Source organism: Phyllostomus discolor, chromosome 2, assembly GCF_004126475.2.
Source record: "Phyllostomus discolor isolate MPI-MPIP mPhyDis1 chromosome 2, mPhyDis1.pri.v3, whole genome shotgun sequence".
NCBI lineage: Eukaryota > Metazoa > Chordata > Mammalia > Chiroptera > Phyllostomidae > Phyllostomus > Phyllostomus discolor.
Window position 1 is genome coordinate 126,495,483 of NC_040904.2, and position 71,772 is coordinate 126,567,254.

The following is a 71,772-nucleotide window of genomic DNA, read 5'->3' on the forward strand; positions in this document are numbered from 1 at the left end:
TCCTTTCCTGAGATACGGTACTCTGGACTGGGCAAAGGGGGAAGGAAGGAAGGACTGTGTCTGTTTGTGGGTGTTTTTAAGGGACTTTGGGATTTTGGTAAAGACATTAGGTCACTACTTTAAGTTTGTATAGCATTAAATAAACATTTCCTTTCCTTTTCACAAATCTCTGGCATTGAGAGACGTCTTTCCTCTGGCGGCGGACATAACGGACCCGGGGCCTTCTTTCAATAATAGTATATCATCCCAGGCCCCCCTTGTTGCGCTCTGTAACACTTTCTCCCCTATCTGCCCTCTGGTCTGGATAATTTTCTTTGTGAAAGACATCTTGCTTCATTATATGCATATATCAATGGGAAGAGTCCTTTGGTAATAAAATAGCACAAGCATTTTTAACATTGTAAATATTATCTAGAGAAACTCTTGATGACATATTCCTTCCTTTTTTTAATGTATAAGTTTTTTTCTTATAAAATCAGGCTCATAGTGAATAGTTTTCTATCCTACCTTTTTATTCCCCATTTAATCACATGTCAGGGGAATGTTAGCATATCATTAAATATCACTTAGGACCATGGTTTCTAATAATGACAAATATTGAGTGGGCTCTTACAATGCATCTGGCATTATTCTAGGCACTGAAGACATAGAAGAGAGCAAGATAGTCCCCACCCTTAAGGAACTTACATTCTTACAGAGAGACACAGGCAATGAACCTATAAAAACAGTAAATAACTGATGTAATTTGAAATCCTGTTGCTATGAAACAGGATGGTCATGACCATGTAGGCTACTTTGTTTAAGGGCAGGCCTCTTGAGAAGGTGACTTGAGTTAAGATCTAAAGGCTGGGAAGGAACTCAGAAACAACAGAAAATGCAAGGCTTTGAGACAGGAATGAGCATGGCAGGCCTAGGAACAGAGAGAAAAGCATTATGGCTGGAGCTTGGTGAAGGGACTTGAAGGGGGAAATGCAACTGGAGACCTAGAGAGGGGCCAGGTCACCTAGGCACTGTAGGACCTGTGGAAAGAGTTGCAATGAGAATCCATCAGAGAATTGTCCAAGTAAGTGACATGATTTTATAGACATCACTTGGACAGCTGAGTAAGGGATGATTTATAGCAGTGATTTTCCGAGTTTTTCATTGCACAGCACACATAAACTACTAGAATTCTGTGGCACACCCACAAAATTTTATATTTAGCTGATCTGACAAAAAATAGGTAGAATTTTGATTCATTCACATCAGATGGCTATTGTTGTGTTGATTGTTGTCATTTTTTCATTTGACAGCCTAAGTGAAAAGAGGTCAGTGCCCCTGACTAAATAAATAGTCGGGTAGTGCATGTTTTGAAAATTCTGGCAGCACACCCGTTGAAAATCACTGATTAATAGGGTACGAATATCTGGGCAGTGGAGCTGCGTTAACTGGCTGTCAGAGTCGTCCAGACAAAAGATGAGGGAGGCAGAGAGTAGGATGTAGTAAGGTCACAGAAGAGTTGGTGGACTCAAGACATGATTCAGTGATAGAGACCACAGACATTTTCTTTTTAGCTTATTTATCAAGATTTGCACACCACAATAAATAAGCATGATTCAGACATATATAGACTCTGCACCCAATAATGAGTGAATCACATTCTTCCCAAGCACATATGGAACATTCATACAAAATGACCGTGGACTAGTTCACAAAAGAAGTCTCTACAAATTTCAAAGATGTATATCTTTAAAGACCTTTGAAGTCCTGGAGATTTAAGCCTTTAAATATTTTATTCTTACTATCAGAATAAGAAGAAAACCTCCAGCTAAAGAAAATTATAGTGCTGGCTAGGTGGCTCAGTTTGTTGGCATGTCATCCTGTGCACCCAATGGTTTCTGGTTCAGTTTCTGATAGGGGTGCATATGGAAGGCAACCGATGAATGTTTCTCTCTCACAATGATATTTTTCTTTCTCCCTCCCTTCTTCTTTCCCTAAAAATCAATAAACATATCCTCCGGTGAGGATAAACAAATTATAAACAGGAAAGAATAGAAATTTCACTTTGATTAACCAACAGGCTGGGAATTGGTCACGATGTAATTAATTTCACCCTTAAATGCTATTGTTGAAAGTATGTAAATACCTAGGGAACTGATGCCAACCCATACTCTCTCCTTCTGGATCCCACATTCCAAGTAGATCAAGTATTTTCACACTTGGCTCATCTTCAGTGAAGACTATAATTAGATCTTTATTTAACTGAGTAAAAACCCAGGACTCACTGCATTATTGAGCCTACAGAAATGTGTGATGAATTTGATGGGAAATGTTCTTTTTTAAACATATTTTATTGATTATGTGTTACAGTTGTCCCATTTTCTCCCCTTTATCCCCTTCACCCTGCACACCCCCTCCCACACACATTCCCCCCCTTTAGTTCATGTCCATGGGTCATACATATAAGTTCTTTGGCTTTTACAGACTTCCCCCTGTCTATTTTCTACCTATCATTTATGCTATTTATTCTTTGTACCTTTTCCCCGTCTCTCCCCTTCCTACTCCCCTGCTAATAACCCTCCATGTGATCTCCATTTCTGTGATTCTGTTCCTGTTCTAGTTGTTTGCTTAGTTTGTTTTTGTTTTTGTTTTAGGTGTGGTTGTTAATAACTGTGAGTTTTTTGTCATTTTATTGTTCATATTTTTTATCTTTTTCTTAGATAAGTCCCTTTAACATTTCATATAATAAGGGTTTGGTGATGATGAACTCCTTTAACTTGACCTTACCTGGGAAGCACTTATCTGCCCTTCCATTCTAAATGAAAGCTTTGCTGGATAGAGCAATCTTGGATGTAGGTCCTTGCCTTTCATGACTTGGAATACTTCTTTCCAGGCCCTTCTTGCCTGTAAGGTGTCTTTTGAGAAATCAGCTGAGTCTTATGGGAACTCCTTTGTAGGTACCTCTCTCATTTTCTCTTGCTGCTTTTAAGATGCTGTCCTTATCTTTAATCTTGGGTAATGTAATGATGATGTGCCTTGGTGTGTTCCTCCTTGGGTTCAACTTCTTTGGGATTCTCTGAGCATCCTAGACTTCATGGAAGTCTATTACTTTTGCAGATTGGAGTAGTTCTCCTTCATTATTTATTCAAGTAAGTTTTCCATTTCTTGCTCTTCCTCTTCTCCATCTGGCACCCCTATGTTCCAGATATTGGAACATTTAAAGATGTCCTGGAGGTTCCTAAACCTCTCCTCATTTTTTTTTGAATTCTTGTTTCTTCATTCTGTCTGGTTGAATATATTTCTTTCTTCTGGTCCACACCATAGATTTGAGACTGGTTTCCTTCCCATCACTGTTGGTTTCCTGTGCATTTTCCTTTGTTTCACTTAGCATAGCCTTCATTTTTTCATCTAATTTGTGATCTGTTCAACAAATTCTGTGAGCATCCTGATTACCAGTGTTTTGAACTATGCATCTGATAGGTTGGCTATCTCTTCGCTGCTTAGTTGTATTTTTTTTTCTGGAGCTTTGATCCTTTCTTTCATTTGGGCCTTTTTTTTTTGTCTGGGCATACCTGTTACACAGTAAGAGGCAGAGCGTTAGGTGTTCACCAGGGCTGTATATGAGGGAGGGGTCTGAGAGTGAACAATGTTGCTTGCTCCACTCTCTGGTTTTCAGTCACTTGCCCCACTACCTATAATCAAACTGGGTCCTTCTGGTGCTGATTCCCAGGTGGGTGGGCTTGTGTACATTCTAGGACCCTGTGGGTCTCTCCAGTGAATTCTCCTGCGAGGCTGGGAGTTTCTTGCACTGCTGCCTCAACCCCTACAGGTATTTTTAGTCAGAGGTTTGAGGCTTTATTTTCCAGCACCAGAACCCTGGGTTTTGAGGTCTGTCTCACTCCCCAGTTGTTCCTCCAGGTTTATCTGTACCTGAATATGGGACCACCCAGTCCGCAATCTGCCACCTCACCGAGTCCACCTACAGCAGCCTCACCTAGTCCATTAGCTGCCGTCTTGTTGTGAGTTATCTTTGCCCACCTGTTGGTCTCCACCACTCCTACTGGTCTGGATGAATGTTTCTTTTTTAACTCCTTGGTTGTTGGACTTCCATACAGTTCGATTTCTGGCAGCTCTGGTTGTTTTTGTTTTTAAATTGTTGTTGTCCTTCTTTTGGTTGTGCAAGGAGGCACAGTGTGTCTACCTATACCTCCATCTTGGCCGGAAGTCCAGGACATGTAAGATTAAGGTGAAAAACCAAGGATTACATGAGCAAATAGATTTTTTTTTGCCATGTACTAAAATGAAAAAGACTTGAAAAAGAGTGAGCAGTCTTTGGAGGTAAAAATAAAAGTTTCTGTGTGGACAAAGTTAGGTTGAAATGCTTCCTAGAGATTCAAGTGAAGATGCTGAATAGGTAACTGAATAAATGAATGAGGAGATTGGGGGAAACTTGCAGGCTGAAGATATAAATAAGATCTATATGCTGGATTAGATCACTTAGGAGACTGGGCGATTGAGGAGAGAGGAGGACCAAGGGCAAAATCTTGGGATATTTCAGCATGTGCAGTGTTGTCCGTTCCCCCACACTGCCCATCACATTTGCAGCTAGAAAGGGTCATGTGAATACTGGGGACAATGAATAGAGGAAGTATCTAACAACTGCCTCAAGATGCCCATTCTTATCTCTTGCCCCAGTAATTATGAATCCACATGTTCACATCAACATGTCTGTCAACCCTAGCCTCTGGTGACTATATCATGGAGAACAGCCCCTTTTCGATATATGTCATACACATAGCATGAAAGAACAAAATTTTATGTGTCAAACCATAAACATTTCAGGGTTAATTTGTTACTTCAGCATAGCTGGGCCTGGCCTGACTAATTCAGAATTCTACCATATGAGGTACCAAAACAAAGCACATTTTTCAGTTTTTAAAAAAGGGCATATGTGATTTGACATCTTTTCAACAAAAGTATATCAGTGGTTATTTCTAGCTTCTATCTAAATTAAGTTTAAATGAACTCCCTGTTTATTTTATAAGCTAAAAATCAATCTCTAAAACTTGTAAATAATGCAGGATAATGTCAATTCTTTCAAAGATCTGCATTTCTCACCCCACCACCACTGATTTTTTAAGTCTATGAAGACATTTCTTGGATAATTTTTAAAAATGAATATTGGTGCTTTATAATTTCCTAAATTTCTCCTAAAGTGATCCTTTCCCATTTTATCTGCTACTTTTAGATGTATGATTCACTTGACAAATTGCTCACAACAGATATTCTTTATTCGTTCATTTAACAAATTTTAATTGGGTCCTTACTGTGTTTCAAACATTTTGATAGGAGCCAGGGAAATAATGAAACAAAGCAGCACTTACCCTTACAGCTAAAGTTTGGATAATTATCTGGGGTCAAAACTCAGATCTTGAGAGCTGGATTTCTGCATTTGTAAAATTGAAATAATTGAGAGCTTGCAGAGTTATTGTATTAAATAAGACAAAGTGGAAGACTGTTTTTAGTTAGGCTTTAGAAATGCACTCAGGCCGCTTTAACTAGAAAGGGGTTTTATTGTAAAAACTAGAACCTACAAGCTATTCAGTACTAGGGCATCTTGAGGGGCCAGGGACAGGAAATCTCTGCAATTACTCACTGTGTCTGCTTCTGTCTGAGTGTCTAACTGGTTCCTCCATTATCTTTGCTGGTCCTTACCCTCTATGAATCTGTTGTAGAGGTTGTATTATTTGTGATTTCTCTTTCTTCATTGCTACAGTCTACATGCTCTTCATACCTCTAACTGTCTCATAGTTTCTATGCTTTCTTTCTGCTTTAGTTTTTACAAGTAACTCCCTAATTAATGTCATTTTTATAGATCAAATTTCCAGGAGAACCTGTTTGACTGGTTCATTCATTCAGTCATTCAGGACATAGGTATGGAGTACGTGCTATGTACAGGCAGCATACCCTCATGGTAACCTGGGTCCCAGTGTTAGAGCTCTGTGAATGATCTTTCCATCCTCATTCTAAAAATGCCTCCCATTTTCCTGCAAGCTTATTAGAGATGCTGAATTTGGACCCCATTCCAGGCCTACTAAATTGGAGTCAATATTTTAACAAGATCCCCAGGTGATTTGTGGAGCTTGAAAAGCATTGCTTTAAACTTCTAGATCTTAAAACTGGCCACACATTGGAAACAACTGAGAATATAAAAAGTTGCTAATGCCTGGGTGCCTCCCACAGAGGTTCAGATTTAATTTTTTTCTAGGACATAGCCTGGAATTCAAAAGGTAGACAGTTCAAACATGCAGGTAGGTTTGAGAATCTTTGAATTAGTCCTGTGTTGCCACTGACCAACTGTGAGCTTAAGACAAGTTGATTAATTTCTCTCTGCTAGACTTGTCATCTTTTAAGTGGAAATCATGTAGCCTATCTTGTCTGCCTCAGAGTTTTCAGAGGGCCAAATGGGACTATAAATGTAAAATTGCTTTGATATGTGTGCCATGCTTCACTTAAGTTCTTTAAATCCATCTCTTGTATTTCACGGGGGATTCAATGAACCAAAATGCATTATTAAATATGAGAATTTAGGTAAAATAATGCATAAAGACAATGTAAAGTTCACATTGTAAAGCTTTACCAATGTAAAGCAAACACTTGTCAAGCTTAACCTGTGTCATGGCTGCTGTTATCCCATTCTACCTATTATGCGATTGAGGGTTCAAGAGGGTATGGAACTCTTGAAAGGCCCTGAGGACTGTTAAAGAGAACTTATTCACTAGATGCCTTAAAAACAAAACAAAACAAAAAAAACAAACAAACAAAACAGCGGGAGTGGGGAAGACTCTAACCAAGACCACCGAAGCAGAGGTCAAGACTATTACTATGGGGAAAAGGGTTTGTTTCAACTCCAGATACAACGGGTCCAGTGCAGATTTATTGCCAGGGGCCAGGGTGAGAGACAGAATGGAAAATTACTAAGAGGAACTTGGTTAGATATAAAGGGTCAATGGAAGAGGAGCTTGACTTGAAATTAAGGGCGGAAGAGCAGTGGTCATATATCAAGGGTAAGGGGAGTTTTGATAAACTGGCTTCGCAGGATTCTTTGGGAAAAATTCCTCTCAGCAGGCCAAGGATGAGGCCTAGCCTAGAAGAGAGCTCAAAAGACCCTGACTGTAGTTTGCTCCAGAAACATGCCTGTCAAGGCGGAGTTAGGGGCTGAAACTGGGTGGTCTATGTTCACACACCTTGCTGACCCTACAACTCGTGTCCGGGTTGGACAGCTAAACCTCGTATCACCCAATTTGTCTACAGCTGTACGCCCACAAAGTCAGACTAGTTGGCTGCATTCCTGCCTCAAATCAGATTGACCCCAAATCTGAGCGTTGGTTCCCTTATCTGCACTGCACCTCCAAGATACCAGTTTGCTCGGGTAAGAATCCCTTCCACTGCGGGCTGCAGGGCGGGCCCACACGCACCTGCTGCGCACCAATCACCGGCTCGCGCGCAGGGTCGCAATCCACGGCCTTGGGTGGGGCCTCAGCTCTCACCAGTCTCCTTCGACCTGCCGACCTCCCACCGTCCTGATTGGCCTTCCGGAGATGACGTAGGAGGCCGCCTCAGCTACAGGCCCCGGAGCGGGAGGGCTGGCTGGGTTTGGCGGAAGTGGTGTGGGCGACGTGAACCCGCAGTGCAGGGAAGCGGATCAGCGCGATGGAGGGGTCGGCAGCAATGACGCGCTTCGCTCTGATGATTGTCCGACAGTGAGTACTGCTGTCGCAGTGTACCTTTCTGTTCTCGTCATTGAATGCATTTTGGAGTGGGTGTAGGGATGTTGGTCTGTCATCCCTTCTCCCTTCTTGCTCACCCCTCGGGGCAAGGGGGGATTGGACGAGGGATTTTGTAGGTGTTCTCGTACTTGCTGTTTCATTTCGACACCTCCTTCCCCAACCCACACCCACCCCGCCCCCAGCCACCTCCAACCATCCGGAGCCAGGGAGGCAAGTGTTAATATCATCAGCCCTGTGTTATAAATGGGGAGAGTGAGGTCTAGGTAAGTAAATGGTCGAGGTTCCCAGCCACTTTGGTTACAGAACTGCAGCTGAAGAAAGACAACTTGGTCTCCACACTTCTCTGTGCACCGTTTTGGTTCCCAGCAAATTGCGAAGACTGCGGAATAGCTAGTCCGAGACTGATATTTTTGATGCTGACTGCTTTCATCCATTCTCCTCTCCCCGTCTCTGCAGTTCTTCCACGTTTCCCGCTCCTTTGCCCCAGGCAGGCAGTCCCACAGACCGGTTTCTAAGGTTTATTTCTTCCCTCCAGAGGCTACATTACTGGAAGAGGAAAAAGGGGTCCCGCGCTCGTCTCAGCCGACCACTTCCCCCCAAACTAACATTATAATGTTACATGGAGCTGATTGCTTATGTCTTTATGTCTCACCTTTTTCTTTCTCAACACTTATTTGTCTGCTGTTAATAGGAAGTGAAATTCAGGGTGGTTAAAGGCACAGATTTTTTCAAGCAAGAGAGACCTTGGTAAGAATCTGAGATCCAGCTACAAGCCTTGCAACCTGATCTTCTGCTAACCGACTTACCTTTCCGACCTCAGTTTCCTGATATATAAAACAGGGATAATAATAGTACCTACCTCACTGGGTTAGTGTGAGAATTAAATGCGAGCAAGGTAAAGTGTATAGCACAATGGTGGAGAAGAAATATATCTGAGAAATAACTTCTCTTTCTATAAAGAGAGCTCCAATAAAATGCAGTTAATCCTCAAATACTATGTATAGTTTATCAGAGCAGCATTTTGAATAGGTACTATGTGCCAATGGACTGGGTTACGTAAATAAATAAGATGTCATTTTTAACTTCATGGAGTTCACAAGGAACACTAATATGATTTAACCTTGTCAAGCTGACTTTTAACTGCTATCTGTTCTGTCCTATTCTTCTTTTACAGGAAGATAATCTTGGGAATAATCTGAAAGTGTCCCTTTAGAATTCACAGGATTTTAACAACTAAAACTAGAAGTCGCATTCTCCTCTATCTCTTCTTCTTTACCCTCTTCATTGGTAGAATACTTGACCACCATTTTATGACCTATTTAAGTTTATAAGCTAATCAGTAGCAGAACACAAATTAGAGGCCTGACTCTTCCAATGTTAGAGAACTCTCTGGCTGCTCAGACCCAGCCAGCACTGTGTCTGGCGTGTAAGTGAAACTCAGAAGTTGTAGGAAATCTGGGTTAAAGGGCCTCTCAGAAAGTCAGGTGATCCCTATTGAGATCCTTAATAAACAGTAGTTATACCAATGTGGGTTTCATCCCCTCCCTGATTCTTAAAAAAAAACTTGACTTTTTTTTAACTAACTCCTCACAGGATTTCTATAGAAACCAATTAAAGAATGTCTTAATACATGATGTCAGGCACTGTTGTAATGAAATTCTAACAACAATCCAGTGAGGTAAGGATTGCTTCTCTATTTGCAGATAAGGAACTGAGATGCAGAGGGCATGTAACTTGCTTAAAGTCACATGACAGGTTGGAGAGGTGGGATTCGAACCAAAGCAATGTGACTCTACAGCCCATATTCTTAACCTCGGTACTCTTCTGCATCCTGTTTTACAGAGTTGCTTAAAGCCCTAGTATTTGTAGATTGCTTGAATATCACCAGGCATTTTAAAGGCTACTTTTTATTTCTCTTAATATAATTGTGAATAATGATAAGAATAGTTGTTTTATTCTGTTTTATTGTGGGAAAGTAGGATTATAGTAAGCTGCTTCCCTGCCTGGACCATCTCTCTTTTCTCCTTCAGAATTTTCAAAGCTAAAAAGTGACGAGTCTTTCAGGAAAAATGATTTAAAACTTGATTGATAATCACTATCATTAAATATAGTAACTCTTATTGGAATCAGCAGGATTGGATCATTTAGCATAATCCTGGGAAAGGGCACTTGAGTTTTCTGTCACCTAATTCTGTATAACCTATAGGATAGTCAAATACCTTGAAACTGATGGCGTGATCAATATTTTTTGAGTTGGATAATTTTATTGAACAGTGCCTCTTCAGGTAATACAAATAAGTCCAACCACATCCTTTATGAATCTTGTGCTGTCACTGTGTGTGTGTGTTTACCTTTCTTCATCATGTATTTGGGAGGAAAAGTACCTTGTGTATCATTTTTGGAATAGAATGCCCAAGATTTCAAACTTTAAATCTACTAACATTAAACTGTAAGTTCCCATGATTTCATAGCACAGCATTGTTGAAAACGCCAGTGTGTATTGGCATTTCCATCACCTACACAATAGATTGGAGGTCCTAGTTCCCGTGAAACATTATTTGTAGATGTTTGCAGTCACTTGCCTGCAGACCATTCATTTCACTTCCATTTAAAACTAGCTCTTAAAACTTAACGTGTTTTTAACAAGCTAAATTTAATTCACTTTAATGACTGAAAGATGGCGCATTAATAAAGTTATTGATAGCAAACCTGATGTTTTTCTTCCTCTGGCAGTAGTTAGCTTACTTTTTGCTGGGTGCTGAGCATTGTTCTGGTCTTTTTAAAAAAACAAGCAAAAATAAATATTAAATCATCTGTAAACTTTTATAAAGGTGACATATAATTGTTATGTTACTGTGATACTAGTTTCCTGGGAGTGGGCTTGATCCTAGCCTTTGCACCTAGGACTAATCTATATATATGCACAAATATTATCATGAATTAGTTGGGTATTACTTTCTTTTCCCTCCAGACATCTAGGGAAAGTCTCCATGTTACTAACCCTTGAAATCGTCTATACTTTCAAATGGATTAATTGGTGTAATATCAGGTGAGGCTCTGCATTTCCATGTATGCTCCAGTGTATCTATTTTGAAAACTTGCCCCACATGTATACTTATTTCCTGTGATTTCTTTCTTTCTCTTGTGGCACACTGTGTGCTTGACTGTTGAATTTGAATTCTTTAAAAGGATATACTTGGGAAAGTAAGCTTTCTATATGATTTCTGAAGAAATGCCATAGAATATAAACCAGGACTAACAAGGTCAAACACCTTTTTAAGTGAAGAACAGTGTAATAATCTACAAAATGAATGATGCCTATTTGTGGGGCCTATAAATGTCTGGTCATAAGACTTCACTTCTTGGCAGAAGCATTTGGATTCCTGCAGAGTCGAGTGGTGTGTTTTGGAAATGGATCACACTGCAGATTTTGAGTGGTGTTATTCCTGACTCCTTCAAAATATATTCCTCTAACCTTTCAGCTCCCTTCACCTTTTCTGCCTCTGTCACAAGCCAAACTTTGATTAAAGGAAGCAGATTAATAGCAAAACTGTTTTAGTCACCTACTTTTCTTTCCCACTTCCCAAGCTAGATACAGACCTCTTGATAAAGCTGATGAAAACTATAAACCTAAATACTTACAGATACTTTTAGAAAGAAATTATATTTCTAGATTCCTACTCTGTTATATTTATAAAGTGATTTGAAGGCAGCAATGATCAGTAGAATGCCAGTGATTGTTAATAAAACAGTAATGTCTACAGTAGTCTCTGTTGACTTACAGCTAAATGAAATCCTTCCTTATATCAGAGCTATTTTTTCTCCTTTCATTAAGGTAGTGCCATTACAAAACTGTCAAAGTACTTGGTATTCCATTTTTTGTGGGATGACATTTTGATGATATAATTTTTTATCAAATCAGCTATTGAAATTAAATTAAAAATCCTGAGCTGTTTTTTCAGCAAGCATATAAAAAGTTATCATCTCTGCTGAACTTTGTGATTTTGTAGAGACCTGGACTGGCAATATTTAAAAATTTTTCCTCACCCTTAATTTAAAATTTATAAAATGAATGAGTCTGTGATCCACATAGATTGGCAAAACCTTTTAAAATTTCTGTATAAAAGTAAATATGGGATGAAGGTGCTTCTTTGAATTCTGCTGGAAATTGGATTTGGCTACAAAGCCACTGTCTACAAAGCTACAAAGAGAATGTAATGTGTTTAAATAGCAGTTCTTTCATTCTTGGTCTCAGCAAGATTATGAAGCTGAGACAAAGTGAATCCAGTGTTTGAGAACCATTTTCTGTATTAGAAATGACAGTGTGTCTGTCATTTCCCTGCATGTTTTCATTCATCTGAATGGTTGCTGTCCTCTTTCACATCCATTTCAAAAGATTTTGAGTGTATTTCAGAGTATAAGAAATCTTTCATTAATGTTAATAACCATGATAATGGTAAATCAACAGTGAGTAGTTCTGTGTAATTTCATTTACTTGTCATATACTTTTTTTTTTTTTTAAGATTTTATTTATTTTTAGGGAGGGAAGGGAGGGAGAGAGAAAGAGAGAGAGAGAGAAACATCAATGTGCGGTTGCTGGGGGTTATGGCCTGCAACCCAGGAATGTACCCTGGCTGGGAATCGAACCCGGGACACTTTAGTTCCCAGTCCGCGCTCAATCCACTGAGCTATGCCAGCCAGGGCTACTTGTCATATACTTTTTAAAAAACTAATAAATTGACATATTTACAAACAAAACAATTCCTCCTAGGCTTCCTGTTCTTACCCTGTAGATGACCACATCTATTAGTTCTTTGTGTAGTCTTCCAGTGTTTCTTTGTTCACATCCAACTGTTTATTCTTGTTTCCCTCCCCTCTGTAATGGTGGATTTTAAAAATCTGCACCTTGCTTTTTCTACTTAATGATATATGTTATGTTAGTGATATTTCCATATTGTTACATAGTCTTTTTCTTTTTGGGGGACACAATTACATAGTATTCCATTATGTAGATATACCAGTGTTTACTTGTTAATGTAACCAGTTCCCTGTTAATGGACATGTAGTTTATTTAGCATCTTTGCTATTAGAAATAATACTATAACAAGTATTCTTTTAAATACAGATGAATACAGGTTCAGTAATAGGGTTGCTGGGTCAAAGGGCAAATGGATTTGTCATTTTGATGGATATTTTCATATGACACTCCTTAGGCAGAGTACATACACTGAGGTTCTGTTAAGTCCTAAGATTTTCTCTGTATTAGGATGATACAGCCTGTGGCTTTTCCTTTAAGATACTAGAGCCAGGTAGACACACAAGTAAAAATTACTTAGCATGCAGGTGATAAATCAGTCTGGGTAAAATGGCAGCATGGAGTCGGGGCATTTAAATGGATTGGTATGTGGGGAATAGGGCCGGGAGGGAAGGCTACCTAAAGAGCTGGCTGCCTGTGTTGGGTCTGGAAGAAAAAGCACCTGTCCACCCGGCCCAGCAGCCAGTGTTTTAATAAGCCTGCCAGGGGATTCCGATACACACCCTAGTTTGGGGACCAGTGCTCCTGGCAGAGGTTGGTAACTCTTTTTCCTAAACAACACAAAAAGTTCCAGACAGACCTGAGTTTGTGATTCTGTCTTTAAGATCTGATGGAGCTCCTTTCCAGATCTAGTAGCTCAGTCCCACAGGAGATTTTCTTTTCTTTCTTTAAGTAGTACTTCATTTAAAATAAAGTGGGAGTTATCAACCTTCATAGTAACAGGGAAACACAAATTAAAGTCATGGTGAGATAAACCATTTATGCATCAGATTGGCACAAATTGAGAGCTCTGACATTACTTTTGGGGGAGCTTTTCCCACAGAGTCCCCTGTCCGCCACAGATGAGAGTACGTCTACCAAGACATGATCTGCTTGTGGGGGAAAGGTGGCCAATCTCTCAAAGGAGAAGGACCAAGAGCCTTTTCCTCAATGGGCTTTTATTGGGTTCAGTTTGCACAGGAATACAGGTAAAGCTCATCAGTCATTGTCAGGCAGTAAGGATCAAACAATAGATAACGTACAAAGTACTGAGAGGGCTTATTCTGAGTCAGGGTCAGTTAGCTAAAGGGCTGTAAAACTTTGGGAAACAAATTCATTTCCTGCTTGAACCTTTATCAGAAAATTGAGAGCATTCTTAGCAAAGCAGGTTTCACAGGATTTTAGGTATTCTTTCTTAGGCCTGATTGCCCCAGGTGGAACCTGCCCTGTCCTGCACAGGGCTGTACCACCCTCTGTCTTGTTTCAGGCTTAAGTCAGGCAGGGGGAGTAAGGCAGCTGAGAGACTGGGAGACTTCTCCCAGACAGAATGAGGACTCAGGCTATGTCACAGCCGAGGGGCGAGAGTCCATCACCCCCTTTTGCTATAGCCCCCCCCAAGTCTTCCCTGAGGGCCTCCCAGTGACCATACCTGTTTTAGGTCATCCCTCCCTTGGGGAATCTTACCCGTCATTGGCTTAACCAGTCATGCACTGGGGGCCAGGCAGGGTAAAGTAAAGGGAGCAGAGGCAGTGCCCCTGCCAGGGAGATAAGCTTTGTCTCCTTAGTGGCTTATGGTCCCAAGGTCTCTCACTCAGCCTTAGCCATGGGGGGGTTACAATTTCTGAAAAACCAGGAAGGGCCGTTCCCAACATCCCCCTTTTTTTGTTTGTGAACCCAATTGTAGTTATTAAGCCTGTGAAAGCTACTATTTGCTGTTTTTGAATTCGCTCTCAAGAAAACAACTTCCATATACATCATGAAGGACAAGTAAGGATTAAGACAAGGAGGTACCCAAAAGCTGCAGTGACCCAAACTCGTAAATTCGGTCCATTAAGCCAGTTTTTAGGGTTCAGCTGTTGTAAATTATTGTAAAGGGTCTAGAACACTTTTTGTTCAGTTAGGCGTTTCATGTCACTGAGCTGCTGGTGGAGGTCAAGCTGCAGCTGATCAATCTGTCCTTTGAGATTGGTAGAGGATGCACCCTGCAGGCGATGACACACATCTGCCCAGAAGTGTTGACTGGAATTCCACCTAAATGGAGTAACACTGAGTTTAGAAAAACCAGGATCACAAGTGAGCTGTTGCCTTAAGGCAAGAGCACCCTGTCGCTCTCCAAGCCAGACAATGGCAGATTCTGTGGCAGAGAGTGGAGTAAGAATTTCCTGATCAATTTGGCTTTGTTGAATCATTTGCTGAGTAGTATTAGTGAGAAGAGCATCAACTGCATGACCAGTTTGAATGGATTCAGTAAGGGCTACAGATGCAGTAGTCACGGCTCCAGTTATTACAATAGCAGAAACTATGTAGGCAATACGCATGCCTATAAATTGGCGGGTTTTAACACAGGCAAAGGCCTTATTGAGAGCACTTAATTCTCCCAGATCGGCCCACTCCTGAGTAAGGTTAACAGGAACCTGGGCCTGAGCCTGTCAGCGAATGACAAATATGGTGGTGAGATTTAATTGAGTGACATTCACACAGGTTAAGCAGCTGGTATATATAGTGCTGGGGGTAGTAGTAAAAGTATATACAGTGGAAGTCTCATTATATATAAGTTGAGGTGTACCAGGGACAGCTACAAGTAGGTAAGGATGAGAAGTACAGACAGTAACCCAGTATGTTTAATATTCCAAATGTTAAAATAACCAAAGGCATTATCTCTCTTTCAGATGAGTTGAAATTGTCCCGTCTGATGGTCAAGAAAAGGGAGCCCCATCTTCCAAATAGAAGTATGCCATGGGCTAGTATGATTAAGACTTTTTATTCTGAGAATAGGGGCTCCTGCTCCTCTGCTATGCCAACTAAGTTCACTGTACATTTTGAGGGGTGTTGGGTTCACTATTGCCGAGTGTGCTATGGCATATCCCTTCCATTTTGCACCCCAGTTTTCTGCTACTAGAGGGGTACTAGTGATATTAATTAATGGTGGTGCTTGATCACAGCATAATGTCCAAGTGACTGGTTTGGTTGATCCACCATCTATTGGACATAAAAGAAGTTTGGTACTATCCCTTGGCCTTTCTCCTTTAAATCCTATTGCTCCAGCTAAGGAAAGATTTACTGTAAGCAGAGACCGCTTAGGGGTATAATTAGTTATTGCATAAGTGTATCACTTAGACATAATAGGGAAACAGAGGGTATTGGTTAACAGAAAAGCAAGCAGGCAAATGGTTAGAGTCATATACAGTGCCTCCCAGGGCGGATAGCCAATGATGTTTGTCCTCTAGGGGTCTGTCCAGAGGGAGCCAGGTGCCTCCAGTCCACTCAGTATCATTACTACACAAAGGAGGCTCAGGATTCCACTAAGTATGGAGCTTAAACACAGGTGGGTCTGTAACATGGCTCTGATATATATGATCAGTTTCAGAGGCTAAGCCTAGCCCTCCGAGGCAGGTGAGCAGGCCCAAGAGTAGGGCCACCTTGGTGGAGTCTGAAGAAACAACTGACAAATAAGCTAAGAACCTGTTCTTTGGAGTATCCTTCACTCTTGATTGTTGGATAATCTGTTCTGCCCTTGTATTAAGGGTTTTTAGGTCACCCCAAAATACTCCCTGAGGTTGATCCAGGGAGTTGCTCCTGTGAGTCTGTGTTTTCTGGTGGTGGCATTCTTCTGCTGTGGTCCTTGGGGACATCTGCCCCATCTGTCCCTCCAGCCAATCTACTTTCTGTTTGGGCTGTCAAATCTGAAGAACTGCCACTTCTGTTGTTGGGGTGGGTCTGGTGTGGTATGGTTACACTCTGTTTGCTGGGAGCCACAGTGGGCCTGTGGGAATTGAAACACAAGCATACCCTCTTCCCCATGTTAATAGCTCAACTGGGCCCTCCCATTTTCCTTTCCCTAGTAGGTCTTTGTACAAGACCAAAGGCTGTGGGCCTGCAGGCCTGTTTTGTACAAAGTGTTTGTCTATGGGTGACTTCAGATAATTATCACAATTCAAAAAATTGTACATATATATTGCTAGCATGGTTAAATTACTGAGGGATGTTTCCTGACTCCCCTTTTTTGTTTAAGAAAGTTTTAAAGGTCTGGTGAGCTCTTTCAACAATTGCTTGGCCCGTACGGTTATAGGGGATAACTGTTTTATGCCTAATTCCCCATTTTTCTAAGAAAACCTGAGTGGCTTGTGCAGTGTATCCTGGGCCATTATCAGTCTTGATCTGTTGTGGACGGCCTAGGTGGCTGAAGGCCTCGAGCCAATGAGCTCTAATAGTCTTTGCTCCCCGGTGAGGGGAGTGGTATGTAGAGCACCTGAGTGTCTACAGATCTATGTAAATATTTTAATCTTCCCAAAGGGGGGTAGTGAGTAACATCTGTCTGCCAACTCATTCTCGGTTGTATCCCTCTGGGGTTAATCCCAAGAATAGGGGGCACTTTCGAAAGTGCTTGGCAATATGAACATTCTCTCATCATTTGTTTTGTTTGGGCCTGTGGAATATTAAATTCTTTACATAGGGCCTGACTATTTTGGTGAAAAAATTGATGAGACATTACCGCAGATTGAAAATTATCAGCTAGGCTGACAAGGGCATCAGCCTGAGAATTACCCTCTGCCATATGTCCGGGTAAGCCCAAATGAGATCGGATATGGGTAACAAATAAGAGGTGCTTCCTTTTATCTAAAAGACTTTGCAGAGTTAGACATACACTTAGTAACTGAGGCTCAACGGACCCTTTTAATAGAGCCTGATCTATATGAAGGAGTGTATATACAGTATAACCAGAGTCACAAACTACGTTAAGAGGCTCTTTTCTGGGACTGTAACTAGTCCTGCTGAGGAGACATTGTCCTCAAGACAGAGGTAAACTTGCTTTAGCTCTTCTTGAGAGGCTGTAGCAATTAGGGTGCCATCCATGTAATGATAAATGATACTTTGAGGAAACTGAGTCCACACTGGCTGAACAGCCTGATGAACAAAATGTTGGCAGATGATATGGTTATTGAATGGTTATTTAACATGCCCTGTGGCAGGACTTTCCACTGGAACTTCTCCATCGGTTGAGAGTTATTAAGTACTGGGGCTGAGAAGGCTAATCTCTCGCAGTCCTTTTCTGCTAGGGGAAGTGTCTTTTAAGTCAATGACAATAAGAGGCCATTCTTTTGGTATACACACTGGATTTGGAACCCCTGACTGAAGGGCTCCCATGGGTTGTAAGAGTTCACTAATTTTTCTGAGATCATGTATAAGTCTCCATTTCCCTGTTTTCTTGGGAACTACAAAAATAAGAGTATTCCATGGACTGCTGGATGGCTATGTGCCCTGCCTCTAACTGTTGTTGTACAAGTTCTTGAAGTTTCTCTAGCCTCTCCTGTTTTAGCAGCCACTGGTTAACCCACACAGGTGTATCAGATAGCAAAGTGAGGGGAAAAGGAGAAGCCTGGACAGTGGCTGCTAAGGAAAAGGCGGCAGGGTGATTTGTACTCTCCACTGAGTGAGGAGGCCCCTGCCCCAGATATTAACTGGGGCGGGGAGGACATAAGGTCAAATTCATCCAACCTGACCGTCTGGACCAAAGCATTTAAGGGCCCACATACTTTTGTGGGGCTGAGAAATGCACCTTATTCCAGTTATAGAAATGTCTGTCTCAATTAATGGCCACTCTGGGGACCAGTACTGGCTAGAAATAACAGACACATCAGCTCCTGTGTCTAAGAGGCCATGGAATTCTCTGTCTTTTGCCTTTATTTTCAATATAAAGGCCAATCAGTGCAGGTCCACTGCGTTTTAGATTAATGGAGGCAGTCCAAAATATCGATTGGTTATTAGTACTGCCAAAGCCGTGCTCCCCCTAACTGCTTCTTGAGTGTTTGGTACCTTGTGAGGCATGAGGAGGAGCCGGGCAATGCAGGTCTGAGCTGGAATAATACAATACCTGAGTGCCCTGAGCATAATTTTTATTTCTCCCTGGTAGTCAGAATCAACAACTCCATGTTGGACAAGGATGCCCTTAGTGGTCATACTAGACTTGCCTAAGATCAGCCCTACTAGTCCCAGGGGTAATGGCACCACCTCATCTTGCTCTTTTAAGATGAGTTCAGAGGTGGTGGTGACCAGGTCCAGCCCTGTGCTCCCCCTAGTGGCGGTGTGGAAGCCGGAGACCCGGCATCTTCCTGAGTCCACAACAGCTGATTGCTGTTGTTAGAGCTCCTGTTGGGGTTTGGGGCCCTGGAACTTGCACCCCTCTTCTCGTTTCCCTGGAGTGGGGGCAGTAAGTTTCCATCCTTATCATAAGTGGACCTGCATTGATTGGCTCAGTGTTTGCCTTTGTGGTAATGAGGGCAATCTTTCATAGGACGTTTTTTATTTTTATAATGACATTCCTTCCGAGTGTGTCCAGCCTTGCCACAATTGAAGCATTTAATTTCGCCTTTCAGGGTAGTGGCAAGCAGTGCTGCTCTATGCTGTTCTGTTCCTCCATTTTGACAGGCCTTTATAAACTGACCGACGTCGGCAGTAGTTAACCGAATGGGTTGAAGAACAGCTTTGCAATCGTTACTGGCATTCTCAAAAGCTAACTGCAGTAGGAGTGCATCTGCAACATCCTGATTTTCATTTTGTCTCTGAATTGCCTCTTGTAATCTGTCAACAAAGTCTAGATGTGCTTCGTTGGCATCTTGTCTAATATTAATAAAGGATCCAGAGCTGCATGGCTTAGCTTCACGTACAGCCTTGAAGGCTCGAAGAGTCGTGGAAGAGCATTGGGGAAAAGTCTGGGGATCCATGCGTGCCTGCTGATCCCGTCTAGTATATTGTCGTAGCCCTAAAAGCATGTCGTGAGTGACTGGGTTTCCTGTCCTTCCATTTTCATTCACCTGATGGCGGTGTCTTATCATATACTCAGAGTGCCAGACAGTAAACTGACCTGGGGTTAAAGTTGTCCTGGCTAAGCCAGCCCAGTCACAGGGAGCCATTCGGAATGGTTCTGTCGTGGCTGTTAATAATCCTATTGTGTAAGGGGATTGGAGCCCATTGTCCTTATACTTTTCTTTAAGTCTTTGAACATTTCATAAGGTAGAGATTCACGCGCCAGATTTTGTCTGCCCTGCCAAGTAATGATAGGGAAGGCAGCAAAGGACTGCCAGTCCCCGTCCCTGCCTGCGTCTTTAAGACACTGATGCATGGTAGTGGTTCCTGGCAAAGGGGCTTGAATGGCTGCCACTGTTGGGGTGGAAAAGTCAACAAGGGGATCCTGAAGCCTAAAGTTTTCCTCCCAATTAGGAGCAGAGGGAGGAATCGGAGGCAGGGAAGGTATCTCCTTGTTTTCAAGGAGCAGACTTAATTCTTCCTGATCGGAGGCGATAAAAGCGGCTTCCTCTGCCCTCATCTGACATGGATTTTTTTCCTGCCCCTTTAGTCTTGGTATCTGGGTTGAAAATATGAAGGGGCGTCAAAGCAGTCCTGACCATTCCCCAAGTAAAAAGATTTTGATGCCCGATAGGGGTGCTGCTTTCTTGGTGCCACTTCAATTTCTGTCTTACTTTTTCCATATTTCCAAATCTAAAGACCCCTTCTCAGGAAACCAGGGGCAATATTCTTTAACAATATGAAGTAAGTTAATTAAGTTCTGCTTTTTAATCTGACACCCTGAAGCCTTAAGAAGCTGTTGAATTTGTCTAAAATATTGCTCTTGTTCTTTAGAGAGCCCGTTACCCATGGTTGAGAATTTGTAGAAACCTTTAAAGAAATTCCTTAACAAATAAATGAATCTTTTCTGAAATGTGGGGGAGCTTTGCCCACAGAGTCCCCCATCTGTCAAAAGCGTGGTAATTACAAAGCCACTTTCAGTTTCACTTTCAGTCCGTCTGCACCCTCAGATCCGGTTTCTTGCTAGTGAGGAGAGTGGTCAAAATGTGCTGTTGGTGGAAGACAGGAAGAGGGGTACCGGATATTTCGGGTACCCTAACCCCACTTATGGGTCTCGGTTTCTCTTCCCAGTCATCTAGACCAGTTGGGAGGGCTTGAATCTCTGGGTGACCAACCCTTAAATTGTGCTTCCCCAGATGAGCCTGAAAGTTAAATTACGTGAGGCAGAATTCCCTGTGAGGCCCCTGCACATCTCAGGGATTCAACCCCAGACCTCTGCAAGGCCCCTACTCACATAGGGATGCTCGAGATCTCGAGCTGGAGGGAGGAAGTGCCTCTTTTCTTCAGCACTCAGCAGGAAGCTGAAATGTTCTTAAATACCTTGCCATAAAAGCTAATAAAAGGGGAAAGTCTTTGCTTTCTCCTCCCCAAGCCTAAACCTAGGTGGGGATTATGCTGCAGAGGATGGGACTGTGAATGCTTTTACAGTGTGCCTTTCGTTGTGTGGACTTTTGCTTGCAGCTGGTGGAAACCTAGTGTTCTGACTCAGTCCACATCCGAGCTTATCCTCTCACGGGTGCCTTCTAGCAGTGAGCGCCCTTGTGGCTCTTAACTCCTCGACCCATGACCTCGAAATGCAGCAAATGCTTGGGAGAGAGAAAGCAAGGCTCCTAATGATGGAACAGGGTACAGGAGAAAGAAATGGGAAGAAAACCGATCAAGAGGCAGCAGGACAGAAACCTTTCCCCTTATCTGTAACACACCTGCGGGCCTCACTGAGAGATGGCCCTGTCCCTGTGGGGATGAAAGCGCTAATTTTGTCCTCTTAGGCTTGCCGTCCGTGACGATGATTCGTAGCCTCTGGTTGAAGCAGGTTCCAAATCCTCAGGTCCCTGTTATGGGTGCCAGATATGGGGGAGCTTTTCCCACAGAGCCCCCGTCTGCCACAGATGAGAGTAAGTCTACCAAGACATGATCTGCTTGCGGAAGAAAGGTGGCCAATCTCTCAAAGGAGAAGGACCAAGAGCCTTTTCCTCAATGGGCTTTTATTGGGTTCAGTTTGCACAGGAATAGAGGTTAAGCTCGTCAGTCATTGTCAGGCAGTAAGGATCAAACAATAGATAACACACAAAGTACTGGGAAGGCTTATTCTGAGTCAGGGTCAGTTAGCTAAAGGGCTATAAAACTTTGGGAAACAAATTCATTTCCTGCTTGAACCTTTATCAGAAAATTGAGAGCATTCTTAGCAAAGCAGGTTTCACAGGATTTTAGGTATTCTTTCTTAGGCCTGATTGCCCCAGGTGGAACCTGCCCTGTCCTGCACAGGGCTGTACCACCCTCTGTCATTGTTTCAGGCTTAAGTCAGGCAGGGGGAGTAAGGCAGCTGAGAGACTGGGAGACTTCTCCCAGACAGAATGAGGACTCAGGCTATGTCACAGCCGAGGGGCGAGAGTCCATCACCCCCTTTTGCTATAGCCCCCCCCAAGTCTTCCCTGAGGGCCCCCCAGTGACCATACCTGTCTTAGGTCATCCCTCCCTTGGGGAATCTTACCCGTCATTGGCTAACCGGCCATGCACTGGGGGCCACACAGGGTAAAGGAAAGGGAGCAGAGGCAGTGCCCCTGCCAGGGAGATAAGCTCTGGCTTATGGTCCCAAGGTCTCTCACTCAGCCTTAGCCATGGGGGGGGTTACAGTTTCTGAAACCAGGCAGGGCGGTTCCCAACAATTACTAAGTGATGAGAGGATGTGGGACACTACAGAGAGATATAAAGGGGTATGACCACTTTGTGAGGCTGAATATTTGCGTACCCCATGGCCCAACAATTTTAGTGCTAGGTATATATCTCTAGGCATGGGTGAGCAAACTTTTATAAAGAGCTATCAGATAGTAAATAGTTTAGGCTTTGTGGGCCTCACAGTCTGCCTGAACTGCCCAGCTCCATTGTTATCATGTAAAAGTAGCCAAAACGATATATAAACAAATGGGTGTGACTGTATTCCAGTAAAACTTTGTCTACAGCCCTGGCTGGCGTGGCTCAGTGGATTGATTGAAGCCAGCCTGCAAAGCAAAGGGATGTTGGTTTGATTCTCAGTCAGGCCACATGCCTGGGTTGCAGGCCAGGTCTCCATTAGCGGGTGCATGAAAAGCAACCACACATTAATGTTTCCCTCTCTTTTCCCCTCCCTTCCCCTCCAAAAATAAATACGTAAAACCTCTATTTAAAAAAGTCTGTTTACAAAAAAGAGCTGTTTGCTTATCCTTGAGTGATTCTTAAATATAAGCATGCATCAGAATCATTTGGTGAGTTTATTAAAACAGATTTCTGGGTCCCAATCTATGAGATTCTGATTCAGGGTGTCTGGGTGGGACCCAAGACTTTGCATCTTCCTGCAAATTTCCAGGCAATGCCAGTGATGCTGGTCCAGGGACCACACTTTGAAAACCACTGCCCTAGATAATCTGATGCAAGCTTATTCATAGCAGCATAACCCCGAAATGGAAACGTTTTAAATATCTATCAACAACAGATCATATAAATAGATTGTGGTAAACCCTTACAGCAGAGTAGTACCAGTAATAAGAATGTAAGGAATACAGCTACATTCCTCAACATTGATGTGTCTCACAAAATGTTGAACACAAGCAACATGCAGAAGACTACATATAGTAAGAAGCAATTCAGTATAAAGTTCAACAACAGTTAAGCTAATCTATGCCCTACATTGGTGGGAAAACTATGAAGAGAGGCCAATGAACTTTCAAATGAACAGGTAGTGGATCCCCTAGGGGAGGGAGGACATGGTGGTTGGAAAAGGGTCCAGCAGGGTGGCAGTGATCTATTAACATGGGGGGAGGGGTTACATGGGGTTGGCTTTATTTGTTTGTGTTGTTTACCTCACAGTTTTTAAAAGATTAAAGAAATGCATTAAGTTAAATCTTTAATTTCTATAAAGCTCTGTCCAAGCTTATAAAGCTTTTACAACTCTTGCGTGCTTACGAAAAGCTAAGCAGTATTCTAAACACTTTAACTGTATTCACTCAGTTATCACAAGAGTCATGTGAGTTGGAGACTGTTACTGTCCTCATTTGACAGGAAGGGCTGAAGCACTGGAGCTAAACCCAGCTCTGTAGAGCCAAAGCAGTTTTGTTCCTGAGCCTGATATATGGCAATGGAGTTTACTTCAAAGACTTTCACCTCTCATTGACATAGAAGGATGCAAATAGGGGCTGTAGACATTTGATTCCAAATGAGAAAATTTGTTCTGAACAAACCTGTTTACTATTTTTTATCTCCCATGCCCAATTCTGTGCCCAGTATCCACACAGAACAAACCAATTCCTTTCTCAAGGGCAGCCGCTGAGCATCTCTTTGTCTCCAGTGCCTTGCACTGTACTTAGCACAAAGAAAGAGCTCAAGGAAGTGTCAGCTGAATTCTCCTTGATAAGCTTTCGTGTATGTGATGACGGCTTTAAGTGTGGTTCTACCCTGGCATTCAGTCTTGTCCCAGTAACCCTGCTTTCTTCCGCCTCCAGCCTCAACGGACTGATTTCGTGACCAAGTTTCCAGTCCTTTCACCCTTCTGGTTGCTTCAAAATTGGTTTGGTTTGGTTTTTTAATTCTTAAATGTCTTAGCCAAACTTCAGTTCTTCAGCGTGGTCTGCAAGATAGTTGTCAGCATTACAAAATGGAACAGCTTGAGAAGAGCCAGGGCCTAGGAGAGGCTGGGTGGAGTCTGAAGGTTTGTGTGCGGCGTTCCCACTCGGTCCACTCGCTCATTCCGTCCAGCAGTGGACAGACTGACTCTCCTGTTTAGGTCCTGCTGCCTGGGAAGATTATTTTGGTCAACATACTTATTTTAACAAGAATATTTAACAAAAAATAATATACATATACATTTCTTTCCCACCTACAATTCACTTAAGATTGATTCCTGGCCTATACATTTTAATTTGGGCAGGGTGAAATTCTTAGCTTGTCAATTAAGTACGTTAAATGAGTATAAATATTAATTTAGAATAAGTTTTACAGGTTAGATTATGAAGTGTGTTACATAAGTTCATATGCTTGCTATCTTTACCTTTCACTGCTGGTTTTTTTTTCTCTTAAAAATAACCCAATTTGGTACTAAAGGTTTTTTTTCCTACCCTTTCTACTTTAGTGGACAAACAAGATTAAACAAGGAGAAAATAATTCAAGGTTGGTATATTATTATTTTTCCCTCTCTCCTTTAGTGTTCATGTGATATGTGGGTTAATTGGGCCTGGTGGGGCAGGGTGGACTGTGGCAGGCCTGTACTGTGAGTTGGGATTACAAAATAAAGCATCTTAGTCACAGAAATAGGACCAGAGCAGATGGTGACCAAGAGGACTCTTAAGTGAACTGGATGTAAAGGATGGTATTCCCTGTGGCCTCTGGGTAGCTTTAAAGTGATGTAAAGTGGGCAGCTGATTAAACTGTCTTAAAATACAACTGCCTGGATCTAAGATGATTTTATACTTGGAACCATGAAGTTTACTGGCTGATGTTAATGGTATTTTTCTGCTATTTTAATTTTAGTAGTAACAAAGAGGATTAAAAAAGAGAACTGTTCTCCTATGGATGCTTACTTTATTTTGAACAGGTCCCTCTCCCTTGTGTTAATTTGGGCTCCGATCTTTTAATCTCCCTATGGCCTGGCTTGTCTGTCTTTGAAAGAATATTTTGGTGAACTTTCAGCTAGACCTGCTATTTCTGTGCTGTGATTATAAAAGCATTTTGCTTTATTTTTTTGGTTTGGAGATTGGGGTTGGCAGAAAATGATTTTCATGCCCAGTGTGCCTGACTGCCTCTACTGGGTTCTAGTCGGATAATGGGCCTATTGTTTTCCAGTTCTTGAAGCCACCCCGAGTTATTGTTTGGACTCTTGTCCCCGACTACCTTGTCCTTCAGTGCTGCTCATTTGTCTCATATGTTACAAGTTGACAGTGGACCATAGTTTTTGTGTTCATACTTATTTTTCTTTTTAGGTTTCTTTTATGTTCTTTTTTGTTTTTGTTTTTGTTTTTTTAATGTTTTATATTTTATTTTTCAATTACAGTTTACATTCAATATTAATTTGTTTTAGTTTCAGGTGTATAGCATAGTAGTTAGATAATCGTATACTTTACAAAGTGATTCCCCTAATATTTCAAATACCCACCTGACACCATACACAGTTATTACAATATTATTGACTATATTCCCTGTTCTGTACTTTATATCCCCATGACTATTTTCTCACTACCAGTTTGTAGTTCTTACTCCCTTCATCTTTTCTTTTTTTTTTAAATATATTTTATTGATTATGCTATTATAGTTGTCCCATTTCCCCCTTCACTCCCCTCCACCCTGTGCCCCCTCTCCCACCCACGTTCCCCCCCTTTAGTCCATGTCCATGTGTCATACCCATGAGTTCTCCAGCTTCTACATTTCCCGTACCATTCCCGCCCTCCCCCTATCTATTTTCAAACCACATTCCATGCTACTTATTCTCTATACCTTTTCCCCCTCTCTCCTCCTCCCACCCCTATTGCTAGCCCCACCATGTGCCCTCCATTTCTGTGGTTCTGTTCCTATTCTAGTTGTTTACTTAGTTTCTTTTGGTTTTGCTTTAGGTGTGGTTGTTAACAATTGTGAGTTTGCTGTCCTTTTACTATACATGTCTTTTCTTTATCTTCTTTTCTTAGATAAGTCCCTTTAGCATTTCATAAAGTAAGGGCTTGGTGATGATGAACTCCTTTAACTTGACCCTATCTGAAAAGCACTTTATCTTCTCTTCCATTCTAAATGAGAGCTTTGCTGGATAGAGCAATCTGGGATATAGGTCCTTGTCTTTCATGACTTGGAATATTTCTTTCCAGCCCCTTCTTGCCTGTAAGGTCTCTTTGGAGAAATCAGCTGACAGTCTGATGGGAACTCCTTTGTAGGTTACTGTCCCCTTATCTCTTGCTGCTTCTAGGATTCTCTCCTTCGTTTTTACCTTGGCTAATGTAATGATGATGTGCCTTGGTGTGTTTCTTCTTGGGTCCAACTTCTTTGGGGCTCTCTGCGCTCCTTGGATTTCTTGGAAGACTGTTCCCTTTGCCAGTTTGGGGAAGTTCTCCTTTATTATTTGTTCAAATAACTTTTCCACTTGTTGGTCCTCCCCTTCTGGTACCCCTATAATTCGGATGTTGGAACGTTTAAAGGTGTCCTCGATGGTCTTAAGCTTTTCTTCGATTTTTTGAATTCTTATTTCATCATGCTTTCCTGCTTGGTTGATTCTATCTTCCTTCTGGTCCACTGTGTTGTTTTGAGACTCAGATTCCTTCCTTTCACAATTGGCTCTCCTCCGTATGTCTTCCTGCATCCCTTTTATGGTAATCTGCATTTTTTCATGTAATTTGCATCCAAAATCAACCAGTTCCGTGAGCTTCCTGATCACCAGTGTTTTGAACTGTGCATCTGATAGATTGGCTATTTCTTGGTCACTCAAAAGGATGAGTCCTGGAGGACTGATCTGTTCTGCTGGAAACATGTCTTCTGTCTTTCCCTGTCTCTCCTATTATTTTATTTATTTATTTATTTTTTCTCCGATCTGGTCGCTCTTGTTACGGTGGGGGGCGGAGCCTTAGGTGTTCACTGGGGCTGGGTGCCTCTTTTTCTAATTTTATAAGTTAGATGCTTAGTTCTTGAAGTTATAACCTCCTTTTTTTTTTAAAGCATGGCAGACTTATGTATTTTTAAGTACTGTTTTGGTTGCATACCTGTAATTTTGATAAGTATTCAGAAGCAAGCATCTGAAATTTCCATTATGATTTCTTCATTGATCTCTGAGTTACTTAGAACTGTTTACTAATTTCCCCAGTGACTGGCTTGCTTTGCTATTGTTGTGCTTCATCTTTTATGACTGACTTCTGTCCAGCCATCCAAGTGATGGCTTGTGTCCTGACAGTGGTTTACTTGGTGATACTTCTTTGAAATTTAACATGGTCTATTTTTGTAAATCTACCATTGTGTGTTTGAGAAAAATCTGTGTTTTCTAATTGTTGGGTGTGGAGTTACATATCAAATAATCAACCTTGATTTTTTTGTTCAAATCTTGTATACTAATTTTGAAAATTTACTAATTTGTCTACATGATCTAAATATCAACTTATAAATGAAATATGTTAAATTTCTGACTGGGTTGGCCAATTTATTCCTTAATACCTGAAATTGCATAATGTGTGCTTTGTATGTCTTACTTTTATATAGTTAGAGGCTATTTTATTAGTCACATTTCACTTTAAAAATTGTTATATATTCCTAGTGAATTGGATCACTGATTACTTATAGTGATCGTCACAGTCCTTACTAAGACTTTTGTCTATAAGTCCTGCATTTCTGAGAGTAATATAGCTACTCCAGCTATTTTGGGGGTTGCAATTTGTTGGGTATATATTTTTCCATTCCTTTCCTTTTAACCTTTCTGTGTACTGATACCTTAAGTGTTATAACTTATAAATACTGAGTAACTGATTTTGATTCTTTTAAAAAATAGAATCTGCATTTTAATTGGCAAGAGTAGTCTATTTATTTACTTTTACTCTGATTACTGGTTACTGATATATTTGGCCTTCCTTTCGTGTTCTGTTCTTTCTTCTTTTTCTAATTTTCCTTTTTTTGTTGTTGTTTTTATTTATTTTTACTTGCTTTTACTTCTTAAGTGCTGCTTTTCCCCCCCTTATCCAACCCCTTCTTATCTTCCCTACTGGCTTTGTAATGATAAACCATTTTTTATTCTTTTAATGGTTAAAATTGTCCTTTAAACTTTTACCATTCATACCTAATAAAGTATAGGATTAACATCCCATCTCCTGAAAAATACAAAGAACTTTTGATACTTTCGTTTAGTATCTTAATCCTATCTTTTAAAATCATAGGACGTAGCTATTTAATTTGTTATTGAGACACTGTTTATATACATTTACATATATATTTACCAGTTCCTCATCATGTCTTTTGTATCCCAGACCTTCATTTCTGAAATATCTTTTTTATTTTTTATTGTATTTTTCCCCTTACCATTTAACCCCCTTATACCCACCTCCCCCCAATCCAGCAATTGCTACACTATTGTGCATGTCCATGAGTCTTTTTTTTCTCAATCCCTCTACCCCCTAACTCCTGCACCCCCTGCCGCATATTTGAAAGTTCCCCTGGTGCAGATTAGTTGATGGTAAAGATGGTTTCAGTTATTTCTGTTGTAGACAATTCTGTTTTTATACTATTTAATTTCTTTTGGTCTAGATAATTTTAGACTGACCGTGCTCTTAGCATTTGGCAGATGCTATTCTCTATTGCATTTTGACTTTTATTGTTTCTGTAAGAAGTCTTCTCTCAGCTAAATGATGTTCCTTGGTAGGTAATTTGCCTTTCTCTAAAACTGCTTTTGGTATTCTACAGTTTATCTTAATATATCTGGGAGGAATTAAAAAAAATATTTATTCTGCTTAATGTACATTATGTTTCCTTTATTTGAAGATTTCTGGAAAATTCTCAATCATTATCTCTTCATATTTCCTCTCCTTCACTTTTCCTTCTCTTTCTGGAGTTCCAATTAGATGCAAGTTGGAATTCTCATTCTTTCTGTTATGTCTCTAGTGCATCAGAGATACATGTTCCATATGTATTCATGCTGCACTCTGGGTAATGACTTCAGGCCTGTCTTTGAGTTCATTAAGCCTCCCTGCAACTGGACCTTCCTTTATCCATTGAGGAAATTATTTTCTTCTTCAGCAATTCTATTTTTCATTATTAAATGTTCTATTTGGTTCTTTTAGAAAGCTTTCTGATAGTTTTTGATGAGTTTGTGTTATTTGCTTATTTTTGTGATTCTGTCTTTATGTTATTTTATAGTCTGTATTTTTATCTGTGTCAGAAGTGTTGGTTCTAAATCTGTTACTTATTGTTTCCATGATTTTCATTCATGATGGATTAATTTCTTGTGTGTTAAGTCTTTGGTTAAACTATTTGCTCTAAATTAGTAGAAAATTAGTTACCCTTTATGATTGCTTTGAAGAATGATTTGCTTTGAGGAGGATTTACATTTGATTTTACTACTGACCTGAAACTACAATACGTTAGCTTCCTTATAGGATAGCTGAAATATTTGGGTTTCAGCTCAAGGTTTTTGGTTGCTTTGCTTTGCCTCTTGGAGATTTTCCTTACATCCCGTGAGCCCAGGAATGCAACTCTCTCTCTCTCTCTCTCTTCCTCTCTCTCAGTTTTGTAGCAGGATAAACCTTCAGAGTATCTAATCAGCCTTTCTTCTGTAAATAGAGGTTCCAGAGTATTTTTTAAGTGAAAAAGAAGGAAGGGAGAGAAGGAGAGAAAAATGGAGGGAGTAAGGAAAGGTACAATACAGAATATTTTGGCAATGGAGATAGAAGGAAAAACTTTCTTAATTGATGATCCTACCACTCAGACATAACACCTGAGTTGAGAACATAAGATCAGAACCAGCATTTGGTAATAAATTATAGCTAATAAAAGGATTGGAAGATGTGAAAAAGTAGAAAGCTTGAGACAGTTGAATTTTTGTTATCATCCAGGTTCCATTCTTTTGGGAAAATTTGAATACTTGAGCCTTTTATAATGGATTATAGCTTAATTTTACTTGTCAGTTCTCTAAAAACTTCTGTGGAAAAGTACCCAAGGAAATAGTTAAATAAAATTTAAGTAAATGCATTTATAGTCTCTTAAATGTGATTTAATTTGCATACCTTATATATATTTTTGAATGGTTTGTTCCTTCTGTTACTGTCATAGGACAAGGGGTAGATGAGCCTCTTTCAGAAACTGGATTTAAACAAGCAGCTGCTGCTGGTATTTTTCTAAATAATGTGAAGTTCACTCATGTTTTCTCCAGTGATCTCACTAGGACAAAGCAGGTAAGTTTAGAGTCAAGGTTTAGGGTGATGAGTCCAAAATTTCAGCAGTTGTAACCTTGAAAAATATGCTGCCAGAATCTGTAGGGAATTAAAACACACACACAATACCCTCAATCTTCCCCTCTCCTCAGTAGAACTTTTTTTTTTCATTTTCCTTTATTTCATCTTGGTAACTTTTAAATTAGAATAGCTTGGGAAAAAAAATCTAACAAAATGTGTAAAATAAAAGCAAAAGACAAAGAAAGTGTCATGAGAGAGAGAGCCAGAAGAAACAACTGATAGAAGAATTTAACTCACAAAGACATCAAATACTGGAATAACTATATGCAGTTAAATAAAATAAGCAATGTTACCGCAAAAATGAAAGACATTTTTGAAATATTTTAAATATCTTTAGAGAATAGATTGACTATAAAAGCAACCCCAGAGATTTAAAAAAGAACCAAAACAGCTATTAAAAGCTCAGTGGAAGGAGAAGTTTTGTGACAGCTAGGAGGGAATAACAGGGCTGGAAGTTAGCCTGTCCTGAAAAACAGCGAGAGGACAAAATTTGTCAAACACTCTCTTCAGATATTGGACTTCAGGCAGTGTGAGTTTATAATCCCCAAATGAAGTAAAACAAATGAGGTGAGCCCTAGGATTGTCCTGAATTTTCTGCCGAAACAATATCCAGACTCTGGTAGGAGAAGCCAAATAGAGCCCAGTGGTATCAGTAAGTTCGGGAGATAGAGCTTAGAATTTGGGAAGGTTAAATAACTAAAATATGTGGGGAAGAATGAGCTGCACAGAGAAAGAACTCTAGAAATATGTGTAGGGAATCCCCTTAAATCTTTGGTGTACTTTTGGTCTGTGCATATGTAGAGTGAAACTGCATGAAGCCAGGCAAAACACAGCTTCAGGGGAGAGAGCAGATGCTAGGGAGTTGTAAGCTGAATGATTCATAGAACTCATGGGGTTTGGGAATCAATTTGAGTTCCCATCAGCTGAAGTAAAGAAATTTCATTGAATACACAGAGCATACAGCAGAGTTGTCATTGGGTCACACCTTAACAAGTGAGGCTAAACTGTCCTTAGAGGAACATAGCGAGGAGAGAAATAGAAGATATAACAACAACAACAAAATTTATCTTTTAGAGATAAATAATACAATATTCTGAAATGAAAATTTCATAGGATGAAATTAACAGCAGAATAGACACTGTAGAAGAGGCCAGTAAACATGGAGACATGGAAACAATATTCTAAAATTATAGAAAGAAAAAAGGCTAGGAAGAAGAGATGAAGTCTCAATGAAGTACAGTACAATATCAAGTGATTTAATTTACATGTAGTTGAAATCCCAAAAGGGCAGTGAGGGTTGGAGTTGAGCATGAGGAATAAAAATGAATATTTTGAGGAAATAATGTGACTAAAAAATTTCCAAATAGATACCCGGTGCAAATTCTTTGAAAAATTAAGTGAAATATAAACTTTCTCTCAAGTGAAAGTTGAGGGACCTTAAAAATAGAACCCAGTGGGGAGAGTGTTCTTTTTTTTTTTTTTAAATGTTGTTGGTCCAGTGGGTTTTGACTGTGGTGCCCGGGTAATTCAGTGATTGAAAGGGTTGTCTTTTCTGTAAAGGGTGCTGAAACATGGGGCTGTCTATGTGGAAAAATGTGAACTTTGACTCTTACCTCACGCAACACAAAAATTAACTTGTGATTGGTCATACCACTAATCTAAAAGCTAAATTTATAAAACTTCTGTAAGAAAACAGGTGGAAAATCTTTATAAAGGTTTTTCAGGGACAAAGCTAATAATTCTAAAGAATTGTTGGAAGATAATAAATTATCAGGTGCAGAAAATGTAACAAATCCCAGTCAGGATAAAGAAAAACCCACTTCTACACTTATCATAACAAAATTGCAGAACTCCAAAGAATAAGAAGGAAAAGCATCATCTATTAAAGGCCAATATTAGGCTATCAACAAATTTGTCAATATCAATAATAATGTCTTTGAAGTTCTGGGAGAGAATAGGATTAACCTAGATTTTTACACCCAGCAAAACATTTTCTAGAGTGTATGTGAAATGAGAACATTTCAGACAAATAGGCTGTAAAGAACTTTCAAAGGATAACTGAAGAAGGAAAATAATTCCAGAAGGAAAACCTGAGTCTCAGGAAAGAATGATGAGCAAAGAACTTGGTAAAGTTTTAGGTGAATATAAACAGCTAGTGACAATACAAAACTGTAATGAGAACAATGTCTAATTTGTGGGGAGAGTGTTAAAAAACAAGGCAGGTTGTGGACTTAATTTCTACAGTTTTGCAAATACAATGTCTCTTATCAATTAAAAATAACCAGGCATGCAATGAGAAGGAAATGTATATAAAAATGAATAAAAAATAAAGGCAGCAGAAGCAGCCATGGGAGTTATATGGTAATGGAAGATATCACACAGGCTTTAATCAATCATTTAATGCATAGGTAAAAGATGTGGAGAATATTAGGGGAGAACGGGATTTTCTAAAGAAAAATCAAATGTGAATTCTAGAACTGAAAATAAAAATTAAGACTTGATGGATTTGACATCAGTTTTGACATACCTAAATGGAGAATTAATGAACTAGAACCTTTTCTGTAAAGAATGAGATAGTAAATTTTTTTTTTGTGGTCCATATAGTCACAGCTGTTCAACTCTGCTGTTGTACTTTGAAAGCAGCCATAAACAATACATAAATGGCTGCATTCTAATAAAACTTTATTTACAAAAAACAATCCATAGTCTGGATTTGGCCTGTAGGCTGTAGTTTGCTGACTTCTGAACTAGAAGTTATGTTAGAAGGAAATATGAAAATCGGGTATAAAGAGACAAAGGACTAGCAGTGCAAAGAGAGGCAAATTTCTCAAAGAAAAATTAAATCTAGTTATTTTTTATTTACTAAGAAGCCATGTATTATTTTGGCCAGAATGATTATTTTTATGAGAAGAGAAACAGTTGTCTTTTGATTTTTCAGACTGTGTATGGGATTTTGGAGAAGAGCAAATTTTGCCAAGACATGACAATAAAGTATGATTCAAGACTTCGAGAAAGAGTAAGTGATTTATGTATTATTCTTTGCCAAAAGATATCAATAACTACCTCAAGTTATCACATGACTAAAAATTCATTCCTGCTAGGGATATGAAAAGAGCTAACATTCATTAAGAATCTGTGATGTAACAGTCACTGTCACAAACTCTCATACATGGTATCTTATTTAATTATTAAAATCATATCATATACATCTTAAATTATAAAAGCAAGGTATATTTATAAGCATTTAACACAGAAGAGTTTAAAATAAAATTGAAAAGCTCTCTCCCTCAGCTTCCCAGTTCTACTCCCTGACTTTAAGCATAAATAGTACACTTTATATTAGCAGCAATGAATTTTTCTGAAACTGTGATTTAGCTAAAACCATAGCACAATTTCATATCTGAGATTTCACGCCAAGTCTCCTAGAAGACTTTTTATTATGACCTATAATACTGACCTATAAGCTGGTTAATGTCCCTGTCAGTCCTGTGATTTCTTCTGTACCTGGCAGAAATATAACAGCATGGCTAGGGCATCTTTTTTTTTTTTTTTTTTTAAATACATTTATTGACTTTAGAGAAAGAGGAAGGGGGAAAGAGAAAAAAACATAGATTGGCTGTCTCCCATATGCATTCCTACCAGGGCCTGAACCTGCAACCTAGGTATGTGCCCTGACTGGGAATCGAACCCCAACCTTTTAGTGTACGGGAGGATGCTCCAACCAACTGAGCCACACCAGCCAAGGCTGGCTAGTGCATCTTTAAAAAATTCCTTTTCTTAACTTGCATGTGTTCTCTGTTACAGTTGTGTGTGTGTGTGTGTGTAAACACACACTAAAGCTTCAGTATAAATGCTGCTTGGAAAGGCTCATTTTGTGCCTGAGAACCATTGCTCAAATGTTAAACAAAAAAGTTCTGAGTTCAGTGAACACTAAACAGGACCTATTATCACTCAGTAGTTGCAAGCATTATTTATCATCAGGCTGGGACATCTCTCTCTCTGAGTTCTCTCTCTGAGGAATTTCACCCTCTCTTAGGATTTTAGTTAATGAACTGATGATTTTCAAATAGGTACTTTTAGCTTAAGTCTCTAATCTGAACTGCACACTCATATGTATCAAGCTGCCTACCGTTTATTCCTGTTTGAATGCCCCCCAGCCACTTCCTGCTCAGTGGACTGCACTCCTTTCTCCACCTGGCTCCTGCTTTATCCAGTTGTTCAGACCATTCATTCTTGATTCTTCACTGTCTCTCACACCACACATCTGTCATCATCTGGTCAGTTCTACCTCTAAATGGTTCTTGAATTCCTCACTGATTTGCAAACTGCTGCCATCCTATTGCAGTCCACTGTCATCTGTCACCTACATCACTGTCACCTGTCACCTCGATTTTCCTGTTTTCACTGCAATTTCTTTTCCAATCTAATGTCCACACTGCAAGCCAGAGTAATCTTTGGAAAATCTGGTTGCTGCACACCTGTATAAAACAGTTCACTACTTATCTTCTCCTTTATCTTCAAAGGTAGTCCATGCTCTGACCTGACCGTCTCTCATTGTGCTGTGTGATTGGATCTGTTGCTTCCACCTGCCTCCTTCCTTTTCCCTTGTGCCTGGTGGCCAGTTTGAGAAGAAGATGATTGAGCATTTATGTGGTGCTCACCACTTTCTGGCCCTGTTCCAAGTGGTGCAAGTTTATTAATCTTCACAACAACCAAATGTGAAGATTTAAAAACATCATGTTTTAGCACCCATTTTACAGGTACAGAAATGAAGGCACACAGAAATCAAGTCCATGCTCAGGATCACAGAGCTAGTTTGTGGCAGAGCTCGGATTGAAGTCAAGGCCATCTGGCTCAGGAGTCCCATGTTTGGACCCCTGGTCATAAGCCTCTCAAGCATGTTGGAGTTGCCCAGACAGCCTGTGCTCTTTTCTCACTGAGCTTCTGAATCTGCCACTACTCTCCCTGGAATACTTGCTCCCCAGACCTGGCCCAGTTCCACTCACCCTGAGGCTTTGGCCTTCTCTGGTCCTCAAATCCAGATTGGAAGTCTCTGCTGTATGTGTCTCTGTCCGGTATTTCCCTCCATCACAGCACCTTTCCACTACTGTTCCTAGGTTAATGTCCCCACTGCACTGTGATCTCCACGGGGACAGGGAGCCACGTGTCACCTGCTCTCCTTCACTTCTCTGGCCTTACTGCCTAATGTGCTTCAGCTTAGCATTTGGAATATTTAACCAATGGATGTTTCCATTCTTGAACAAACAGAGCAAATGATGATTATTAATGTTCCTCTCTGTAATAGAGGTTGCTCCAGATATAATTGAGGATGTAAGAGTTGGACTTGAGGATTGTAAGAGCACCTGGTGAAAAAAAATACATATGCTCCTATAAAAATATTTCACTGTTGGACTCTGATGGTATTGTCAGAATCTTCTGGTTTCATCAATGCATATCATACATAATGATTTATCTCTTTCAATATTTTATTATGCAAGTAATCTATTATCATTGTGGGGAATTATGAGTTCAGAGGAGATGTAATAAGGTAAGTAGAAAGAAACCACACTTCCTGGGGTGATTGTATTTAATTGTTGTATTGCAAATTCACTGGAGACACTTTTGTTTATTGGACCATTGCAGAAATATGGGGTTGCAGAAGGCAAGGGGCTGAGTGAGCTAAGGGCAATGGCCAAAGCAGCTGGGGAAGAAATACCTGGGTACACACCACCTGGAGGAGAGACCTTAGACCAGGTACGTAGCCCTGGGGCATGCTGATGTACTTGCCAGTATCATTGTAGCTGAAATCTGACCCTTTGTTGTTTGGTTTATAATACAGCTCTGCATGATACCATTTTTTTTTCTTTTTAAGCTACCCTCGCTTTCTCATTGACAATATTAAGTTGGCAGTCATAGCTGATAGTGGATTTAAAGGATGTGTGCTATTGGATGTAACTGCTCAGAAAACTCTTTGACTATGAAGCAGTAACTTCAGCAATGGTAGTGGTAATCAGTAAAGCAAGTGGTGATGTTCAAGGAGAATGACAGGCAAAATAATTCAAGCCGTGAAATCCTCAGGCCTCTGCTGCCTCTCCGGCTCTGTGACAGCATTACCATGCTTGCATTTCTTTGGATCGTTCTGCTTTCAAATTGTATTATTGGTGATTTTCCCCCTTGTTCATTATTTTCATAATTTTTTTGTAAAGACTTTCTATTAATTTAGTAAAGGAAAGGTTTTTTTTTCTTGTTCTAAGTAAACTAAAGTGTCAGATGTAGTTTTGCAGTTAATACTATTTTGTGGTTTTCTGTTTACTTGCAGACTTCTCTAACTAGGCTCTGAGTGCTTTGAGTCAGGAAGTAGGAATTGTACCTTAGTCATCTTTGTCCCCAATGTGCTTCCATAATTCCAGAAATATGGTGGACCCTCACTAATGTCCATAGAAGTACTGATTGAAAGAATAGGAATATAGTGTTTCATCTACTCATATGGTACTCATATTGACAAAATAGAAAAAATCCAATCAGGTTTTATGTTTCTGTTTTAAGACAGACGTTAATCTCACTTATTGCACCTTTTCTTGTAGGTGAAGATGCGTGGAACAGACTTTTTTGAATTTCTTTGTCAACTGATCTTGAAGGAGGCAGATCAAAAAGAACCAATTTCCTCAGAAACTTCAAGCAACAGTTTGGAAACTTCTTTGGCAGAGATATTCCCTTTAGAAAAAAACTGTGCCTCCAAATTTAATTCAGACAGCAGTGCTCCAGAATTAGTAGCCAGTGTCTTAGTTGTGAGTCATGGTGCCTACATGAGAAGCCTGTTCAATTATTTTCTGACTGACCTTAAGTGTTCCTTACCAGCAACTGTGAGCACATCTGAATTTACATCAGTCAGTCCCAACACAGGGATTAGTCTCTTCATTATAAACTTTGAGGAAGGAAGAGAAGTTAAACCAACAATTCAATGCATTTGCATGAACCTACAGGATCATCTAAATGGAGTGACTGAAACTTGCTAAAAATCTAACTGTTTTGAGCCTCTGAGGGAGGGAGTGCCTTTGACTTTATTTATTTTCATCCTCTGCTATCGCTGATTTGGAAACAGTTAAAAAGCTTTCTACTGTAACAGGTGTTAAAGCTTGAAGGGAATCATAGCCACAGAAAACACTAATGGAAAACCATTTAGAATTGACTTTTGTCTGAGTGCAGTTGGCATTTTCCAGAGTATTTGTACTGCTCTGCTTAGTTATATCTCTGGATTGTAAATGGAAGAAGGAACTCAGTATTGCAAATTAGGGGATTAATAACCTGATTATGTTTTTTTCTTTTATGTTGATATTTTTCTCTAAAGTCTGAAAAATCTAGCTTATTTTATTGGCTCTTGTTAAGACAGTGTATGTTTTGTGCTATTTCCATTCAGTGCTTGGAAAACGGGACTATTTATAATTCCCACTGCATATTTATAGTGCCAATATGGCATATTTTAAAAGTCCTTTAAATGAAAAGTGCTTACCATTGGTAAGTTTATATAAAAATGACACTAATTTTTAATATAGAAATCAGCTGTTGGAATTGTTCACTCTAGAAGGTTTGAAATGTGAATAAATGAAAATTAGGGTGCAGAATGATCTGGTGAGGAGGAAGTTAAAGCATCACTAGATTTGAAAACATTGAAGAAGGAATCCGACCAGGAAAAGATAAAGTTCTTTCTTATCTAATCTGTAGGCTGAAAGGTTTAGTGTGAGGACAGCTCTGAAGAAAGTAAACAGGTACCAGTGTACTGCACAGAAACCTGAATAAAACTGTGTGCTTCATTAAAGAGAAATGGCACTCCGATAACTGCAGATGTGAGCTTTTGTGGAAGGCACAGATGAGGTTGCCTCTTTTTCCCACCAGATGGCAGTGGAGAAAGGGATTTTGGTTAACTTAATTTTGTACATATGATTAGGCCCTTAAAAATCCTACCTAAATGAAGACATGTTTTACATGCAGTTGCTTTTCAGTTTGCATGTTGATGAATGTTCTGAGTCTCAACTTCTGAAAGAATTAACGCTAAAGTGTGTCAGTTAAGGCTAAAACCATGTCTAGTCAACATTTACTTTGAGCGTCACTGAAGCCGCAGGTGCAGAGTGGCATTCTAGGGTTTGTGTGTCCAGCACCAGCCGCTCTCCTGCCAGTTTTGGGACAGAACGTGTGGTTGAGCACCGGGGAAGTACGCTGCAAATGAAAACTGGACAAAACCACTGAAAAGGACGAATAATAATAATAGATGCATTCCCGTCACCCAGAAATAATATCCCCCCCTTTTGGAAATAACTGGTTGTGATGTAAGTCAGAGTCCTTACCCAGTCACCGCAGCCCTGCGCCTGCTCGTGCTCTGCGGAGGCGCCCGCTGCGCGAGTCTGCGTGCGCGTCCATCCGTTCTTCACGCTTCCGCCTGGTGTCATAAGGACACAGTATTATTTTGATGTTTTAAAAATATACATAAATATCTTCAAGCTGTCTGTATCCTTTATTTTTACTTATTTTATCTTGGGGCTCTTATTTTGATATGTATACGTCTATTTACTTAATACCACTGTGTTCTATTGAATAAATATGGCATTTTTGTGTATTTATTCTCCTCTGTTAGTGGGCATTTAGGTATATTCAACATTTTCCCATAAAAACTGCTGCAGGGAGCAGCCTTTTGCATCTCTTCAGCTGGGCAATAAAACGTGCATCTCCTGTCAACAGGAGCTAAATTGTTTTCAGAATGGCTGTTCTGTTTTTCAGCCTTGCTAGCAGTATTCAAAAGTTCCCATTTTCCACATCTTTGTCAGCACTTGACTCTCTTGACAAAATTTTCTTAATTTATTAAGTGAAAAATATTATGTTATTATTTTCAGGAGCTTTTCTGTGATTGCTAATGGGTCTGAGTGTTTTTTTCCATGTGTATATTGACAATTAGCACTTCCTCACTGGTAAAGCACCCAGTGTATATTGTCTGCCTGATTGCCTCCTGGGCCATTTGGAGTTTTTTAGTGAGTTACAGGAGTAATGTCGCAAATACCTTCCAGTTCCCTTGCCTTTTACATATGTTTATCATGCACTTTTTTATGTTTTATTTTCTTTACATTTATTTTTCAATTATGGTTGATATACAATATTATATTAGTTTTAGGTGTCCAACATAGTCATCAGAAATGTGTATAACTTACAAAGTGGTCACCCTGATAAGTCTAGTACTCACCTGGCACCATGCCTACCTATTTACAGTGTTACTGTCTTCCCTACGCTGTACTATACATCCTTCTGACTGTTTTTATAACTGGTAATTTGTACTTGTTAATTGCTCCCACCTTTTTCTCCCAGTCCCCTTCCCCTCCCATCTAGCTAGCATCAATTTGTTCTCTGCATGAGTTTTTTTTCCTGTTTTTTTAGGTTTCAAATATATGCTGAATCATATATTTGTCTTCTTCTGACTTATTTTACTTATCATAATACCCTCTTGGTCCATCCATGTTGCAAATAGTAAGGTTTTATTCTATTTTATGGCTAATATTCCATTGTGTAAATAGACCACATCTTTATCCATTTATCTCTTGATACTAATACATTATTATTAACTAAGATCCAGAGTTTATTCAGATTTTCTTACATTTGGCCTAGTACCCACAATGCCCAGTCCCATTCTGTACCACAGTACATTTAGTTGTCACGGCTTCGTAGGCTCCTCTTAGCTGTGGCAGTTTCTCAGACTGTTCTTTTTCTGATGACTTTGGCCGTTCTGTGGAATACTGGTCAGGTGTTCTGTAGGATGCCTCTCCACTGGAATTTGATGTTCTGTCATGATTAGCGTGGAGTTAGAGTTACTGGGAGGGAGAGACCATAGAGGCAAACTATTCATCACATCAAGTGCACATACTATCAATATGGCTATTTCATTTGAAGTACTGATGTTGATTTTGATGTTAACCTTAATCACCTGGCCAAGGTAGTGTTTGTCAGATTTTTACTCTGTAAAGATATTCCCTCCTAACCCTTTCCATGCTGTACTGTTGGGAAGGAAGTCATTGAGTACAATGAGGTCAGTGCTGCCCTCCTTGAGAACAGACTATCAGCATGAATTATTTGGAATTATTCTGCCTGAGAGGTGGGACTCTTATTCATTCATTCATTTAAAATATATTTTATTGACTATGCTATTACAGTTGTCCCATTTCCCCTCCTTCACTCCCCTTTACCCTGCACACCGCCTCCCACACACATTCCCTTTAGTTCATGTCCACGGGTCATACATACAAGTTCTTTGGCTTCTACTTTTCCTATACTATTCTTACCCCCCCCTCTATTTTCTACCTACCATCTATGCTACTTATTCTCTGTACCTTCCTCCCCCTACCACTCCCACTCCCCCACTGATAACCCTCCATGTGATCTCCATTTCTGTGATTCTGTTCCTCTTCTAGTTGTTTGCTTAGTTTTCTGTTTTTTTTTTCTTTAGGTTTGGTTGTTAATACCTGTGAGTTTGTTGTCATTTTACTGTTCATATTTTTTATCTTCTATTTCTTAGATAAGTCCCTTTAAAATTTTATATAATGAGGGCTTGGTGGTGATGAACTCCTTTAACTTGACCTTATCTGAGAAGCACTTTATCTGCCCTTCCATTCTAAATGATAGCTTTGCTGGATAGAGTCATCTTGGATGTAGGTCCTTGCCTTTCCTGACTTGGAATACTTCTTTCCAGCCCTTTCTTGCCTGCAAGGTTTCTTTTGAGAAATCAGCTGATAATCTAATGGGAACTCCTTTTGTAGGTATCTCTTTCCTTTTCTCTTGCTGCTTTTAAGATGCTGTCCTTATCTTTAATCTTGGGTAATGTAATGATGATGTGCCTTGGTGTGTTCCTCCTTGGGTCCAACTTCTTTGGGACTCTGAGCTTCCTGGACTTTCTGGAAGCCTATTTCCTTTGCCAGATTAGGGAAGTTCTCCTTCATTATTTGTTCAAATAAGTTTTCCACTTGTTGCTATTCCTCTTCTCCTTCTGGCACCCCTATGTTTCAGATGTTTAAAGTTGTCCTGGAGGTTCCTAAGCCTTGCCTCAGTTTTTTTAATTGTTTCTTCATTCCGTTCTGGTTGATTGTTTCTTTCTTCCTTCTGCTCCAAACCGTTGATCTGAGTCTTGGTTTCCTTCCCACCACTGTTGGTTCCCTGTAGATTTTTCTTTATTTCACATAATGCAACCTTCATTGCTGCCTGGGTCTTTTTTATACTGTTGAAGTACCCAGTGAGTTCCTGGAGCATCTTGATAACCAGTGTTTTGAACTGTGCATCTGAACTTTGACCTGTGCTTTCATTTGGGCCATTTTTTTTTTGTCTCTGTGCACCTGTTATGTAGTAAGGGGCAGAGCCTTAGGTGTTCACCAGGGTGGGGCAAGTCACTGTGTTAGGACGCTGTATGTGGGGGAGGGGTCTGAGAAGGAACAATGCCGCCTTTTGCACTGTCTGTTGGTTTTCAGTCACTTCCCCTGCTACCCACAAGCAAATTGGTTTCTTCTGGTGCTGATTCCCAGGTGGATGGGTTTGTGTAGGTTCTAGGACCTTGTGGGTGTCTCCAACAAACTCTCCTGTGAGGCTGGGAGTTTCTTCAGTGGCTGCCTCAAATCCCCAAAGGAGTTTTTATTCAGAGGCTTTGAGGCCTTATTTCCTGGTACTGGAACCCTGGGTTGCATGGTCTGTCTTGCTCCACAGTTGTTCCTCCCGGTTTATCTGCACAAGAATATGGGACTGCCCAGTCCACCAGCTGCTGCCTTGCCTGCCTCAGTCCTGCAGCCACCGCCTTGCTGCAAGTCCTCTCCACCTGGCTGCCCCTCTCCGCCCCTCCTTCTGGTCTGGATGAATGTTTATTCTTTAACTCCTTGGTTGTCGGGCTTCCATACAGTTCAATTTTCTGTCAGTTCTGGTTGTTTTTTGTTTTTAAATTTGTTGTTGTCCTTTTGGTTGTGCAATGAGGCACAGTGTACCTATGCCTCCATCTTGGCTGGAAGTCTATTTATTCAATTATTTGTTTTCTCTGTAAGATTTTGAACTTTTGAGTTAATTGACACTTTTTTGTTGGCCCAGTATATGGTCCCTATAGAGGGACATTTCATTTATACTTGTAAAGAAATTATATTCTGTAGTTGTTTGATTTAGTGTTTCATTAATGTAAATTATATGCAGTTCATCACTAGTGTGGCTCAGCTATCTCCATCCTTGCTGATGTTTTGTCTACTTGCAAATCAGTTGTGGAGAGAGGGGTGTGCACATTTCCAACTAAAATTTATACTTGTTTCTCCTTTCAGTTTTGTCAGTTTTGCTTCATTTGTTTTGTGGCTGTTTTTAGAAACAAACATTTATGACCTTTATGTCTTCCTTATGAATGGGCCCTTTTATAATCATAAAATATTCCCCTTTCCTATGGCAGTGCTCCTGAGTTGAAGCGTATTTTGTGTGGTGTTAATATAGTAAGCCCATATTGCTTACTGTTTTCACTGTATGTGTCTGTTATGAACTGAATTGTGCCCCTCCCCACCCCCATTCATTGAAGAACTAGTGCCCAGTTGCCCTGGCCCCTAGCAATGCAGAAGTTAACTGTTTTTGAAGATAGGGCCTTTAAAGAGAAGGCCCTAGGGTATTTAATTAAGATAAAATGAAGCCAATAGGGTGGCCTCCAATTCAATCTGACTGGTGTCATTAGAAGAAGAGGAAATTTGGAGATCCCAGGGATACATGTGCACAGAAAAAAGACTGAGAACACAGGGAGAAGCCAGCCATCTGGAAGCCAAGGAAAGGTGCCTCAGAAGGAAGGAAACCTGCCAACATCTTGGTTTCAGACTTCTGGCCTCCAGGACCCTGAGAACATTAGTTTCTGTTGTGTAAGCTGCCCAGTGTGGGGGATTTTGTTATGGAAGCCCTAGCAAACTGATACAACACCTTCCCATCTTTTCTTCCCAGTGAGTATTTTATAGACAACATATAGTTGGGTATTTTTATTTAATGCAATCTGACCATTTTTGCCTTTAGCTGTGTTTTATTTATATATAGTGTAATTATTGATATGATTGGAATTAGTCTGTCATTTTTTATTTGTCCTATCTGATATTCTGCTATTCTTCCTTTTCTGCCTTCTCTTGGGATAATAGAATATTTTGCAATATTCTCTTTTAATACTTATATTGGCTTTTGCCCATAACTATTTGTACTACTAACATTATTTTGGTGATTACTTTAGGAATTACAGTGTTCGATATCCTGACTTGTCATAGCCTACTCAGAGTTAATGTTGTATGACTTCCACATATGTGTTATAGTCTTGCAACCATGTTGTTTCATTACCCTTCCCACCCTGCACGGTAATTTTTCCATGTGTATGATGCATATATGTATTATTAATCCCACAGTACAGTGTTGTAGTTTTTCCTGTAAGCAATATTTTAAAGGAATCAAAGAAATTATTTATATATGTATTTTATATGTATATTGTACATTTTAAACTTTTAATAGTTTAAATTTACCTTTTTTATTTTTTTCTATTTCTGATGCTCTTATTTCTTTCCCATAGTTTTTCCATGTGTTACTCCTTTCAGCTTGGTAACAGGTTCTCTGAGTTTTCATTTCACTTTCATTTTTTTTTCCACCTTCATTCCATTCATGTTTTTGCTGGATATATAGTTCTGGGTAGGTAGCTTATACTTCCTTTGAAACTTCCCAGTGTGCCATTCTGTTGTCTCAGAAGATGAAACTATGGCACCAGGTTTTGAGAAAAGAAAAAAAAACAAAAACGTTTCATTGTGGCATCTACCATCAAGGGGACAGGAGGCAAGGCTCAAAGTTGTCTTTCTGGTCCAGGGTTTGGGACAAGATTTAAGGGGTCTCAGCACTGGCTCTTCCTGGATAACGGACCCATCACTTCTGAAAGGGTTGCAGTATTCATCTGGGTTCTGGTCATGTCCCAGTTCTTTGTTTCTGATGTGTGCGTGCAGGGTAGAGGGTCGGGGAGAGCAGTTAAGGGTTCACCAGTGCTCATCTCTGGTGCTGTATCCAAGATTTAAACTTTGGTTCAGGTCTTGTTAGAAACAGGACAGGACCAGTTGGAGTTGGTTCTTCAGTTACAATGAGAAATCAGCCATAATTCTTTTTTTTAGAATCAGCCCACATTGGATTTGCACATGGGCCTTGGCATTTATTAGCTTGTGATTCTGGGCAAGTTGTTTCACTTCTGTAAGTCTCAGTTTTCTTTTTTTTTTTTTTAATATTTTATTGATTATGCTATTACAGTTGTCCCATTTCCCCCCTTCTCTCCCCTCCCCCCTGTACCCCCCTCCCACCCACATTTCCCCCTTTAGTTCATGTCCATGTGTCATACTTATGAGTTCTTTAGTTTCTACATTTCCCGTATTATTCTTGCCCTCCCCCTATCTATTTTCAACCTACATTCTATGCTACTTATTCTCTATACCTTTTCCCCCTCTCTCCTCCTCCCAGCCCCCTGCTGCTAACCCTCCATGTGCCCTCCATTTCTGTGGTTCTGTTCCTGTTCTAATTGTTTACTTAGTTTCTTTTGGTTTTGCTTTAGGTGTGGTTGTTAATATTTGTGAGTTTGCTGTCCTTTTACTATACTTGTCTTTTCTTTATCTTCTTTTCTTAGATAAGTCCCTTTAGCATTTCATAAAATAAGGGCTTGGTGATGATGAACTCCTTTAACTTGACCTTATCTGAGAAGCACTTTATCTGCCCTTCCATTCTAAATGAGAGCTTTGCTGGATAGAGCAATCTGGGATGTAGGTCCTTGTCTTTCATGACTTGGAATATTTCTTTCCAGCCCCTTCTTGCTTATAAGGTCTCTTTGGAGAAATCAGCTGACAGTCTGATGGGAACTCCTTTGTAGGTGACTGTCCCCTTACCTCTTGCTGCTTCTAGGATTCTCTCCTTCGTTTTTACTTTGGCTAATGTAATGATGATGTGCCTTGGTGTGTTTCTTCTTGGGTCCAACTTCTTTGGGGCTCTCTGAGCTTCTTGGATTTCTTGGAAGACTGTTCCCTTTGCCAGATTGGGGAAGTTCTCCTTTATTATTTGTTCAAATACGTGCTCAATCTGTTGCTTTTCCCCTTCCGATTCTGGTACCCCTATAATTCGGATATTGGAACGTTTAAAGGTGTCTTGGATGTTCTTAATCTTTTCCTCAATTTTTTGAATTCTTATTTCATCATGCTTTCCTGCTTGGTTGATTCTATCTTCCTTCTGGTCCACTGTATTGTTTTGAGACTCATATTCCTTCCTTTCACTATTGGCTCTCCTCCGTGTAGCTTCCTGCATCTCTTTTATGGTAATCTGCATCTTTTCATCTGAATTGCGTCCAAAATCAACCAGTTCCATGAGCTTTCTGATCACCAGTGCTTTGAACTGCGCATCTGATAGATTGGCTAATTCTTGGTCGCTCAAAAGGATGAGTCCTGGGGGACTGATCTGCTCTGTTGAAAACACATTTTGTTTTTTTTTCCCCTGTCTCTCCTTTTTTCTTCTTTTTTTTTTTTTTTTTCCTCTGGTCTGGTCGCTCTTGTTACGGTGGGGGGTGGAGCCTTAGGTGCTCACCTGGGCTGGACACCCCAGTCGCTAGATTGTGATGTTATATGTGGGGGTGGGGCGGGAGCAGGAGCGGGCGGGAGGAAACAATGGCGTTAGTTCCGTTCTCCTGGACTCAGACCCTTGTCTGGGCTTCCGGGCTGAGAGTTCTGCCCTGGTCCACAATCGCTACCCCTCTGGGTCTGCCAGCCGCAGCTTGCGTACTCAGGGATCACCGCTGCCTTCTTGCGCCCCTGGATGGCTGTTGCGCCGATTTCGCGCCAAACTTTCCCCGACCTCCTCGCGCCTGCCCGGCTCGTCTTCTCCTACCAGTCCGGATGAACGCGTCTACTTCAACTTCTTGGCTGCTCGACTTCCATTCAGATAAATCCTCTGCCGGATCTGGGTGTTATTCTGATAGTAAATTATTGTTGTAAATTATTGTTTTTCTAATCTTGGTTGTAGGAGGAGGTACGGTGCATCCACCTATTCCTCCATCTTGCCGTAAGTCAGCCATAATTCTTATAGTTGTTCACCTATATGTAAAGCATCATTTTCATGCAGCAGCTTTTAAGATTTTATCTTTGTTTTCAGCAGTTTGTGATATACCTAAGTGTGGTATTCGTGTTTATTTTGCTTTTGGTTTGCTGAGCATCTTGTAATAGTACATTAGGTTTTTAACCAGTTTGAGGAAAATTTTAGCCATTCTACCTTCAAATATTTCTTACTCCTAAACCTTTTCTGCTCCTATTTTTCTGGGGTTCCACTTACACATATTTTGGACTGTTTGATATTATCCCACAGATCACTTATACTCTGGTTATTATTTTTTAAACTTATTTTTTCTTTCCAGATTAGATAGCTTATTTTAATTTTTTAATATATCTTTTAAGATTTTATTTATTTATTTTTAGAAAGAGGAAAGGAGGGAGAAAGAGAGGGAGAGAAACATCAATATGTGGTTGACTCTCGTACATCCCTTACTGGGGACCTGGCCTGCAACCCAGGCATGTGCCCTGGACTGGGAATTGAACTGGTGACCCTTTGGTTCACAGGCCATTGCTCAGTCCACTGAGCCACACCAGCTAGGGCTAGTAATTTGTTAAATATTAAATGGCTACATTTTTCTTTCATCTCTAACCTTCTATTAAGCCCATTTAATAATTACTTCAGATACTGCATTTATTAATTCTAGATTTCTATTTGGTTCTTTTCTATTATTTGCTTTCTCTCCTGAGATTTCTAATCTGTTCATTATGATACAAGTTGTAAGTCCTTATATTTAGTTATAATAGCTGCTTTAAATTTCTTGCATGCTAATTCCAACATCCAGATCATCTTATGGTTGATTTCTGATGACTGTATTTTTTCTTGACTAAGGGCCAGTTTCCCTTATTTCTTTTCATAAAGTGTGGATGATACCATGTATTGAGTCTGGATTATGTCACCTTCCTTTACAGGTTAAAAGGGTATTCAGCTTTGTCCTACCAGACAGTTAAACTAGGGACAGGCTTCCTTATAATTCTCTGTCAGAGCAGGTCTGCTTCAGTACTGAATTTAGTTTTAGGGTGTATCCCTTTTTCTGGGACTTAGTCTTTCCTTCTAAGGTGTGGCCTTTCTGTGGTCTCAGTTAAACGGTGATACACTTAGTGAATCTCTGCCCTGGCTTTCTTGGGTTTCTAGTGTTTCTCAGCATTTTATGGCCTCTGGTATCACTCACTGTTCATCTCCCATTTCTGGAGCAGATGGTCTTTGTTAGGTCTGCTGGGTCTTTCTCCCTGTGCATGTGCAGCCCAGTCCTTTTCCAGAGGCCTGCAGTGAATGCTCATGAAGACTTCTGAAATCTCCTCAGAGCATAGCCCTCTCTTCTCAGCTAGAGTTCAGCTATTTGCGCAGCTCAGTGAGATTGCCATTCTGCCTGCATGTCAAGCGTTTCTAAGTCAGAAAGTGGGATGGTCATGGGGATCGACTTGTAAGTTTCCCTTCTCATAGTCTTTTGCTACTCCATGCCTGAAGACAATTGCCTTGTATATTTTGTTTTATAGTTGTTTAGGCAGGACTGCAAGTCCGGTAGCCTTTACTCTGATGGCTAGAAGTGGAGGCTATGTAATTATAAATATTAACTTAGTTAAGATAAACAAGAGTTCTGTGTAAATGTTAAGTATCTATACAAATAAGTATGATGGGTGAGGTAATAGCTTTATTAAGCAAGGATTTATAATTCTATAAAGAAGATAAAGATTGGGCTTTAATTACTAGAAACCCTGCCTATGATAAGATCTGTGAAGCTTCTGGCAGCCATATGTATATAATATAATACATTTATATATACATATATATTACACAAACACACACTTACCTTCTCTCACCCTCACCCTACTAATTGTGTTGTGTTAAAACCTTTAATATTTCCTTTCTTTAGGGAGAACTTTTATGGACAGAGAAAGGAATTCTTTCAAGCCTGTGGAAGGAAAGTGCCCACAGGATATCTTTTTTTTTCCCTCTCTACAGCGTTTACTTATCCTTCTATACCAGAAGGCCTGTTTATTCCCAAATGGTAATTTTGGTAATGCTCCATTCCTATGAGTTATCAGATTTTAAAGTCTGTTGGGCCAGAAACAAAATTGAAATACTGTGGAGGGATGAAACTTACAACCAGAAATCAACTTATCTGTAAAAAAATACAAGAGAGAATTTAAAAAAAACAATAATCTACCTTTTGTAAGTCTGTTATATGTGATCAAAGAAACAGGGCATTTGACCTGGTCTCTTGTGTCTGCCCTGATGGCTGTCCATCCCCCTGTAAGGAGGACTTTGGTACTCAGACTTACAGGGGCATAATCAGAGGCCAGTCTCCTTAGAGTTTGTCAGAAGGTCATTTGAACACCAGTTAAAATAGTGAGTCCTACGCTAAGTTCTTTTACATTGTTAAAAGGGGGAAGTTCTTAGCTAAAGCCAGGTAGTGAAAAACTATAGGCTTTAGGTGAGGTAAATTTGCAGAGAGATGTAAATGTGTAAAAAGCACTTTTTTGCTCCTTGAGTTTTGGTAGCTGGGCAGATAGAGATTAAAGGAGGACTTCTGAGGACAAATATCAGAGAAGACATGCGGATTCATCATTTGTCCTGCTGTGAAGTCTCCCAGGGCACTAACACTGTGTGTGCTAAGTACAGAGCATCTGGTTTACTGGGATGTTGATGTGGCTATGTCAGTGTGTATTTTTCAATCAAAAGAAAAATTTTCTCTTTGAAGAAAACATTTTAGAGCGACAGTTGTCAGAAATCCAATATTGATAAAAATTTTCCTTAAATTTTCAATAATTCCATCTGAATTAATCAAAATTGCTGGATCTATTTACAAACCAATGAAACCTGAAACACTGATTCAAAAGAATATATGCATCCCTATGTTCATTGCAGTGTCTTTACAACAGCCAAGATACGGTAGCAGCCCAAGTAGTAGATGGGTGGATAAAACAGCTGTGGTGCATTTGCCCAATGGAACACTAGTTGGCTGTATAAATGAGAAGGAACTCACCTTCTGCGACAGCATGGGTGGACCTGGAGAATATTATGCTGAGAGAAATAAGCCAGTCAGAGAAAGACAAACACCATATGATTTCACTCATATGTGAAAATTAATGAGAAAAATAAAATAGAAACAGACTCATAGATACAGAGAACAGACTGACAGCTGTCAGAGAGGAGGGGTGTTGCTGGGTGAAAAAGGTGAAGGGGTTAAGCAAAAAAAAAAAAAACCCCAAAACACAAACCTCATAGATTCAGACAACAGTATGGTGATTACCAGAGGGAAAGGGAGGGTGGGGGAGGTAGAAGAGGGTATAACAGGGATAAATGGTGATGAAAGGAGACTTGACTTTGGGTGGTGAACACACAATACACTATACAGACGATGTATTAGAATTGTACACCTGGAACCTATATAATTTTATTAATTAATGTCACCCCAATAAATTCAATAAGTTTTTTTTAAGTGCTGATATTCTTTTATAACTCTGCTTTCTCTGGATTTTCCCAATGCTCCCCTCCCATCATCCCTTCTAGTCTCATATTCTGACATGCTTTTATGTAGTAATACATAGAGAAAAATCTATCAGAAGTTGAGATTAATTTTATTTTTCTTTTAAACAGCAGTTAAGAAAAAGGTGGGGTTACATTTTTATAAATATCTATAAATATAGAGCGATAGGCAAAGTTTTCCAAATAAATAAATAAATATTGCCACAGGCTAACAGATGTAGGAAACTGGGTGGGGGGGCTACCTTGGCTCTGCCAAAGAGGGGACCCATGATAGATGGTACTGAGTTTATTTGATTACAACCAATTTTCTACTAAGAGTCCTTTGGAATTTTCCATCTTATTAGCTGTACTGGGGTGTTGCCAATAGCTTTTATACACTATAACATCTCCAAAAGGAAGTGAAAACTATGTAAAGAAAACATTTGCCATGCACTGCTATATAGTATAGGGTTGGTGCTTCATAGAAGAATTAGTCCTTCAAGTTCAGCTTAAAACCATTAGGGAAAAACAGTTGTCCAATGTTTCTCTCATAAGCAAAAAGAATGGATATTTCTAAGGTTGGGTACATGATAGCAGTGGGGGAAAGGGTGACTGGGAAGACGCTGTTGCTTAAATCTGCTTTGCTTGTTAGTATTCTGCTCTTTGGGTAGCCACTTAAACAGAGGTAGGAAGTGGGCCCGGTTGTGGGCTGCCCTAAATCTCTGGGGAAGGTTAGGTTGAGGACTGAGCAGCAGGCCCACCTGACTGGTGCCCCTCAGCTGTTTGGCAAATGAGATTTGGTTTCCCTCAGGGTAGCATGGGGGCTCTTGGGCCTGGAGGCTGTCTTCATTTAATGCCCCCAGGATTTCCAAGTGCTTTAAGACCTCTCAGCCGAAGAAGAGTGTTTTAACTAGGCCCCTTGTCCCTGCTCAGGGCAGTGAGGAGATCATAGTGGAGAGCTGGCAGCGAGGTTTTTTCCTGACTCCTGCCCTGCACTGTGGTGCCCTGGTTATTGGACTTCTATTTCCCCCAGTCCTTGATGCTGCTTCACTCAAAGGGGCAGAATTTGCCAGTCTAGGGGGAACCTAGCCCAGAGCAGCCCCATTGTTTCAAGGCCCCCATCCGGTGACATTTTTGAAATCCATCTAGAATGGATTACCACTCCACCCAGAAGTAGAGACTTTATGATAGGCCCCTTTAGGAGAGGTTGAATTTATTACCATTTTGAAAAACCCTAGCAGGCTAGATTTTCAGGAGCCAATACCAAGGCTCTTCATCAGGCCCAACTCACTAGAGTCAAAGGAAGAGCCAGAGGCGGGGCTGTATGGCAGCCGCCGGGGAGCAGACCAGGGTCATTCTTGGCCCTCTGGCTCTGGCCACCTTGAGAGCGTGGCAAGGGGCTCCCGGCCCGCGGGAAGCTTCAGTTTTCTAGCTTGATTTCTGCCTTAGTTCTCAGGCCACTCCACTTAAGTTGTGACCACCTACTGCCAATCTTTTTGACAGTTCTTCTGCAGAGATGCTCAAGGAAGAACCAAGCCTTGAGATTAGGCTTCCCATCAGTTTGCCCAGTTCAGCGGTCACTGCCCTAGGTCAAGGCTGCAAACTCAAAGGCCAGCAGGGTCAAGGCCACATAATACAGGGACAGTGGAGATGCAGCTGGCATCCGCTCTTCCCTTCACCCCCAGAACGGTGTAAGGCCTTGCCTTGTTTTCAGTGCGAAACTGACTAAGAAGAGAGGCATAGGGAGGGGGAAAAGCTCTCTCTTATCCTCAGTGAAGGGGAACTTTCTAACCTAATTAAGGGGCTTCTTAACTCAGAAAGCTGGCTGAAGTGGGGCGAGGAAGGCGTCGCAACTCCCTCTTCTCAGGCCTTAGAGGCTGACAGACTCTCGGGGGCTTTCCTGGGGAAGGAAAGGGAGAGAAGCAGCTAATTCCACACAGGGCCCCGCCTTCCCTTCCTCGGCGTGTAAGGGGAGCCGGCCCTTGAAAGATAGTTGACACTTCTGAGAGGTGGCTGGAAAGGACTCCTTTCTGCCGGGCCTAGGTAAACTTAGGGAAGGGGCGGCAGCGCTCCACGCCCAGCCCCCCGGCGTGAGCGTTGCCCCTGTTGCCCCGGAGCACGCCGAACGGGTCGTTGACCGCCGCGCCGCGGTCCTCGGCGCTCCGCAGCTCCTGGGAACAGGAGGCCAGCGCGGGGCTCACGCGGGGCCGAGGCTTCAGCACGTTCAGCGGGTCGGGGTCCGCGTCCTCGTCCTCGGCGCTGCGCGTGTGCCGGCGCGGCGGCCGGGGGGTGTTGAAGTGGAAGAGGGGGATCTCGTTCCTGCGCGACAGGAACTGGGAGTAGGGCGGGGGGTTCATGCCCGGCAGGAAGGCCCCCTTGGTCCGGCCCAGGCTGACGAGAAAGCGGTGCTGAGGCGAGTGGTACACGTCGTAGCCGTTCTCCAGCGTCTGGTGTTGGAACCTGCAGCTCTCGGGGCTGAAGTGGTGCTGAAAGGGTAAAGCCACCCAGGTGAGGGACAGGTGAGGGCTGCGGGCGAGCGAGCGCAGCCCCAGCTCTGCACCCCAGCCCGAGGCCCCGAGGGGAAGTCGGTGATGGGAGGAGCTCCATCCCTACCCACAACTCCATTGGGTAGGTTTATTTAACCCCTGCTAGGGAAACGTGATTTTGACAGGTGCTTTAAGCCCTCCGCACAGCTTCCGCCCCACAGTGAGTGGCAACCACAGGCTCTCCCAGCCCTCCCTGGGCTGGGCTGGCTTAGCGCATTGCTGGCTGGACCTAGGGTGGACAGAGCCAGCAGCACCCTTGTGTCTGGTTCCCGGAGGGAGGGCTGACTTAACTGCGACCTTGTCCTTCCTACTTTCTACCTCTTTGAACCTTCTTTTGGCTGAAAGGTGGGCTTGGGTCTCTCTCCTTCCTTATCTGGAAAAAGGAAGTGGGGTATAGTTTGCGGGGTCAAACATACAGTGAGGGTCCTCACATCAGAGAGATAATGTAGTTTAGGCGTTAGGGACATAAACTTTGGCAACAGATGACCTGGGTTTAAGCCCTTACTCTGCCACTGACTAGTACCAAGTTTTATAGAGTGCCTGCTAGGACTTTTACGCATCATTTAATTAAATCCTTAAATACCATGACGTAATATTTTACAGATGAAAAACTTGTGTATGCCTGTATGTGGTCAAAAGCTATTTATTTATGTATATATACACTTAATTTGCTGTATTTCTTCAATAGATATTTATCTGCTCTGGGTCAGATACCATTATAGATGCTGAGACACGGCGATAAGTAGAACAGAAAGTCACTACTTTCATGGGATTTCTAGGGGGCCTGTCTGGCGGTAGGAGGCTCCTGAAACAAGCAGTCCCACTACTGCATGATCTCAAAGTCCTCTGGACTGTGCCTGCAGCCTAAAGCCTGGGGAATCCTTTGCTTATCTATCTGAAGGACCAGCCAGCACAGTTTGGGCAAAAATAATTCATCAGAGATCTTTAACTAGAGGGAGCCCCTCGGGGGAGATGGTCCAATCTACTTTGCTTTTTCCATTAGAGGAAACTGAAGTTTAGAAAAGTCAAGGGGCTTGCCCAAGGTCTTGGAGGCCTAGTAACAGACTATGGTTTCTCACCCTTTCTAATGCACTTTACAACATGAATTTACATGACTGAAGGACCTGGGGGCTATGTGCAAGGTGCTGCACTAGACACAAAAATGGATACTAACAGGCAATTCAGGCCAAGAGTCTGGGCTCCAGAACCAGACTGCCTGGATTCAAACCCCAGATGTATAAACCTAGGCATTTACTACTAGGACTGAAAAAGGTAACTCGGTGAAGATAAATCATCAAGGTATTCTGCAAATGGAAGCCTCAAAGCCATAAACATCAATATTCTGTCAAAGAAATTAGATAGTTATTGGCAAATGGTGACCAGCTTCAAAAGAAACTCACTGATCCAAAAATGTTGCCTCTGAAGTCCATGCAGAGACATCTCCTGCTCATCACACCTGTTATCACGACAAAGCCAGCTTCTTCTGATCTGATATTCAGGGCACCTGTGGAGAAAATCATTCAGGTCAAACCTTGCTGTGCATCCAACTTCCACCTTTGAGCACTTCCTCAAAACTCAGCTTCATGAATCCCCCCTTGATTGATGTTAATGGTGGTGATGATTTCACATAACCCTCCTCTTATAGTTACTCGTTCAGCCTCGTTTCTTCAGACTCTTGCACTCTCCCACCTTCACCCTTCCTAGGCGTTCCTTCACCCGAGCCCTACACGTGTTTTTCTCTGCCCACACTGTCTTTGTTGTCTCCTTGCCTGGCTAATGTTGCTTCCCGTGTGTGGTGGTGGTCATGTTCTCCCAAAGCTTCTTGCCTTTGTGATTTTAAAATCTATACTAAGATATCTTTCAAGGATCCAGGTTGCATACAGATCCTGATTCTCTACCCAGGTAGCTGTGCAAATGTCACCGGTGCATCAGTCCATACCCATACCATGTGTCAAAAACTGTATTAGAATTGATCTTCCAATTTTTTCTCTGCTTATTGAAGTAACTCATCCTTCAAGGCCAGACTCAGATGCCACTATTTCTATGAAAACTTTCCCAAACCCCCTTATCATTAATTGCTCTAGCTTCTCAGCTCCCTTCGCACAATGCCTACACCTCCATTACAGCATGCATTTCATCCTGTTCTCAAAGGCAGATTCTCCGGGTCTTTCCTTGTTTTAACTAAGGTTACATACCTAGTGTGTCCCATAGAGGGAGCTTCTTAGAAGCAGAGGGTTTATCTTTCCATGTTGAATATTCAGCAGATATCAGGGATGGATGGAATTTCTTCCTGAGTCGTTTTTGCTGTTCTTTGTCTTTTTCTCACTTGGTGATGTCCCCTCCAGGTACAGGCCCTCATGGTCTTTCAATGTCCCTTTCAAAAACTAGTCTCCAACAGGGGCCTGAAACCCATTCATGTATTACCTTCTCCTTAAATAACTGTTAATGGCTTTACGTATGACCCTTTTACCCACCCTCAGAGAAACCTGCAATTTTAACAAGTACCAATGCCTAGTTAAATCAAGTCTAAAGCTTTCTGTTTTGAGGCAAGAGTACAATTCAGCAAGATGTATGCCCCAAATACATTTAATAACCTGACATTTTCTATTGAAAATCTTTCCTTAAGTCTTTGGGGCTACTTCCATTTGCCTACCACAGAATTTCCCCCTGCATCTCATCTGGCCTTGCAGCCCCTGGAGAGGAGCTCAGGTAGGAGTTTGAATCCCTCTCCTAGAAATGGTGTGTGCTTAGTAAGTGGTCGAGCCTCGTGGGTTGACTATAGCCCGTCTCCTCCCTGACCCCACGTAGGCTCAATACCAGACCTCCGAGGAGAGCAGCAGCAACCTTAGATATGAGTGGAGAAGAGATCCTGATCTGGACTGAAGTCAGAATCACGTGGGACAGAGGGAGTGAGGGTGGGAGCAAGCCCAGAAAGAAGAGAAAGGAAGAGGCCAAAGAGGAAAGTTAATTTGTTTCCAAGTTTGGCTGAGGGTTAGCCTTGAGGGAAGCTCCTGGAAGTGGGATGAAGTATGGGTGGTACAGAGGATATTTAAATTACTCCATAATTGGGTCTGCCTACATGTCTCAAATAGATAGCTAATTTTATGGTAAGCCCTGAGAGAAACAGAAGAAACTCGAAGGGGACAGTTTCTATCCTGATGAATTTTCAGTCCAACTAGGAAAAATTTTTTTGAGTGATTGTGAGCTAAGATCTTTACATATTTTAAATTCTGAAAACAGCTGTTGTATTGTGAGTATTGTTAATATTGGTAGTGGCAGCATCCTGATTTAAGTGATATGGAAACTAAGGCAGAATTCAAAGTCAGGTCTGTAAATCTAACATCCTCTTCCTACCACCCTGTAGCTTGCCTCCAACAGAAATCATTACAAACGTCAAAAGACAAAGTCAAGTGCAAAAACCCCAGGCAGGCCATGAGGAGCCCACGTTGCCATGCCCCTGAGTGGGTTAGGAAGGGAGCACTGAACCAGGAACTGGGAACCCGGAGACTCGGAACCCATCCCAGTTATATCACTTACTAACTGTGCAACCTTGGGCAAGTCATTGCTGTAGCCTCAGTTTCCTCAGTTGTGAAAAGAGAACAGTAACAGCTGTCCTGTCCACTTTATAGGGTTACAAATAGAATCAAATGGGATGATGGTTGTAAGAATGACTTGAAAGTGCTGAGCAAAGGAAAGGCATTGTACAGTATTGCTGACCTGCTATTATGACAACTTGATGCTGGGGCCACTGTGCACAGCGTGTGCGTGCACCTGCCCCTGGTCTCCAGGGCCAGTCCCAGTAGAAAACAGCCCGCAGAGGAATAGTGAGCAGCTGCTGGGGAGGATGCTTAGACTTGAATCAAACCAACATGAGCAGTGGGAAAATTCAGAAAATGTAAGAGACAGATTTTTCTCCCCTTTGCAATTTCAGAAGGCATGTTTTCACAGTCTGCACAGATTCAAGGGCAGATTTCAGCAGAAGGAAGAAACAAATTGCTGGCTGCTTGAGCCACAACCTGTTGGAGCCAGGCAGACTTGACGGACATTTCTTTCAGTGGCAATGGGTGGTGCACATAGCCTTGAAAGGAGTATAGGTTTGGGGTCATGACCTCTAGGTCATTTACTACCTATGTGACCCTGAGTGAGTTATTTAATTTCTTTGACCTTTGTTTTCTCATATGTAATAGAATCACTTACCTCATTTAGTCATCTTGAGGGTGTAATGAGACAATGTTTTTATTCACTATAAAAACACTTTCTCAATGCTGGTAATTGTTATATTGCCCCTTTGCCTCAATTTCTGCTATTAAAGTAGAAAATTATCTGCTGTGTTCTAGTCTCATAGCCAGTAAATGACAAATAAGATGATACATGTAAACTGCTTTGAGCTCCCCAAAAGAAAGATAATATTTTGAAGGCTTAAGGAGCCTGAGGATCATTCAGCTTCAAATAAAGAAGATGCCAATGGAGAAGATGGAGGAAATAAAAATACCTGGATCTAGGAAATGACATTAACCAGGGTGATAAGCATCTTTTGTTCTGCTGTTTCCACAAAGTGGAGAGAACGGGCAGAGGGAGGGTGGCCTTGCGCATAGTAGGGCAGGAGATGCAGAGGTGGGAGAGGCTCCAGGCCATCAGTGCTGCGAATCCGAAGGGAGGTTATAGACTCTTGTAGGCAAACAATTTCACAATGACCAAGACCCAATGATGGGTCAGGCACTCAACTGCTGATCAGCAACTTACCAAAACACAGCAATCAAATGAAAACAGATTTCACCGGAAATCTATAATTAATTAAAGGTGGGGGGTGGGGAACCATCCACACCTTCCCAACACAGTGTAAAAGTGTTGCTATTAGTTGTCTATCTATCTATATACACCGATATTTCCTCTTTTCTTTTTGGTAACTTTTTACCTTAGTGCATACCTCTTTTGGTAATGCACATAATAAATGATTTGAACTGTACAGAGGATCACATTACCCGGGAAAAGCACCTCCCTCCCACCACCCTGACCTGTGTTCCCCTCCCCAGGTCTGTAGTGATTTCCAGAGGCACCATGCTTAGCTAATCTCTATATCTGACAAAGCAAAATCACTTTTGTGTAAAAAAAAATCTGAAATCAATTCAATTTACTTTTTCTCAGTCATTTTAATTCATTCCAACTAGGACTCAGTGCCTTCTCTGGGCTGACACCACTGGATATTTGGGGAAGTTCTACAGTTCGGCCTCCCTGCTCAGCAGGCTGAGCCCCACACACTGGAGCACTCAGCCCGCCACAGTCGGCTACGCCGGTCTACTCCATGTTGTGTCCAGGAGGACATGTCTTTGGGGCCTCCTTTCAGTGAAGGGATTCCATGATTCCAGACAAGTTTTATGAGCATTCTCTAGTTGTGTGAAGCCCTTTGAACTATGGGAACTGAAATAATGTACCATAATCCCCTCGTGCGTTTTAAATTGGCTATCATCTTATCTTGCAGTGGAAGTAAGGGTAGCCCTCCATGGGAGCTGCAAAAGTTGTATTTCCTGTAAGTCTGATAATGAGCTGGGAGACAAGAAGTGCTCAAAGGGCTGTGTCTTCCTTGGCAGTTGCAGAGCTGTGCATGAAGTGAGACACATCGTAGTTTCTGTTAAATACCCATTGCATAAAATGAGCAGCACTTTGGATATATCAAGAATATCCAGATTTGTTTCACTTTTTGCCATTAGACTCAAACTTGGCTTCCAAGATGTTGACTCCTGAATCCTACTGTATTCTTTTGGGTTCTGAAACCTTTTTGATGTTTGAAATATTTGAAGACCTTTTCTCCCTCCTCTCACCTGCTATTGCCATCCATGAGCCCTTGAAGAGGTTTGAACTGTTTGCTTTGCAGATGCATGTATCTCACTACCAGGCTTAAGAACCTTTGATTCTTAGCAGAATTAGTGCCTTACACACAGCGAGGCCACTGCAAAATTACTAAATAATTTAGTACAACAATATAGTACATATTTTTATTTCTATACAGTTTCTTTACTTAAACAGACTGTGATTACTCTTTCATCCCTTTACTTTGATCTATATTAAATCAGTATGTATTTTCCTGTATCCTTAGAGTTATTTTTACATATTCTCATAAAACAGAAGACCTTGTCTTTTTCAATATTCTCCCACCCTCTTATATAGGTGCACACCAAGGGGCCCTCACCTTGGTGTGCACCTATCTATGATTCCTAATCACAGATAACTGATTATTGTGGCCTGTGATCCAGCTTTCCACAAGCCTAATCTTTAAAAATGTTCCAGTTGCTCATGTTGCCAAAGAGTCCCCAACTCACTCGTTTGCTACTGAGTGCACCTTTGAGGCGCACTAGGGTAAGAAACTAGGAGGCTGAATTAGCTCTCTGGCCTTGCCCAAGGTCTTCCCAAGTCCCTGGCAGTGGGATGGACGAGGAGCCCCTTTCTTTCCCAGCAGGAATGAAGCCCCTACTCACTGTAGATGGTCTGATGGGGTGTGCCATCCACATGGCCGTCCTTGTGGATCTGCAGGTGGTAGCTGTTCCTGGCTGTGGCTGTGTACAGGTGGGTCAGGCCAGCCCAGCTGGAGCTGAGCAGCGGGGAGGCATTGGGATAGGCTCTGACTACGCAGCACAGGATGCAGACCAGGAACCCAAGGCGGGCCCCCAACATCACTGCTCTGTGAGTGGCTGGTGCGGGGTGTGAAACCTGACACTGCCTCCCAGACTCCAGGGCCGGCCACGCTGGGCTTTTTCTCCTCTTTTTCCTTGCGGGGATCTAGCGTGAAGATCCCAGGCTGGATTCCCTCCTTTTTCCTCGGGCTTTTAAAGGGTAGCCGTGTGACATCAATCAGGAAAAACTCCACTGTCCACATCCTCTGTGTTGTAATCAGCTCATTTGAAGAGAGTGCAGAGACCGCTGAGGCTCACGGAAGGCATGTCAGTCACACACACACACACTCACACACACCCCTCAATTTCAAGCCAACGCTTCAAAAAGTGAATGATGTGTGGGCAAAAGTTATCTATGACTCTGTTGACCTGTCCCATTTCCACCAGGAAATGTGAAGGCAGCCAGCGGTTCCGAAAAAATCCAGCTTCAGTCATGTGGTCAACAGACTCCTGTGCACTTAATCTCCCAGTGAGTCTACTCATTTTCATTTTCTAAGTACTTTTAATTCCAACCAGCAACTATGTGTCCAGTGCTTTCTCTGTGTACAGCCTCAGGTGGGTGTTTTGAAGGATGCAGGAATAACACAGGACACCCTCCACCAAGTGGCATCCTCTGAGACCCCCTGAAGATATGGGAGCAGGGAGTAGAGGTGCCAAAACCAAGTTTGCCATTCTGGGAAGGGTTCAAAGTAGGAAGAAAGAAAGCAAGACCTTGAGGTCTCTACTGCTGTATGAAATGCTGAGGTTTGGTTTCTCAGTTTCCCTGGTTAGACTGTTGAGGGCAACCAAGCTGGTATTATGGCCTTTCCAATAGTGTGGAGACTAACTGAGAGAACTCGTGAAGACTGGAAGACTACTGGCTGAGCACAGGTGGTCAGAGCCCGGGAAGGTCTCAGGAGTGGAGTGGCAGGCCAGGGTGTCCCCACTGTTAGTGCCTATTGGGTGCCTGACTCCTAGGACTAGCCCCTTTCTTACAGATGCCGCTCACAGTTGTGCCCTCTGGGAAGCTACAGGTGACGTAGGAGGATAGTCCTGCACGTGAAGTTCAACAGCGAGCATGCTGCTGTGATGCACACAGAAAAACACCACCTAAGGAAGCTGCTACTTTTCCAGTTCCCCATTTGCTGAGTACGTACCACATGCAGGCATGAGGCTGAACACCGTGGCTGATAGAAGAGGGAGCAAGATGTGACCCCTGCCTCAGGGAACTCACAAGCTAGTAGAGGAGGCAGATAAAGATAAGTAACAACTACACAAAGCACAATGGGATGTGATCATGTAGGTGCAGGCAGAGAGGGGCCATCTATTATCCTGCATTTGAATGTTTTTCAGTTTACAAAGCATTTTCATGTGTATTAGCTCATTCAAATCTCACTGCAACTTGGTGAAATTGGCACACCAGGCATTATCAACATTTTAATTTCAGACACGAAGAAAGGAGATCTTGGGGTTTGTATGTACAAAGTCAAGAAGCAAATAAATGAGAGAGATAGGGCAAGGTCTTCAGATTCCCAAGACTGCTTCTCCAGTAATAATCATGATGGCACCTAACACTGAGAGCTTACTAAGTCCTTTACTTGTAACAGCAGCTTATTTAATCTTCATAATAAACCCATGAAGAGACACTGTTGTTTCCTTTATACAGATGGGAAACTGATGCACACAGTTTAAGTAATGCACCCAATGGAGTACAGCTAAAATGTGAGGAAGTCAGATGGGAACCTGGGCAGTCTGACTCCGGGCCTCCTAAGCACTTTGCCGGATGTACGGACCCCAAAACATATTAGGGCAAAGCTATAATAAACTAAGGGATTGGGAGTAAGTGCAATAGCAATGTGGCATAGTGCTCTTCAGTTTTTCTCCAGTGAACCCAGGCCTCTACCCAGGATGTGTTCTAAGAGTCAGGGTGCTGTCCACCCAGGTTGGAGAGAAGACTTAGGACATTTAAATGCTTATGTACAAGCTTATGAAAGCTGAGGGGAGGGCAAGAGGGTGGGGGGATTGAGCAAAAAGGAAAAAGAACTCATGGACATGGACAACAGTGTGGTGATTGTGGGGGGCATATAAGGGGACTAAATGGTAATGGAAAAAATAAAAAACTAAAATGAACTAAACTAAAATAAAATAAACGTTTATGTATAAGACTGTATCCTGGCTGGGTGGCTCTTTTGGTGAGTGTCGTCCTGTGCACCAAAAGGTTGTGGGTTCAATCCCCTGTTGGGGTGTGTTTGGGAGGCAACTGATGGATACGTCTCTCTCGCATCGATCTCTTTCTCTCTCTGTTCTTCTCCCTCTCCTCCCCCTTCCCTCCCCCCCACCTCTAAAATCAATGAGCATGTGAGGATAAAAAAAGCTTGTGTTTAAGGCAGTCTTCTTCAATGATGTTCACAGAGTGGTTCACAAATATAGTACCTCATCTTAGCTAATTGAAGAAACAGCTAGCTTTCAGAATTGAAACACAAACCATTCAGGAACATTTGCCAGTTGATAACCCTCATTTCCTCTTCTGCTTGAGAATGGTAAAGAGATAGAAGTACCTGTGACACAAGCAGCAGACACTGAGAGACTTCTCTGTGCAAGAGAGGAAGCAGGAGGGAGTTATAGGAATAAAAAGCAGTATGAATCTATCCTCAAGGGCTTATAATTCAGCAGAAGTGAATCTTGTTCCGTATAAGGCACTGTGAGAGAGGAGCTAAGTTACTAGGATGTGTAACAATCTAAGCGGTTCAGAAAAGGGAGAGATAACACAGTGGTGGAAAACCATGGTCAAAGAAAACTTGGAGGGATGAGACACAAGAGGGACCCTTGTAGATGGACAGACAGGGAGGGGTGCATCCCAGCACCTGCCGAGGTATGATGGGGAGAGAATCCAGGTATCTTGGCAGCAGTAGCTGATCATTGGCTCAGTTCCTGGGGTGACTGGAGGAGGAATGTCCCTTGCCACCTCAGCTTGGAAGGAGAATTGATGTGCTCTTACTCTACTTCCAAAGACTTCCCTCCAAGAGGAAGCCCTAGTAGCTGGATCTGAAGGCAGAGGACAGCCCAGGGGAGTAGGTTTATTTCTCAGGGAAATGGGAGGAGGAGAGAAGCATTCCCCATTTGGCGAGAGAGTAAAGAAGGTACAAGAACCTTAGAATAATTCTTCCTACCTGAATTTTGGGAAACACTCAGTGGAGGGGAAGATTTGCCCAGAGCAGGCATTCCAGCTTCTGGCTGAACTCCCTAGGAGTAGGCTCCAAACCTGGCCACCTGTTAGGGCCACCACAACTGCCCAAGGAGTAATCTTAGAACTGCTGAGTCGGCAGGGGCAAGCCCAACTATTTGCATTTTCCCCTTGGAAAATGCTACTTGGGAGATTATCCCCCACAGTAGATGTCAATGACACTGAAGTACTTATCAAGAAAGAGAGTTTGAGTTCCAACCATACTGGAATTAGTACGAGAGACCAAGGCCCTCTTCAGTGGCCTGCTCAATTTTCCATTCCCCTGCTAGGACTTTCAGCCTTGTGAGTGCAGATTAAGATGTAAATGTGCCTTTCTAGGGAATTTTGGCAGTGGGCACGCTGTACAGTAGTATAGCGTGCTTCAGAACAACATCTTCCTTGAGCCCAACGGGTGTGGTAATTCTTCAGAAGCTTCTAAGAACCTTGACAGGAAGGGAGAGCCCAGAGGAAGTCGGTTTCAGTTCTATGCACCTAGAGGGCACTCATCTGTCACAATTCCAGTCAGAGGATCTGGGAGCTGGTATGACCTTAGCAGCCAAATGATAAACTGATACCAGATGGGAGCAAGAAGCCCAGGGAGCAGGCCAGTGGTTTGCAGTTTGGGGATAACACTGTCCTTTGTGCCCAGGTGGCTGCCTCGGATGCAGTAACTGGGCACACCTGACTTTCTCCAGCTGGGCCTGCAAGCCCCTGCTCTGACCTTGGAAGAATTTGCCTTGGGAAATGTGTGGAGGCCTCTGGTCCAGTCCCTGTATTTATTTATAGCCTCTAAATATGGAGGGGGTGATAGGAATCTCTATTCCCACAAGTTGATTCCTTTCCCTTAGCTGTTGACTTCTTTTTCTCAGAATCCTTTCTGAAAAGAAGGATGATCTGCCCCAGGTCATATTCTCTCAATGTAAAGGCTTCTCAACAATTTTCAAACAATAACATTGTCTTTACTGTTATTAGGCTATGATAAAAAAAAAAGGTGGAGGGATTAAGGGGAAAGAAAAACCAGGACCTAGGGGAGGTGGTCATAGGTGTCTCCCACTTTTCTTTCCTTTTTGAGACTCAGTCTAATGGCTCTACTCACAGGTGGTGGGACCTGGCAGTCCTCTGCTCCCTGTTGCCACATTTTCATGATCAGGCTTCATCATTTCTGAAATGGTTTTGCTGCCATCTTGCTTATCGGGCCCTGGGTTCAGGCAGATGGATGTCTAAGTTAGGACAAATCGTGTTTCTTCTTTTCTCCGTTGTCTGGGGAGGGGTTATGGCCTTCCTGAGTATGCTATTCCTGTGTCTTGTTCTCCTAACAGTTAAAATGTGCTTCCTTATAGCCAGTCAGTTTCGCTCTTGCTCTAATGGATCCACTCAACATGGAACTATTCACAGAAAGCCTGTTTTATGGCTAGTACTTTGTAGAAAATCATTAGAGAAGCCTAAGAAAGAAAAGTGCAGATCTTTAAGGAGCTTACAGTTTCCTGGGCAGAATATAGTTCACATTTGTCCAGAGTCACAACCTCCAATGTACATTCACACCTAGTGTCACACTGGATGCTCCTGTAGGGTAGGCTGGGAGGTCACTTCAAGAACTCACCACCTCTGAGTCCAGAGTCAATACCTCCCATGGGCTAGTCTCCTCTGCTTCCCTTTCTTCCATCCAAAAGAGACATTTCCTTTTCTCTTCCCCAAAACAGAATCTCCCACTCATTTTTATCATGACAGCCTTACCAAAATAAAGGCCTTTGGGAGGACTTGTCTTCAGGACAGCCCCTTCTCCAGCCTTCCAAGGTTCAGTGGGAATGGTTGGTAATGACCATTGACAAGAAGGGTAGGCATCTGAGTGCTATTTTCTTAACCATTTTGAAAATAAGCTTCAGTTTTCAAATGTGTCACATTAAACTTCACCATCTATTTGTATTTTAATATAGAATATACAAGCTATCTATAAGAATAAAAAATGAGAGTATTTAATAAAAATTGCATATCTGAGTACCCATTTATGTAGATGTTTAAAGTTTTACAAGAGTATTAAACAGCTATGCTGAGTATAAAAAATTCTGAAGAAGTTTAGAAGAGAGATCTATCTGATGGACCGTGACTAAAACGAAACTGATGCAAGAAGGTTGAGGAAAGAATGGCTGGAAATGGGAAGTGAGAAGGCCTCAGGACTGATCAACAGCAGGTGCAGGTGAGATAAATCAACTGAGCTGAGTTCCCAGACTTCCTCACCTAGCGCTGCCCCCCTCCCTCACCCACTCCAACTCCGTCTCCTCTTTGTGCCTGTCTGAATCGGAGCCTCATGTGGAGTTTTCTGAGCTTGGGAAACTTGTGAATGCTGAGTCCATTTCCTTTCCCCTTTATTTTCTTCCCCTCCCTCCCAGCAACCATGGCACCGATGAGTCTCTTCTTTCCCCACTTTCCTCTTTGTGGGTCATAGAAACATAGAATCTCATAACTGGATCTTGGGAACCTTGGAGATCCTCATCATTACCTGTTTTTACGATGAGGAATACTGAGGTCCAGAGGTGACTTAGCCAAGGTCACACAGCCAAGTTAGTGGCAGAACTTGGTATTAGAATCAGGCTTCTGATCATCAGCAAGAGTCCCTCCCACCACATCACAACCACATTTATTCATTCAAATAAATTCATTGGAAGGGAATCAGGCCACCTGGATTCCGAGCTTTCCTCATGACTACGTGGGCGATCCTTTCATCTGCTTTGCACAGTTAGCTCATGCCTCATCTATGCCACTTGGAACACGGGCTTCTATGGAGATAAAGGAAATGGCCCTTTGCCAACAGATCCTTCCTTGACTTTCTAGTACTAGCTCTGGCCTGGGGGTGGGAAGATTTTCTTCCTATAATTCTATTTTCTCCCTCCTCAGAGACATTAACTTCTCTTAGTGACTACAGTGGAGGTGTTGCCTAACGATTTGGTCTGCAGCCTGGATCTCACCCTTACCAGCTCCTATCAGGCAGGAGAATAGCAGATCCAGAAGCAGGAGTCCTGGTAGTTGCCTTTGGCAAACACATCTTCACCTGTATGGTGTTCATTTGTTCTGTGTTGAAGAAAGGCACTCAACTAGAAGATATATGCTCTTTTTCTAGGTGGGGGGAAAAGGAGAAATGTCAAAACCCTCTGTTACTCTGCCTGCAGGGCTTTGCCAGGCTGCTTTCCCTATTTTCCCACTCTGTGCCTTTGACCAACATCAGAGGGAAGGCAGTGATGCTTCCAAAGCTAGATTCTGCCCAGGGAGGGAACAATAGACACTTTGAACACACACACAGTCTGCCTGATCTGATTGGTGCTCCAAGGCTGCCCATGGGAACCCAGCCCGCCCTCTCAGGATGCCTGGGGCTTGTCACGCAGCCCACGTCTGGAAGCAGACATCCTGGTTCCCACTCACCTACTTGGAGCCTGTGACCCAGGCCCTCCCACCATGTTTGGGACTCTGTACATCCGGACCATGTTATCTCAGGATCCTGGGACTCCTTGGCTTCCCTGCCTTGCCTCCTCCCCTCCCTGTGGACACGTAGCCACCACACACTTCTCGGAGGGCTATTTCTAGCTGAGGGGCCAGTAATTCAGTTCCAGCCTGTCAGGTCAGACTGTCTGTGTGCTGCAGCTGGAACGGGTGGCCTGACACGTTGTGGGTTCAACAGAGTGCAGGATGTTGGGGCTTCCGGAGGCAGGCATCCCCCCAGCCTGCTGGAGGTCATGGTTGCTGTGACGTGGGGGTTGGGGGCAGACAGGATGCTCCTGCCACACAATTGGGAGGAGCTGGGTGCCTTGAGAGAGAAGCAAGAACTCAGCCTCCTCACACCTCCAGCAATTCCCTGTAGTCTGACCCACTGCAGCCCTTTCCCTGACATGAATCAATTTTCTTTAGCATAGCCCAGAGTCAACACCATCCTGTGGTTGAATGAAGGCCATGGGCCATACTGCCTGGGTCAGAAATCGGGCTATGCCCCATACAAGCTATGCCATTTTGTCAATTTGCCTCATTTCATTAAGCCTCAGTTTCCTCATCTGTGTAAAAAAAAAGAAAAAAGAAAAAAAAAGCATATCTTCCTCATTAGATTATTAACAGACCTTAAAATAACATACATGCTTCATCTCATGTAAAGTGGTAATGTTGCTCTGCTTGGTATGTGGTCAGTGTTCATGGTCACTATTGTTTCTTTTCCAAACTCGAGACTCTCACCACAGCTTCAGGTTGTTCCAACACGGCTCTCACCTAGTATCAGAATGCCTTACAGATGACTTCCAGAGTTATTGTTATTTCTGATGCCTGGTATGTCTTAGATGTCTAATAAATCTTTGAATGGAGGAATGAATTCTTCCCCTATCCTGATATGAGAAAGAACAGCTGAACTTTGAAGGAAAACAAAAACAAGACAATGCACCCAGATTCAAATCCCAGCTGCACCCATGGCTTGTGTTGCGACCTGACCCAGCTCGGACGCTCATTCTCAGCATCCTCCATCTCCTCACTGTCAGGATGCATAGTGGCCCCTACCCAGTCTTCTTCCCAAGGTTGTGGGGACAATGGCCAAAGGGTCTGACACTGCTTTGGAAGCTGTAAGGGGCTGGGCAATCTAGGCAGATGATTCTTTATCTTCAATTATGTCAGATTTCCTACTCCAGGAAGATAGAACTGTTCTATTTAGCCCTCTTTCACATACCATGTTCTCACACTGAGGTGTGCCTTAGTGGTGCTGCAGCCTTTACCTTTTCCTTTCTCTCCTTCGAAACCACAGGGCTCACTTCCTTCAGAATGGAGCCAACTCACCTCAGAAAGGAAGCTGTTCCCACCAAGCCTCATCCAACTCCAAGGGTTCCATTCAACCTCTCATTCCAATGTTCCCTGCACCAAGGCTTTAGGCCTTTTTCTTTGTGTGTGTTATGTTTTTGAGGAATTTGTCCATTGGCCATGATTTTATGTTAAGCCTCAGTGCTTTTCATAGCAAGGCCCCATTACTTCACTTGAACTTCACCTTGGCTCTCAGCTCTATGAGGCAAGGTGAGGTGGGTTATTAGCCTAGTTTTATAGATGAGAAAACAGAAGGCTAAACAAATATTTAGTCATTCAAGGCCTCACAGACAATGAGTTGTCCCCAGTTCTTCACCCTTCTTTGCATTCCAGCTGGGGAATCCTGAGGTGAGGTGATATAACCAAGGTTCTTCTGATGGACCACATGGCCCAGACACTCTGACTTCATGTCTCATAGACTGGGTTTCTGATCTTTTGCTTCTCCTCTTCTGGCTGTCACCTTGGACAAGTCACTTGGAATCTCTGAACTTAGTTAAAATGTCTGTAAAATGGGGACATACTATCTACCTCATATGCAAATATTTGGCCCATAGAAGGTATCAAACATTCCCTTCCATTCCTTTTATTTCTTCAAAGCACCTGACAACCTCTAATAAGTATGTACACATTACATTTTCATTACTACCCCCATAGAGGTCTCTCCAGGTAAAATGAACTGAATATCCAAATATTCAATGAATATATATTAAGGTTCTAACATATACTAAATTCAGAGATAAATAGGTAAAAAGACATTATTCTTGCCTTCAAGAAGCTTATGGAAAAAGCATGTGCTAGAGAGAGGACACTCTGATGAGGAAACTGAGGCTCTCTGTTCAAAAGCTCTGGCGGCCAGTATGAAAGTCCCTGACTAGCCTGGGGAAGTTAGGTTGGGCTTCCCAGAATGGTCGATAGCTGAGCAGGGTTTGAAGGAGTATGAGTTAGCCAATGAGCCAGTTGTGATATAAGGGGAGATTGTTTAAAAAGGGAGATCACAAATGGAAATAGAGTCATGGAAAAACATGACATCTTTGAAAAGCTGTAATAATTTCAATATAACCACAGTTATAAAAAGGAGGTGTGAAGGTATTGTTAAATGAGGGAGAATAGGTGGGCAGCACTGGATTACAGATGGACTTGCATGACATAGTAAGGAATTTAGATTACAGCCTCAGCCTGTGGGACACCTGGAAAATTTCTGAGCGGAGGTAAACATGAATTAAACTAAGTCATTTCAGGTGATGCAATCTGGTAACATTGTGGTGAATACATTTAAGGAGGAATAAGACATAAAGTATGGAGACCAGTTAACGAATTTCAAATATTCCAGAATGAGAGATGGTAACAAGCTGAATTAAGGCAGGGGCCATTTGGGGCTGAGAAAAATATAGGGTTATGGGAAGTCTTTAGAAAAGCTCACAGGAATAATGATTGGTTGATACATGGGGGTCAAGAGAGGAGGATTCAGAGAAGATTCCAGGTTTCTGGTGTGAGTGCCTCTAGGGGCTGATAAACACCAGAAAAAGAGGTTTGGTTGGACAGATGGTGAGTTTGGTTCTGTTGTGTTTGGGGCATGTGTGGCTCCTGGAGAGAGATCAGGCCTGGTGGCACAGAAATGGGAGTTGTTTCACAGGGTATAGTTGAAGCAGTCTTTAAGAATGGATTATTGAGGAAGAGTGTATGGACTAACAGACAGAAGGCCCCTGTATATCCAGGGCCAATATCCGAATTTCAGAAAAGAATGGAGAAACAGGGGCCCTTAAAAGACATCAAGAAATGTTGCTTATAAACTTTTGCTGAGACCACTCATGCCTGGTTAAATGCCATTGGTTGCAGTGGATTCTTATAGAAGATGTATCAAGATACCACAGGCAAATGCACAGACTCCGTCACGAGGCAGAACTTCTGCTCTGGTGAGCTGTGCTAGGCAGTGAGTGATCCCTGGAGGAACCACTAACTTTGAGATCTTGACCAAAGACAGACAAAAGCAGCTTCTTCTTGGCCTCTTCTCTCTAGCTTTCATCCTTCTCTTGATTCTTGTGGTCTTCTCTCTCTGATTTCCAAGGGAGGGAGTGAATGAGATATTTAACTAGAGAGGAGAATTGAAGGTTCCTTTTCTAAAGGTTGGAGTAGAGTGAAGCTCCTCTAATCTCTTCTCCCTCCAGCCGTGCCCTGATGCCCATGTGGTTTCTAAGGAGGTGGAGAAGAAATAGAAGGGCTCATAGTGGCTGAGAGAGGGCCTGGTATGATTTACTCCATGCTACTTCCACACAGAGTTTATTTATTCCTTCTCCTAAAAACTCCAGCTTCTAGAATCAAGACCCAGTGTATACCCCTCAGAAGAAGAAACCCATTTTGTACTGATTCATATTTGAAAGTCCATTCCCAGGGGTGGAGTGAAGAAGAAATTTTAAGCTTGCTGTTGAGATCAGTTTGTTTTCTTCATCACGAGGAGTGGAGAAAGAAAAAATGAGAATGTGGGGTCTTAGGGAAGGAAGAGGAAGCAAGATTTCCAGAATGAGGACATGATTAACCATGTCAAATGCTCCAGAGAGAAGACATAAGCTAAGAGACAAGAATTTGCAGTTTTTCATTCATGATTTTGCAAAAAGTCATTTCAACAGAGTAGAATTAGAGAATAGATTGCATGGGATGAGGACAGAACAAGAATGAGGAAATGAATAAACAGTGTGGACACTCTTTTAAAGTATGGAGAGATAGTAGTAGAAGGAGACGTAGGGTGATGTTTCAAGCTAGTTAGTTAAGAAACTCAAAGTTAAATTCATGTTATTTAGACCACAGGAAAATTTTTAGAGAAACATTCCTGCCAATTCTCATTTGTTTCATTTGTTCTAATCATAGGGCTTTCAGTGTTGGGAGGCCAGACAGGACTTATGTGTGACTGTCTTCTCCAATCAGGGACATTGGAAATCAGAAAATGCACTTTGAATTTAAAAATGATTTGCTCTGAAAAACTATACAATTCCTAGAAGATACCACAGGAGGACACTTAGAAGGTCTTGGGTATGTGATGATTTTTAAGATACAACACCAAAGGTTTGATCTGTGAAAGAAACATTTGACAAGCTAGACTTCATTAAAATTAAAAATTTCTGCTTTAAGAAAGACAAAGTCACAGAATGAGAGGACAAGTCACAGACTAGGAGAATATATTTGCAAAAGAATAATCTGCAAAAGACTGTTATCTAAAAAATACAAAGAACTCTTGGAACTGTTATAAAGGACACATGGACAAAACCAAGGGGGAGGGTGGAAGCAAGGAAGGGAAATGGGTTTGGTTGAGGTGTGGTGCGGGGAGCAGTAGGGAGAAAATGCAGACAACTGTAATTGAAAACAATAAAGTAATTTAAAAAAACTTATCAATTAAAATATGTAGATTAAACAATGAGCAGACACCTTACCAAAGGTGTTATACAGATGGCAAATAAGATATGAAAAGATGCTGTCATCTGTCATCATCTGTCATCTGTCATCAGGGAAATGCAAATTAGGACAAGATACCACTACACATCTTTTAGAATGGCCAAAATTTAGAACACTGGCAACACCAACAGCTGTTGAGGATGTGGAGCTGCAGGAACTCTCATTCACTGCTGGTGGGAATGCAAAATGGAAGCAAGCAGCCTTTTGGAAGACAGTTTGGTAGCTTCTTAGAAACTAAACATTCTCTTACCATATGATTCAGCATTCATGTTCCTTATATTTATTCACAGGTAAACTTATGTCCATACAAAAGCTTGCCCAGGGGCCCTGGCTAGGGAGCTCAGTTGGTTAGAGCATCATCTTCATATGCCAAGGTTGTGAGTTTGATCCCTGGTCAGGGCACATACAAGAATGAACCAATGCATGCATAAATAAGTAGAACAACAAATCGATATTTCTCTCTCTCACCCCTCTCTCTCCTTTCCCCTGTATCTCTAAAATCATTTTTTAAAAGCTTGCACACTAATATTCATGGCAGCTTTATTTATAATTGCCCAAACCAGAAACCAACTGAAAAGGCCTCTAGTAGGTTAATGGGTAATACACTGTGTTATGTCTAGAGAGTGGAATAGTACTCAGTGCTGGAAACAAATGAGCTATCAAGTCCTGAAAAGACATGGAGGAATCTTAAATGCGTATTTCTAATAGAAAAAAAGCCAGTATGAAAAGTCTAAATACAGTGTGTTTTCAACTCTTTCATTCTAAAAAGGCAAAACTATATTTAAAAAAAGATCAGACTTCTGGACAAGATGGAGGCATAGGTAGACACACTGTGCCCCCTCTCACAACCAAAATAGGGACAACAACAATCTAGAAACAAAAAACAAGCAGTACCGACAGAAAATTGAACTGTA

The 71,772-nt window shown here is 41.7% G+C and overlaps 2 protein-coding genes across 2 annotated transcripts; one reads left to right on the forward strand and one right to left on the reverse strand.

The window, feature by feature from the left end:
- The first annotated feature begins 7,613 nt into the window (after positions 1–7,613).
- TIGAR (TP53 induced glycolysis regulatory phosphatase) lies at positions 7,614–38,793 on the forward strand. The gene is made up of 6 exons (XM_028533311.2): positions 7,614–7,742; positions 24,749–24,786; positions 30,400–30,521; positions 33,520–33,597; positions 36,225–36,335; positions 37,166–38,793. The coding sequence occupies exons 1-6, from the start codon at positions 7,693–7,695 to the stop codon at positions 37,595–37,597; spliced, it is 831 nt and encodes a 276-aa protein (XP_028389112.1). The 5' UTR covers positions 7,614–7,692; the 3' UTR covers positions 37,598–38,793.
- A 12,360-nt stretch (positions 38,794–51,153) lies between these two features.
- Positions 51,154–59,392, reverse strand: FGF23 (fibroblast growth factor 23). The gene is made up of 3 exons (XM_028533296.2): positions 59,197–59,392; positions 54,124–54,227; positions 51,154–52,663 (listed from the first exon to the last, which is right to left on the reverse strand). Exons 1-3 carry the CDS (start codon positions 59,390–59,392, stop codon positions 52,217–52,219), a joined length of 747 nt encoding a protein of 248 aa, XP_028389097.1. The 3' UTR covers positions 51,154–52,216.
- Positions 59,393–71,772: the final 12,380 nt, after the last annotated feature.

Bases quoted from the DNA above. Each gene is read 5' to 3' on its own strand.
- TIGAR (XM_028533311.2), top strand. From the start codon at position 7,693: ATGGAGGGGTCGGCAGCAATGACGCGCTTCGCTCTGATGATTGTCCGA. The intron at 7,743-24,748 runs GTGAGTACTGCT...TTTCTACTTTAG, and splicing joins GCTCTGATGATTGTCCGACA to TGGACAAACAAGATTAAACA. The intron at 33,598-36,224 runs GTAAGTGATTTA...GGACCATTGCAG, and splicing joins ATTCAAGACTTCGAGAAAGA to AAATATGGGGTTGCAGAAGG.
- FGF23 (XM_028533296.2), bottom strand. From the start codon at position 59,392: ATGTTGGGGGCCCGCCTTGGGTTCCTGGTCTGCATCCTGTGCTGCGTA. The intron at 54,228-59,196 runs GTGAGTAGGGGC...TTTTCTCCACAG, and splicing joins ACCCCATCAGACCATCTACA to GTGCCCTGAATATCAGATCA. The intron at 52,664-54,123 runs GTGAGTTTCTTT...TTACCCTTTCAG, and splicing joins GAGGCAACATTTTTGGATCA to CACCACTTCAGCCCCGAGAG.